Source organism: Camellia sinensis, chromosome 5, assembly GCF_055761805.1.
Source record: "Camellia sinensis isolate YWXY chromosome 5, ASM5576180v1, whole genome shotgun sequence".
Taxonomy (NCBI): domain Eukaryota; kingdom Viridiplantae; phylum Streptophyta; class Magnoliopsida; order Ericales; family Theaceae; genus Camellia; species Camellia sinensis.
In genome coordinates this window covers 166,288,785-166,360,873 of record NC_138965.1, presented here as the reverse complement: position 1 = coordinate 166,360,873, position 72,089 = coordinate 166,288,785, and the positions used below count along the sequence as shown (strand labels likewise).

The window sequence follows — 72,089 nt, the reverse complement described above, 5'->3', positions numbered from 1 at the left end:
CCACCAGTTGAGGGTCAGGGAGGAAGATATTCCTAAGACGGCATTCCGTACGCGGTATGGCCATTATGAGTTTCTGGTGATGCCATTCGGGCTTACCAATGCACCGGCAGTCTTTATGGACTTGATGAACCGAATTTTCCGGGAATTCTTGGATCGATTTGTAGTCATTTTCGTGGACGACATCCTTATCTATTCGCCTTCTGAGGAGGAGCACGAGGAACACTTGAGAGTGGTGCTTGAGTTGCTTAGAGCCCATAGGCTGTATGCCAAGTTTGGGAAGTGTGAGTTCTGGCTAGAAGAGGTGAAATTCTTAGGCCATGTGGTATCTAGGGAAGGGGTGTCTGTTGATACATCCAAGGTTGAGGCAGTGCAAGATTGGGCACAGCCTAAGAGTGTATTTGAGATCCGCAGTTTTCTGGGATTAGCTGGGTATTACCGTCGGTTTGTGAAAGATTTCTCCAGGCTAGCTTCGCCTTTGACTAGATTGACGCGGAAAGGGGTCAAGTTTGTGTGGAGTGAGACTTGTGAAAAGTCGTTCCAAGAGCTGAAGGTTAGATTGACCACCGCTCCGGTTTTGATTATTCCGGAGAGAGGGTTGGGTTATGCGGTTTATTGTGATGCCTCGCGAGAGGGTTTGGTTGTGTGTTGATGCAAGAGGGGAAAGCGGTAGCGTATGGCTCACGTCAGTTGAAAATTCACGAGAAGAATTATCCTACTCACGACCTAGAGTTAGCAGCAGTGATCTTTGCCTTGAAAATCTGGAGGCACTACCTTTATGGTGAGAGGTTCGAGGTGTTCTCGGACCACAAGAGTTTGAAGTATCTGTTTACACAGAGAGACTTGAATTTGAGACAGAGAAGATGGATGGAGTTCATTGAGGACTATGATTTTGAGTTGCACTATCACCCGGGGAAGGCCAATGTTGTGGCCGATGCCCTTAGTAGGAAATCCATTAGCGATGTAGCTTGTATAGCCATCCGGGAATGGGAGATGTTGGGTACACTTGGCGAGTTTGATTTGCTTCTGGGCGAATCTGTCGAGGCTATGACCTTGTTTTCTGTTGTTGCGCAGCCTACACTTGTGACTAGAGTGTTAGAGGCACAGAGAGGTGACCTTGAGGTAGAGTCCTTCCGAGAGAAGATCTCCAGTGGGAAAGTTGAGAAGGGTTTGACGGTGTATCCCGACCTGAGTGTGAGATACCGAGACCGTTTGTTTGTACCGGAGTCTTGCCGAGAGGAAGTACTCCGAGAGTTTCACCATTTACGTCTTGCGGTGCATCCCGGAGGTACTAAGATGTACCGGGATTTGGGTCGCCAGTTTTGGTGGCGGGGTATGAAGAGAGATGTGGCTGTTTTCGTATCGAAGTGCCTTACTTGCTAGCAAGTGAAGGCCGAGCATCAGAGGCCAGCGGGTTTGTTGCAACCCTTGCCTATTGCCGAGTGGAAGTGGGAGCATGTCACCATGGACTTCGTTGTAGGTCTTCCGAGGACTCAGCGGGGTAGTGATGCTATTTGGGTGGTTGTAGACCGGTTGACTAAGTCGGCGCACTTTATTCCTATGCGCGTGAGAGATTTGGTAGATCATCTTGTCGACTTGTATATTCGGGACATAGTGAGATTGCACGGGGTCCCAGTGACGATCGTCTCAGATAGAGACCCTCGTTTTATTGCTAGGTTGTGGCAGAGTTTGCAGAGTGCCTTGGGCACTAAGTTGACCTTTAGTACGGCTTATCACCCTCAGACTGACGGGCAGTCCGAGCGTACTATTCAGATCCTTGAGGATATGCTTCGAGGTTGTGTCATTGACTTCAGTGGGACGTGGGAGAGGCACTTGCCCTTGGTAGAGTTTGCCTACAACAACAGCTTTCAGACTAGTATCGGCATGGCACCATTTGAGGCCTTGTACGACCGACCGTGTAGGTCTCCAGTTTGTTGGGCCGAGGTGGGTGATGCACCTTTGTTGGGTCCGGAGTTGGTTAGGGAGACGACGGAGAAAGTTGAACTTATCCGTAGGAGGCTTGTTACAGCCCAGAGTCGTCAGAAATCTTATGCCGACAGTAGGAGGAGGCCTTTGGGGTTTGAGGTAGGTGATCATGTTTTCTTGAAAATATCACCTAGGCGAGGTTTGATGACGTTTGGGAAGAGTGGGAAGTTATCCCCTCGGTTTATTGGGCCTTTTGAGATCCTTGAGAGGATTGGCGAGGTTGCTTATCGTTTAGCCTTACCGCCGCAGTTGTCCAGAGTGCATGACGTGTTTCATGTGAGTATGCTTCGGAAGTATGAGCCGGATCCATCGCATGTGTTAGATTGGACCGACTTAGAGGTAGATGAGGATGCCTCATATGAGGAGAGACCGGTTCGGGTCTTGGATAGGCGGGATCAAGTCCTACGTGGCAAGACCATTCCTTTGGTAAAGGTTTTGTGGAAACATCACGGAGTGGAGGAAGCCACTCGGGAACGTGAGTTGGAGGTCCGCGAGAAATATCCGGACTTGTTTATTGATGAGTAATTTTGTAATGAAATTCTGTAATATTGTTGGACTTAAGAGCTTTAAATATGTCTTAAGTTGTAAAACATTGGTAATGTTTTGGTTTAATGAAAGTATGTTGTAGAACTTACCCTGATATGGGAGTTGATTATGATATTGCATATGTTGGCTATATTGTAGAACTAGAGTTGTATCATGTACATTGATTATGATATGAACTGTGAACCATGCATGTTGGGAATGGTTGAAAATGGATAAAAATTGCATGTTGATAATGTACTTGTGATATGTGTTGTGAAATGCCTCTTGAAAAGAGAAGGAATTGACCGGTAATGGGTCGGGTTGTTTAATATTATGTTATAATATTGTTGAGAATGGAGAAAACCTGTTTTTGAAAACTTGTGTTTAATTTCGGGGACGAAATTCTTTAAGGGGGGGAGGTTATAGCGATCCCGGTTTCCCTTTTCTTTAATTGTTGTATCCGGACTTAGGTTCCGTGGAGTTAGTTGTTGTGTGTGCCTTGTTTACATCCTCTACTCCTTGTGTTCGAGTATTGGGTTGTGTTGGGCAAGTTTGAAACAGGTTGGTTGAACTTGGAAACCAAGAGTAATTGCCCAGATTTTGGCCTTCGCGCTCGAGCGGGGATTTTGACGCTCGAGCGGGCCCTTTGTTGTTGTCTGTTCGCTCGAGCGGGGTTTTTGACACTCGAGCATAGTTTTCCATCTTCCAGTATCTCCTCTGTAGTGTTGTACGCTCGAGCGGGAGTTTTGACGCTCGAGCGGGATGTTGTGTGTGATGCTCGAGCGGGAGAGTTGACGCTCGAGCAAAGACCTGGTTCTGTAAAAGTTCTGGGAGTGTGTATTCGCCGCTTGAGCGGGATTGTTGACGCTCGAGCGGGAGTCTGTAAGTGACGCTCGAGCGGGGCGTTGGACGCTCGAGCGGAGCGACTGGGTTAAAGCCCCGTGTTTTGACTTTTCAAATCACTTTTTCCATTTCTCTTCTCTCTCTTACTTTTCCAAAAACACCATTGTTGAGCTTCTCACTCTAGAGCTCTACCTTCTCTCTAGGTATTGATCTAGTAGGAGTGATTTGCTCACCTTTGGCCTTTACAAAAGAGTTGTTGATCGTCGAGGGCTACCTTTTGATCCGAAAAGTTTGTGGTTTGGAGCACTTCCGTTTTCTTCGTCTTCTCGGTTGGGAGTCATCTTTTGAGGTAGGGATAACCTACTCCTTACTATGAGCTTTGTCTTTAAATTTTAGTATTTTGAGATGTTGGGAAAGGTTTGGTAATTTTGTGAAAGTTTGGGGCCTTTGTGTAAATTTTACAAAAGTTGGGGTTTTTATTTATATAAGACCTAAATGCATGTTTGGCATGGGAAAGTGGAATTAATGTTGAAACATTAATGAAAATGGAACCTAAGGGTTGTAATGTTAATTATGGAAAATGCCTTAATTACATTGATTGATTAATTTGTATAATTAATTGTTGGGAATGAGGAATTGAATTGAGAATATGGAAATTGGAAAGGGAAGGGGTTAAAGGGTGTAGTTGGATTATTTATCACTCACCTAGTTGAAATGTTGATTATATATCCATTGTTGCATTTACTTTCTGTATAGAAATAACTGCTTTGGGCTATCGGTGAAGGATAGTCGTAATTGTTATAGACAATGCATGATGATTAGGCAAACGGAAACTAATCACTGGAATGAGTCATTGAGTATGATGATTGAAAGAACACGTTAAATTTATGTGTTGTGTGGTGATGTGTATAATTATTGTTTATATGCATTGTGTTGCGTTGGAGGAGATAGGGGATGTACTCTGCGGTTTAGGGGAAGATAGGGGATGGACCTCTAAACCGGATATTGTTGGGAGGAGATAGGGGATGGACTTCGTAGATAGAGCTCATATGCTTATCTAGTAATGTGTTGACAGAGCTCATATGCTTGTCATTGGAAGTGTGATAGTGCTCATATGCATATCTGTGGAAGTGATGATATAGCTTGTATGCTTATCTGTTGTTGTGTGATATAGCTAGTATGCTTATCTATTATGAAATGGGAAGTGTTTGATATGAGTTACTGTCTCATATGAGTTGTTTGGCCAGGTTCTGAGCCATGGTTGTAAATTGAGAATTGAAAGGAATTGGAAAAATGGATTGTAATATGGACTTGTATGTCATGAAACCGTAAAGTGTGATAAGGGAAAGTATCTGTGTTGGCCATCTATCAACTGCTAATCTTTTAGTCATTGTTCATATTTGGTTTAGTATATTTCTACTGGGCTGTGGCTCACCCTATATGGGAATATCATTTTCAGGTACAGGTAACATGCCAACTCGAAGGACGTAGCTTGGGAGGCTAGAGGCGGACACACTTTTGCTGTCTTATTTTTTTGATGTATTATATGTAAATTCAAGCCAAGGGCTTATTGTGTAAATGAGTTAGCACTCTTTTGTTGTAACCAAGTGTTAACTTGGAAAGCTGTAAGCCCGTAGGGTATTTGCTTTTGTTGTTAACATGTAATACCTTTGTAAGGAACTACTCCCATGAATAGAAGAATGTTAATCTTTATTACCAATGCATGTCTTTATTGATGGGTTTTATGTTATTAGGACACTCAAAAATCATTTTTCCACTTTCGCCGGCTACAATACAGTAGGACTGTGTGGACACCCAAAAATATTTTTCCCATATTCGTCCAGTGATAAGCCTAGATAGGGCAACTTGGCACCTTGAATTCAAACCACTCCCCACATTTACCGGCTATTATACGGACGATCATGGGCACCAAAAAAATCAATTTTCAATTTTTAAAACCATCCCCCTACATTTACCAATTATGATACGGACGATCGTGGGCACCAAAAAATCATTTTTCAATTTTTAAAACCATCCCCACATTTACCGGCTATGATACGGAAGTTCATGGGCACCGAAAAACCAAAAAACCATTTTTCAACTCCCCGCGCGGGTACCAACCACGACATAACCCAACATAACTCAACTCAACCCAACACAACTCAACTCCACACAACACAACTCAACCAAACTCAACACTGCCCAACTTATCTCAACACAACATAACCCAACTCAACTCAACACAACATAACCCAATACAATTCACATAACACACAACAAAATTCAACATAACCATTTCAACACAAAGCTCATATCATCCACACCATTAGTAATTTCTTTTCCCCCAAGTTTGGTTTCATATTATAGCATAATTTAAAACAACAACATTAAACGTTCAATTGCAACTTTTACCTAGAATTTTCAAACTCATTAACATTTCAATTAAAATTGTATATGTGTAATTTAACACCTCAATTTCGTGATTCTACTATTAATTGAAGCAAAACCATTAACCATCTTCATGAACCAAACTAGGGTTTTTAAGAGAAATTAAGACTTTTCACAAAAACACATTTTATTCTAACCTTTCTATTACTTTTACACCCAAACTCATGACCGAAGATCCTAACCCAACAAGTAAACCTAATTCTCTTCAAACCCTAACCCCCAATCTCGTGATTCATCCCAATATGCATAAAAATATAAACTTTTGTATTTATATAAAGAAAATATCACAAATCTATCTATAAATGAGAGTATTAAAAGAGAACTAGAAACCCCTACCTCTTGAAGTAAGAGATGACGACCTAAAATTCACCGCTAACGAAACCACGACCTATTTGGATCAAAATGAAGCCCTTGACGAGATCTACACTCTTTCTCAAAGGACCAATGTGAAAAGATCACTAGGTGAGTAGATTTAGAGATTTAAGTGAAAAAGTTTGAGTTTTAGAGAGAAAGAAGATAACTCACAGTTTGAGAGAGAGGGAAGCGGAGAAAAAGTGAAATGAATATATGTTTGGAGCCTATTTATAGTAGCAAGGTAATCATAGAGTAATAGCCCCAAAGTCAAATGAAAAGAACAAGTCAAAAACTCCTAAAAAGTAGGGCTCAAATTAGCCCAAAAAGTTGAAAATTACACGCAGGTGTCGACCTTTTGGGCACAGGTGTCGACCTTTCAAGAAGAAAAGCAATCTATGAAACAAGCAAGGCGTCGACCCTTAGACAGGAAAAGTCGACACTAAATTTCAGCAAGCAACTTCCAGATTCTACAACATACAAGGGTCGACCCTTGGGACCAACAACAAAAGGCAAGTGTCGACACTACCAAGATTGGTGTCGATCCCATAACAAGATTTCCAAGCTCCCAAACAACTTTTTGACAAGAACAAGAGCGAACAAAAAAACCCAGCAAGTTTAAATCGATTTATACTACTCAAAACCAAGATATAACAACACCAAAGATTCCCAAAATAAAATAAAGGATTCAAATACACTTCCCAAAAGTTTTAAAGGGTACAAGTGTTACACTGAGAGTGTTAATAGCTATGAAGTATGGGTATTTCGAAAAATATGTCGTATTCGTATTGGGTATTTATTAGCGTATGGTATCTTATATGGTACTTCTACTATATACTTAAGTCGTACCGTACCTCAGTTGAAACAATATTTTCTTCTACTACAGAGATAAAACTCCTTTCACTAAACTTCTTTTTTATTTTTCGTTTTATGCTTATCATGTTTTTAAAATTAAACTATGGTTTGTAAAATATATTGACATTCTGGTTTGACATACATTAAAAAATATAAAAAGTCAAAAAGTTACTAAAAAAACAAAAAAGTTATTACTGTTTACCAAAAAAAAATATATAAAAAAAACCTTTTTACACAGGCCAAGTGCAAGCCACTGTTAGTATTGAAGTGATGGTCACGCGGGTGCGCAAAAAAATTTACATAGGATGGTGCTATTCGGCCCGTGGGACCCATTACGGGTCTCGTTTTGATAATATGAACCGTCAATGTGTAGAACTCATCAATTACTATACGCTTATAAAAAATCACGTTGATCAGATATCGATAACTATACGATCAAATCAGTTTTGTAAAAAAAAATTAGTGAAGAAATTAACGATTGACAAAAAACTGATTTGATCAGATAACTATCGATATCCGACCAACATGATTTTTTACAGGCATATAATACTCGACGAGTTCTACATATTAAACAGTTCCGATTATCAAAACGATACCCGTGGTGGCCCCCACGGCCGAACAGCACCGTCCAGTCCAATCTTGGACCGTAGGCAATTTGCTCTTATACTTATTTCCTGCCCACCGTCTGGCTTCCTGGTCCTGGACAATCCAAGTCAGTAGGCAATTCATTATAGTAGGGGAAAAATGATAATTTTGCTATTTTATACAATATTTTAATATACATTTTTTCGTAAAAAGTCAAACAGTTATCCAAAACAATCATATTTTTTTCCTTTATTTTTTAGTCCAAAAAGTCAAAAAGTGAACTTATTTAGGACATTCCAAACAATCCTTTAATTTTGATTTATACCTTTACTTTTGACATTAAATGTTAATTGTAGGTTGAATCTTAACATATTAAACCATTTAATTAATTTTTACATTATTCTAAATTAAAAATAAATATTTTTTTACAAACGTATCAAACTGTACTCGTATCTTACTTTTTTTTAAAAATTTTACCATATCAACGTACTCGTATTGTACCAATATCAATACCCATATCCGTACCCATGCTTCATAAGTTAATAGGTAGGCATCAGTCAGCCTAGTTGTCCTGAAAAATCATCATATAGCGACCCACAACACTTTGATCTCCACTGTCTGATATAATTCTATCAATTGATCTTGGTTTGATGCTTTTACTTCACCCCCTCCCCTCCCCCTGCGGAAAAAAAAAAGGAAAAAAAAAAACTTATTTTGCAAACTATTGTTGGAAGAATTATTGGAAAACAACTCACTTGTATGAAACATTAAAAGGTTTTCATTTATGAATACGATGAATGCTTTTGCAATTTTATTGTTCTAGTTTTGAAAGTAAGAACAATAAAAATAAAAATAAAAATTGAAAACAATACCAAACATATATGAATCGAACAAATTATTAGTTAGTTTGAGAGCATTGTTTCACACCTATCACTAATCAACACACCCCTTACATGTTGAGCAAAACATCAATATTAAAGTATTAAAGTATTAAGTCACACTGTATAAATAAATTATATTCAAATTAAAAAACAATCACAGATCATATTGGTTCAATTTTAAAATAAATTAGAGACTAAGAGTTGGTTTGAAACACTACAACAAAAACACACTTTAGTGACACTACACTAGTAGCATATTTTTAGAAAATGCCACAAAAAATAATATTTGGTGGCATGTTTTTGAAAAATGCTACTAAACGACAATCATAAAAGGCTCTAGTGACATTTCAATAAGTAAGTGTTAGAAAACTAAAACAAAAACACATTTTAGTGACACTTTATTAGTGACATGTTTTTAGAAAATGCCACGAAAAAATATTTGGTGACACATTTAGAAAAATGCCACTAAACCACAAACCTATAAGGCTCTAGTGGCATTTCGATAAAGAAATGTCATATCAATTTTATGCCATTTTGTAAAAGAATGATACAAGAAATTAATTTAGTGACATTTATCAACAAATGCCACTAAACTTTAGTGGCAATGGCATTTTTTAAAAAATGTCACTAAACTAAGTAGGTGCAAGTTATTTTTTATGGCATTTTGAGAACTGCCACTTAGTCAAAAACTTTCCAAGTTATCTAGTGGCATTTAAAAAAAAAAAAATTGCCAATATACTTCCAAAATTTTTAAAATGCACAAAATAAATATAAACAAATAAATTGAACTCAATATGTTTTTCAACTGTACTTAGCCACATGTACAAAATTAAACTCAAATAAATTCAACTCAATATAATAAAATTTGAAATTGGCCTCCTATATAATGATAAAGTTACTAATTTGAGTCAAACTAAAAAACTTAGTGTCAAAATCAATTTAATTGAAATTACAGGAATTAAAATTACACAATAGCCAAAAATAGAGGACTTACAGTGTAATTTGCCCAAATTGTTAGCATTTTTTTAATGAAAAACATGCATATGTCATTCTTTTAGAGGCAAAATTATAGATTTGCTCAAATCAATAAATTAATCTCAACCAATTTAGTAATCATTTTTTGTCAAAAATACTAACGGTATTATCAATCGGACCAAATTCATACAAACTTAAGATTAATCTAATTAAGAGTGTAAGTACCCAAGTTGCTATTTATTTATTTTGACACTAAAATGTGAACAAAATCATTTCAAAATAAATAAATTAATTGACTTTTGGTATACCAGTTTAACACTTCATTACCAATTCTCCACATATATATATATATATATAGAGTATATATTATAGATTTGATAAAAACAGAGGAACTGAGACTTACGGGAAAGCAAAGGAAAAAAATCACTAAACTACACCAAATGAATTAGAGTAGCTGTGGGATAAAATTGATTTTGGTGAAGCAATCCAATACACGAATCCAACAAATCTGAGATACCCCAATCCACAAGTCGAACAAATCTAAAATTGGTGAAGCAAAATCAGTTTTGGCGGGATAAAGAGGCGGGAGTGAAGAAATGAAGCCAGGGTTTTTCATTCTTCATCTTTCACGCCACTCTTATCTAACATCTACACCACAAATTTGCAGTTTTTTCATCTTCTACAATCTACTGAGTTTGTTAGGTATTCTTTCTCTCTTTCTCACTCTCACACACAGAAGACCTCTATTTTTCTCTCTTATTTATGATCTTCGTATAAAACTTGATACAATATGAAAATCTAATCTTTTAACCCATGAATGTATTAATTTTCATCTTTTAATATCAAGGGTTAATTGTGATTTACTATTATTGTATTTATGTTGTGATTTTATATAATGGCATGCTAGTGTTTGTTTAAATGTCTCAATGAGATCTTGCATAATTTTTTTTTTTTCCTCCTGTTGTAAGGATGAATATGAAAAAAAAAAGTTAAAAAAATTCCTTTTATTAGATTTTGTTTTGATTTTATATTAGATATTTGTTCAATGTTTATGTGGCTGTTGATGAATTTTTTTTTAAACGTTTTTTTTGGGTTTCTATGGATAATAATTTGGTGATATGGGTAGATGAATTCTATTTTTCCAAGTTAGTTATGTGATCCAATGTTTGGGGTACCATGCTATGCATAAAATTTACTATCATATGCTGTCATATGATGATTTAACTGAAACATACTAGTGGCAGATGCAAAAATTATAGCTACATGGGGCCATACTTGATAATGAAGTTATAATTATTTCTTTTGTAGCAACTATATCGTACGTAACTATATTAAAAGATACATTTTTAGCATAAACAATGAAAAATATCATTAAATCCACAAATAAAATTGTCAATCAAGAAAGAGTATTTTTGGCTCACATCACTCAACACACTCCATAAAAAAGGCCAGCCAGACCCGCAAACAGTTAGCTAACAACATAGCTTGAAACAAATAGTTAGAACCAATCCTAAGAGAGATTAGCAGCAAATTAAAACAAATCAACAAAACCCAAGTTTGGTTTGTGCTAAAACATCATTTAATGCCTTCAATTTTATTTTTTCTTCCCCACAAAAATTGCATATGAAAACCAAAATACATCCTGAAAATATACTGCAAAACCATAATTGGGTGTTGAGGCCAAAAAAGATCACTATCAAATCTGAGAGGGCACCTACAGGATGGCATCATAAGAAGTCAAACAAAATAGTTTTCTGGTGAGAGTAACAACAGTGGACCATTTTCCATTGGTATTAAAAATAGAAAAAACATAGTTGTTACCTTCTATGAGGTGTCATGGAGCATCTAATGGGAACGGGCAACTTTTTTTTGAAACTCAAGCTGCTCATATCTCTCACGAACTTCATGGAAATTTCAAAATGACCTTTTCAGTTACCCTGACAGCAGTTTTAAATAGTGGACATACACACAGAGGAAACTGATATACGATTTCTCTTCATTTACACCATATCATACAACAAAAACATAACAACCCATGGACAAACCAAGTGTTTTTCAACATGACATTCAGTTCACTAATACTTTGTTATAAGGCTGAAATGAGTCTTAAATAATAAAGCACCCCTGTTGACAACAAAATCTGGGCACAACAATATTGTGGCAGTGGCAGCACCTAGGTAGGACAACCAGTGTGGTTTCTTCACCTGGGCAGCAAGAACACAATGTTGCAGCAACCCAACCATGTATAAGAAAAGTACAAGAAAGGGATAGAAGACGTTTCTTATCTCAATAGGACAAAAACAATCCTTCTAAATTAGTACTTCATTTATTTAAAAGAAAACTAACATGAAGCATTCCTCCTAATCAAGTAGTACCTAGTTTTTTAAATTTTGTTCCCACTTGTTCCAATTCTTAGCATACACACAGTAATCATAAGTAGATTGAATGATTATGAAATAGAGTAAAATCAAAATCCATTTTTCTCAAAACCAACACAATGACAATATAAGAATGAGCCTAATGAAAGAGTCACAATTTTAAAATAAATAAATAATTGACCTCATTACATAAAAATCAATTATATATCATCTAACTAAGAGTTGATCTCATAACATAAATAATTGATCTCATCACATTAAAAATAAATAAATAAATTAATTAAAAAAAAAAGTTACTAAAAGTTGCACCATCCCTTTTGCATTCTTAAAAATGTATTTGATTGGGTTAACTCTTTCAATTTTTTAGAAAAAGTTTGTGCTGCCTTTGAATCTCCAATCTAAGTAAACATACAAAGATCCCAAAGGAAAACCGAAAGGAATTATATTATGAGAAAAATTCAAAAAGAATTTAGATTTTAAATATTTGAAGTTTAAAGTGGAGAAATAAATTGACATGTTGGATTCCAATATTTGGTTTAACTATTGCCCACAAAGCCCCAAGTAAATTCTTAAGATTTGTTTGGATTTCAAGTCAGCACATAGAGTGGTGACAAGGATGATTATTAAGCATACCACCAAGAACTATGTCCATTTATCTCAAAAGGCTTCCCAGCAAAATGGTTAACGATTATTATTTCTCTATAGATATTTGATTTCAAAGCAAGGCTAACTGGTTACTGCTTGAAGCAACTTCGCTAAAACTAATCTTGACAATTTTTCCATATTAAACAAAAAATATTTATAATGCGCACTAATCTTGACAAATTTTCAAGTCAGCACTAATATTTTTGCGCACTAATTTTGACATTTTTTTTCTTTATTCTTATCAATAGGACTTTAATTCATTACCTTGCATACTTGTATGAATTAGTAATATGCTTTTCTGATGTTGTGTTTATTGGTGGGAAATTTTAAGTGTTCTAAAATAGCATAAAAGGTTGCACATTCTTTTTCTTTTGAAAAATTTGGCTATCTTTCATATTGGTTCAATGGATATTTGTATGTGTGTTTATTTGTTAGGTTTTGGTGGAAACAAACTGCTGTACTTAGTTGGCTTGGACATTTTACTCAGCTCATCCTAAAAGTAATCTTAATGAACTCACCATAGAAAAATTAGAAAATATTAAGATAGTTGTTGAGCCACTGGTTAAACTGCTCAAGGTCTGGTTTGGATTTTGCTTTCCTGGTTCTGGTTAGGCTGACCATTTTTGAGCTGGACTTGGCCTTTTGTTTCTTCTTGATTTTTCTGCCAAGGTTTCTGGAGGAGTTAGGCTGGTGCTGCTTTGGTCTTCATCTGTTGCTAGCAGTGGTTGTTGAGATGATTGGGCCATTGGGCCTGATAGGCTTTTTGGCAAAACCTCTACCATTAACGGATTTGATATGCCTTTACCATCTACCGTTTGAGATGGGCTAGATTTAGGCATAACTTTGGATTGTTTCTAGAAGGGTTTTGTTAGAATCTTGAAGGGTTGAGATTGTTTTTAACAATTCTTGGATATGGGCTTGTTGGTTCAAGATGGTTTGGTGGTATAGAAGATGGATATGGGCTCGTCGTTTAAATTTGGTATCAGAGCCAAGTTACCTGTTTTTGATTAAATTCCAAAACAAGATCCAATTGTAAATGTCTTGGCTTTTTGATAAACAAATAGATCCATACCAAGATACTTTAAAGTTCATACAACTTGTTAAGTTTAAATATGCAGGTTTAGAACTTAGACAGACCAAAGTATTTAAAATATTATAATAATTTTAAAACACATGCTTACAGCATAGGATGCCATTGTGGAACACTATACCCTCATTGTCTACATAGTGCAGAAACATGAAGTAATTCCCAGATTAATATTGTAAGTAGTCAGTGTAATATTATAGTTGATTTAATACTAAATTTAGCAATCAATTGTGTAAAGATATCAACTGGAGAAGATAATTCTAACGAAGAATCTCAACATTTTAATTTAGGACAACAAATTAATGAATTAATATCAAAAGTTGATACCCATATATGCTCTTCATTAGAGTTCTATACTTAGGAGAAATAGCAGAGGCGAAGTGGGCCTATATTTAGATATAATTTCCTAGACATTATTAACTGTTAGTTGCTTGCTTATTGTAGACACCCCATTTTTGACCGTTCTCAAGACTTGGACGTCACCATTGGAACACTTGGTGATCATCCATGTTCGTGTTCGTCTTGAGTTCTCGGAGGTTTTGACCGCATGCCTTGCCTCAATACCTCTCGACTTTTGTTTTTGCTTTTGGAGACAGGGAATGGCTTGATTGGACATCCCCACACCACACTGGCCATGGCTTGAGGCCACCGGCCCTGTTTTCTTGCCATCGGCACTATTGGTGGTCGGTCGGCATCTTTTGAGGCTGGTCGGCATCTTTTGTGGTCGGTTGGCCATCTTTGTTGGCCAGTTGGCCACTTTTTTGGGTCGGGACCCCTTGTTTTAGCTTCTTGAGGAATCTTGAACCTTTTGAACCCTTGGTTTAGTTTCTCCAAGAAACTTTAACCTTTTGAACCCTTGGTTTAGCTTCTCCAAGAAGCTTGAACCTTTTGAACCCTTGGTTTAGCTTCTCCAAGAAGCTTGAACCCTTTGCTCTAGCTTCTCCAAGAAGCTTGAACCTTTCTTAGCTTCTTGGAGAAGCTTGGCCTTTTTGCTCCAAGCTTCTTAGTGAAGCTTGGACCTTTGGGTTAGCTTCCTTGATAAGCTTGACCCCCTTGACCCTTTTTATGTTAGCTTCTCTTAGAAGCTTGGCACCTTGCCTTGGCCTATATAAGGAGAGCCTCTCCTTCCATTTCAAGGGTTAGAAAAATCTGATATATATCATATATATGTCTCTCTCTCTCTATATCTCCCTCCCTCTCTACATTTGTGTGGGTTAGAGGGTGCAAAAGGGTCTAGTTCTTGGCCATTTGAACTACACCTCCTAGCACAACACCTCCATCATCAACCTAAGGAGCTCAAAGGCCATTTTCAGAGGCTAAGGGATTGTTTTTTGGACCAAGAGGCTGCTGTCCCCTTTTGGCTACAAAGGTAACTCCTTTTTCCTCTTTATTCTCCATTTTTGCACACACTTTTAGCCTGTTTTTCTTGCTGATTTGAGCTTTGTGTATACCATAAAAAAGTTCTATTTTTTTGTGCTTAAGATACTTCATTAAGGTCACTTTTGTGTTTGAGGTTGTTTACCCCCTCTTAGGCCTTGTTTGGCCCCATTTTTGTGTGTTTTTGGTGAGCTCCGGGACCACCTTGTTTGGGCCTCCTCACCACTGAAATCTTGAGGGATTTCAGTAGTGTGGATGGTGTTTTGAGGTCCTAAGAAGGAGAGGGCATCCCCTCTCCTTGTTGTCTTCAATATGTGCCATTTTTGCCTCATGTGTGAGCACCATTTTTAGGTTCATGTTGGCCATGTATTAAGTTTTATTTGTGCTTATTATGCCATGATATAGCACTGTTTTTGATTGGTTTAGACACACCATACTTAGCTTGCATACATATCTTGTAATGCCATAATTTGCCTTAACATGTGCCTAGCATTTAGACTACCATGCTCATGTGTTTTGGCCTAGTTTTGTGAAGCTTTTATGCTTGTTTTAGTATGCTAAGGGACTTTTTTTGGTCATTTGAGTCATCCATGCTTTGCTTTGTAGAGCTACCATGCAAACTCTCCTGTATGCCTTGAGCATTGACCCCTCTAGCATGCCATCCTTGCATCATTTCAATGGTTTGGAACCACTTGTCATGTTATTTCAGTCCTTGCGGCCTGCCTATATGCTTGCATTTGATACCCCTTTAATGCGTTAAGAGGTTGTTGTCTTATGCTCCTTGTTTGGGCCCTTGTGCATGCTTCCATGCTTTAGCCATTTAGATGTCATCTAGGTGGGTTTTGAGGCTCATTTTAGCATGTCACATCTCTGTTTTTAGTCACTTAATTCATGCCATGTGTGGTCGCACTAAGTGTAGTTCAATGCTTCTTTGGTGAGCCTTAGGCTTTAGACCATTTGTTGTATGCTATGCTTGTCTTGTTTGCTTGGTTTGGCACCATCATTAACATGATTTTCAGAGCTTACATTGCATGCCATATGCCCATGTTGTTCCTCTTTTAAGTGTGCTTAAAAGTTGTCTCTATGTGCCTAAGTGTTGCACCTTGCATGCATGCCTATTTGTATGTGTTTTGGCTTCCATTCTTGTGCATGTTGGCCACTGTTTTGGACCTAATAGAGGGCTGTCCAAATTAGTGTAAGTCCCTCCTTTGCATGTTGTAGCATGCTCACCTTGTGTGTCGATTGCATACTTGACTTACCATGTATTGTTGTTGCATGTTTAAGTGACTGTTGCATTTGGCACGCAATTCCTTGACTAGGTTGCATAACATGTCGCATGCCTTACACACTTGCATGATTAGATTACATCTTGCATGTTGATCATTAGCATAGTTATTACATGCTTGCATGCTTGCTAGCTTAGGTTGTGTGCCTAGCATATTTGTCTTCATGCTCATATTGCATGCCTAGTTCGCATGCCTAGGTTGCATTGCATTGGCATGCATGCCTTGCCTCTTGATCAAGTGATAGAGGTTGGGCCATTTGTTTGTTTAAGTGCATTTCATTTGACATTGAAATGGCACACTTGGTTTCTCGGGCCATCACGCATTGAAATGCACGATTGATGGTCCGAGAATCGAGGACCATCCTCCTTTGAGTCATAAACATGATAAGGAGTGTGGTTGGTGCAAACATTGCTTGAAATGCATTGCCATGCCATGTTTTGCCCTCTGTTGCTGTCAAAACAGGTTCTGTAGGAAGCTTTGGCCGGCCGACCATCTATACTGCCGACTGACCAAATATTTGTGGCTGAGAGCTCCATAATTGGTCGATGACCAACTCCCTTTGGCCGGTGGTGATTCCCCTTGGCTGGTGGTGTTCCACGGTGTCCATGGAGTGTACCTTGGGACTTGTGCAATTTTCAGAGGAGCAGAGCAGGGAAAACAGAGGCAGCTTGTGCATGGCGCTGGATTTCCTAGCAAACCCGAGCATGCATGCATCGGACCCTCTTCCCGAGGCTGTTTATTGCTTTCTACTAGTTAGGTGGTCTGTAATAATTAATTAGTTTGTAGGTTAATTAATTTGTATATTTTTTTGGTTCCTTCGAGCGAGGGCGAATTTGTAATAAGTGTGGGTGCGTGTGTGCATGTCTTCCAACCCCCACTTCTTTCTCCCTTTTACTTACCTACTTTTGATGGTTAGTATTAGGTCATATTTTGATTAGGATACCTTATGCTATGCATGCGTGCATCCATATATTTGTCTTGCATGCACCGGGCTCGACGCATCATATTAACTGCATTGTATTTCAATTCCAAGTTGAATACGTGTTAGTTGTGGCATCATCATATGCCATCCATAGATTAGCTGAGCCTATTGTAGCTGCATCTCGCATGTGTTGCATTAGCCATCTTAACATGAACTAGGATCATGCATATGATTACTAACTAGTTTTTGTTTTGGCTCGGAGTACTCGGTAAGTTCTTATGCTTTAGCATCCTTGCATGCGTGTGAGTGTTGCCATGACAGCATGCTTACCATGAGGCTAGCTGCTTATGTGATATAACTGCTTGAGTGCCTATGGATGGAGGTTGAATTACCAAAATTGGAATAATGCACTAAAACTATGAGTTTTAAGCCCACTAGATAGTGGCAAAACCATCTTTTCTAAAAGCCCACCTGAGGGTGGCAAAATCTGCATTTTAGCCTACTTGCGAGTAGCAAACCATTTTTGAAACAAACATGAAATGTTTTGTTCTAATTTAGGCGATTTGGTCTATACTTGTTTGTTGTGCGCATAACATAGTAATTCTAGGCTAATAACCGGAATAAGAGCATATAATGTTTTCAAAACAAGATATCATGGTTAGTAGAGGCCGATCTTTGATTGGGCGAGCGGGGGTGCTCATAGCTGACCTTCCCCAATCGTACCCAAGTTCCCGAGCCGAGGCAACTTTGGTGATGACGGCCACGTGGCCTTTGGCACCGAGTTAGGGTTTCCTAAATTCCCTCAAAATAAAATATTTAGGTGGCGACTCTGTATCTGGCAAAGCAGTCCATGTTTGGCACTTCTTTTCTAAAAATCTATTTTCAAAACGATTTACCGGATTTGGACTCTTTGGTTCAGATTAAGAACCGTGACGATTCGAGAGTCCGAACTGTAGTGAGCCCACAATGAACAAAACGGGACTCACCCTCCCAAGGCGTTTGGGGACGTCTACACTTACATGTTCTAAGCCCTGTAGATGTCTTCATCTATATCTAATCTTAGAAATCAACCCGTTGCGCTTAAGAACAACAACCAGAACTAACAGCACAAATTGAGAACAATTTGTTTCTTGCATTGACTTTGTAATACTTAAATTCTTTTACATGTTTTCTCTTGACATGAGTTGGCTTATAGTCATGCACCAATATATTATTAGAGTTATGTTCTACATTGTTGTTAGTATCTTATAGTTCTTGCAAAATAAATTTCAGTTGTTTTTGTCAATCATAACTTACAAATACTTGTTATTGATATATACATTTTTTAATGTTCTAGAAACACTTTGGACACTTGTTTAATCGAGATTGTTTACTTATGGATAAGACATGGATGTATCGATCAAGATTAAGTGATGCATACCAGAAAGGAGTTGACATGTTTCTCGATTTTGCATTTACTAATGCAAGTTATGAGGATAAGATCATATGTCCATGCATCAAGTGTGGACTTACACTTCCCGCCACTCGGTCAGTTGCATATGATCACTTAGTATGTGATGGCTTCACAAAGGGTTACACTAAATGGGTTTTACATGGTGAAGCATCATCTATTGCTACAACAGGTCTTGATACGCACATGCAGAATAGGCCACAATTAAATATTGATACACATGGATTAGTACACGAGGCATTTGGAATCTCAAATGACGGTGATAGAGTCGATGGAGACAACCCTGAAGATTTGGGAGATAAACTAAATCCACAAGCAGAGAAGTTCTACAAGTTGATACATGATGGACAAAAGGAGCTTTATCCACAATGTAGGAATTTTACAAAGCTCTCATTCATCCTTCAGTTATTTCATATCAAGAATTTAGGCGGATAGAGTAATAAATTGTTCACCATGTTATTAGAGTTATTGAAGGAGGCATTCCCAGAGGGTGTAACACTGCCTAATACTGTTTATGAAGTTGAGAAGATAGTCATGGAGTTAGGACTTAGTTATGAGAAGATTCATGCATGTCTCAATGATTGCATGTTGTATAGGAATGAGCACAAAACTGATTCTGAATGTTATGTTTGCCATACATCTAGGTATGTAATAGAGCAAAATGATTCAGGCAACGAGGCATCCTTTTAAAAAGGCAACTATAAAACACCTTCTAAGGTTCTACATTACTTTCCTTTGATACGAAGGCTACAAACGTTATTCATGTCATCCAAAATAGCATCATCTATGAAGTGGCATAAAGAAGGTCGCTCCAATGATGGTTGTATGAGACATCCTGCCGATTCTCCAGCTTGGATGACTTTTGACCACCTACATCCTGATTTCGCAGCAGATTGTAGAAATGTCAGACTTGGGTTGGCGTGTGATGGTGTGAACCCTTTCAGAACATTGAGCAGCACGTATAGCACCTGTCCCATAATTCTTATACCGTATAATTTGCCTCCATGGATGTGTATGAAGCAGACCAATTTTCTATTATCATTGATTATCCCTAGTCGTAGTGCACCTGGAAATAATATTGATGTGTATTTGGAACCTTTAATAGATGAATTAAAAGAATTATGGGTGGATGGAGTAGAGACATATGATGCATCTATTAAACAAAATTTCCAATTGCATGCAGCATTAATGTGGACTATCAGCGACTTCCCTGCTTATGCTTATTTGTCAGGGTGGAGTACTAAAGGGAAGTATGCATGCCCTTCATGCCACAAAGACACATGCTTCCAGTGGTTGAAGCATAGCCGAAAACATTGTTACTGGGTCATCGTCGATTCTTGGACAAACATCATGCATTTCGAGATGATGAGCGATCTTTTGATGGTACTAAAGAAAAAAGAACTAGACCCAATCCTTTAACTAGTTCTATGGTATTGGATATGTTACATGGCTTCAGTATCACTTATGAAAAGATGAGTACTAATCCAGAATTACCATATAATTGGAAGAAAAAAAGCATATTCTTTGAATTATCATATTGGAAGGATAATCTAGTGCATCACAATCTTGATGTGATGCACATTGAGAAAAATGTATGTGAGAGCTTGCTTGGAACACTACTGAATTTAGAGGGGAAGACAAAGGATAATCTAAATGCACATCTTGACTTGAAACTTCAAGGTATAAGGCCTGAACTCCATCCAAAAGAAAATACAGCAAATAAAACCATCTTGCCTCCTTCTTGTTTCTCATTAAAGAAACAAGAAAAAGATATTTTTGGTAAATTTTTGAAGACTGTTAAAGTTCCTGATGGTTATGCAGCGAATATTTCACGATGCATCGACTTAAAGCAACGTAGAATCTTTGGACTTAAAAGTCATGATTGCCATATTTTGATGCAACAATTACTCCCTTTAGCAATTCGAGGAATGTTGAGTTCACATGTAACTTCACCTTTGATTGAGTTGAGTAATTTCTTTTGAAAGTTATGTTCTAAAGTTGGTTTGGCACAAGACTTTATGCGTCTTGAAAGGCAAATTCCGATAACACTTTGTAAGTTTGAAAAAATATTTCCCCCTAACTTTTTTGACATTATGGTGCATTTGGTGGTTCACTTAGCATCTGAGGCTAGATTAGCAGGACCTGTGCATTACCGTTGGATGTATTCTGTTGAGAGGTAAAGTTTATATTAAATCACATATTTCTTTACCATCATTATTATATTTTACTTTTGTTATTATCCAACATCATTCAAAATTTTGTTTTTTGAACTTACCAAAACATAGGTACTTGAGTAGATTAAAGTCATATGTGCGAAATAGAAGTCGACTGGAGGGTAGTATGGCAAAAGGATACCTTGCAAATGAATGCTTGACATTTTGCTAGAGGTATATGGAAGGTGTTGAGACACGATGCAACCGGATGTCTCGAAATTATGATGAGGGGGGTAATGGTACCGAAGGATTATCTATTTTCTCAATGCCTGGCCGACTATTAGGTAAGGGCGTGATTGACACAATGGATGATGGCACAAAAGAAAAGGCACATCGATATGTGCTATTTAATTGTGAGACAGTCAACGAATTTATTGAGTAAGACACTTGACATCTGTAATCAATTTCATTATTATTATTATTATTATTATTTTACATTCTTTTGCCAAACCCTCACAAATCTTTTATATAACATACAGATAACACCGTAGACTTGTTTCCATACAAAATCCACATCTTCGTGAAATGGCCATTGATCGCATTCATAGTGAAACATTTCCAACATGGTTTGATAAACATGTAAGCAGTGTTTTGAAGTTCCTTAAAATTTAATTTGATATTAACTTCAATTTCATTCCACACTTACAAAAGTTATGTCGTCAATTGTCTGAAAACAGGTTGAGGAATTGCATAATGTAGGGGATAGTCAAATAACTGAAGAGCTTAGATGTTTGGCTTATGGTCCAAATAGAATTTTCACAAAATATAAGCGATACTTGATAAATGGTTTTAGGTTCCATACTAAGGAGATTGAGCGAAAGAGAAAAACTCAAAATAGTGGGATTATTGTCACGGAAAAAACACGAAGCTTTTTGCAAGTGGTAGAGATGGAAGTCCAGTCTCTGGAGATGTTACATTTTATGGCGTGTTAACAGATATAATTGAGTTAGATTATTTGTTTGGGAAGAGGGTCGTGTTATTTAAAGGTGAATGGGTGTCACAATTAGGGAAAAGACAAGATAAAGATTGCACGCTAGTCAACTTTACATGATTAATGAAAGATGCTGAGCCTTTTATGTTGGCTTCTCAAGCAGAATAGGTAATGTATGTAGGAGACCTGAAACACAAAGATTGGCAAGTTGCTATCAAGATAAATCCGAGAGATTTTTATGATATGAATGCGGGGTCTTCTGTGGACAATGTGGAGGCATACTTGCAGAGTGTTGTATGCAATACACAAAGTGGTGATGGGGGCAATAATTTTGATTTGGTTCGGACAGACATGTCTGCTGCAATTGTAGATACACCACTTTCTCAGGTGTTGAGAGACAATGATGTTCATGATGATGGAGATAATGATGGAGATGAGGAAGAATTAGATCTTATGTGCCTGTTAAACTTATTGAACATTGGTAGTTATTTATATTTGAAAACAATTCTATAGTTTCATTTTGTTCTCTTTCTTTATCATTGTTTTTGCTAATTTAATTGATTGTTTGAAGAATGAATAATGCGTTTTTAATTTAACTATATGATTTTCATATGTGGCTACAAAATATTTATTCATTATATGTTACATTTAGTCACTACCAAGATAGCAACGCAATAAAGGTGAATTCACAAATTTTTTTTTTTTTTTTGTTAATTTTCTTCAAGTATTTTGTTCATTTGCAAATAATTTATTTGGATCATTCTAAGTTTACAATTTGATTTGTCTATTTTACTTGAATCATACTAGGATTCATCTATAAAGCAAAAAGCCTATGGACCCATATCTTCAGTTTCGTTCAAGCAATGTTGGTGAGTTTAGTGAGTCAACTTCATCTGAGATACAGCCAAATTCTAGTCAACCCAATGATAATGCAGGTATGCAAGTTCAAACCTTACAAAAATGTTATTATTTCTTCATATATAATTTATTATTAGTATTATTATTTATTTATTTTTTATAACTAGATGGTGCTAGTGGACAAAAGAAAACTAGAGGTCCCACGCAAATGCGTAATATTTGGGGTACTCGTGATGATGAGCGCCTAACAGTCAATTGGAACAAACTTGGCCAACCTGATGACAAATTGGCAACAAAGTTATCATCGTTCATTGGAACTATTGTGCGTGATGGGAAAAATGCACCACTCACTTAGAAGAATTGGCATAAAGTCCTAGAACATTTCAAAGATCACATATGGGCACTTGTACAGGTAAATGACACAATATTGTGCGAAAGATGATCACATGTGAAAAATAATAAACATGAGTAATGTGATTAAAACAACACTCTTTATAATTTTGTTTATTTTTAATTTTTTTTGTGGGAAGATTAATTTTTTATTATTGTATTCGTCTCTCTCTCTCTCTCTCTCTCTCTTTCTCTCTCTTTTCAGTCAAAGTTTGATCTTCCAAGTCATGCTAGGAAGTGGGTTATGAAGTGCTCTGGTAAGAAGGTAAAAGACTGGAAGGCAAACATAAAGAAAAAATATTATAAGAACCACTTGAGTTTTGATGAACAAAAGCATTATAAAGATAGTAGAGTATATGCTGATCAGTGAGAGCACCTTATTAAGTATTGGGCCATCGAAGAAGTAAAGGTATACTCGATCTGATCATTATATGTTATTTTACTTGCTGTAGTTTGGAACTATTAATTTATGCATTTGTAATTTTAGGCACAAAGTGATAAAACAAAACAAGTCGTGCAGAGCGAAAGTATAATCATACTACTGGAACAAAAAGTTTTCCACGTGTTCGAAAGGAGCAAGTTAATTCCTCTTTTCATGTTATATATTTAATATGATAAGGTATACATAATGTGACATAATGATATAATTTATATTTTGGAAAATATTATTTTGTAGAAAAATAAGTTGGGACACTCTCCAACTCGTGCTCACATGTTTAAAGTATGTTATACAAAGGAGACAGGAACTCCTGAGGCAACGAAAGCAAGTACCAAATAATTATGTCCATTTGAACTTGTAGATTAGTTAAAATTTCCACATTATAGTGTTGAGTTATTGAAATGTATATATTAAGTTATGTTTTTTGCAACCTTAAAGGATGAAATGAATGAGAGGACAACCTTAAATGCAAATTTATCAAATAAGGGCCCAAATGATGCATTTGGACAAGTGATGGGTAAGAAAAACATGGACAAGTTCACATGTATGGATTAGGTGTCTCCCCGTCTAATTTATGGAGAGATACATCTGGTCATAAAGCAAACCATGACACAACAATGGATGTTATGGAAGCTGAAAATTCGGAGCTAAGGTCTAAAGTTTCCCATGTTCAACATGCTCCGAATAACTTGACAAACACATCTAATCAGGTAATTTTTTTTAATAGAATTTATAAGTTATTAATGTTTTCCTACACTTATATATGCATACATATATCTATGTGTGTGTGTTTGTAAAATTACATAGTTCAAATTTGGTTTGGCCACAACAACTTCTACTCCTCTCGACATGGCAGCGCGGCATCAAGCATGGTCTTTGTCATCGATACAAGATACTTCTCTTACTCAGGTACCTACTAAGAGCTAATCATATAGATCACATTACTTCCAACTTTATTTTAGAATAGCATCCAACATTTATTTTACAATTAACCAAGGAATGAATATTGCGGACATAAATTTCATTATTTAAATTTAGACAAAATGTGCTACATAGTCTAAATCATGACATCACGAAGTTTGTGCTATTTTTTTTAAAAAAATTAATTTAATTTTCTTCTAAAGCTTTAACAAGACATCTCTCCATCATTTATTACCGCATGGGCTCTTTCTGATTCTCTCTAAATATTGCTTGAAAGTAATTAGTTGATTGTCATTTTTCACAATTACATTTGATTTACATCGTTGAGGTTAGGTGATCCTGATATTGATAATGGACCTGGTTTTCATTGTCGTTGATTGGTGTTTTTGGTTGTTATTGATTTTAGAAGCTATTGTTTGATATGGTCTAAAGCTTTACGGTTGTTACTTTTATATAATTTGTTGTAGTGTAGTGAACCAATTAAGTGATTAAAGCATTTGGCTTGCTTATCTACTAGAGAAATCCATATCACTTTCAGTTGTGATCATCTTCACTCTAGCACTTTGTACTAGTTTTTTTTTTTAATATTAGCAATTTAATTTTAAATATACAATTACTTAAGTAGTTAAATCTTGATTTACAAGTGGGAGATATAGTTGTTCTAAAACGTATCATTAGGCCAACAGAAACAGTTGCAATCGGAGTACTTAAAAGCACAAACGTATCTAAAGAAGTAGAAGGGGGAAGAACTGGGACCTGACTATTGGGAGGTACATGTTCAAGTGCCAATCAAACCTAATGAGAGCTTGATCCGATCATATGGGCTTGTCAAAACAATTGGACAAGTTATTAGAGCTCATGTTGCTTGGCCTGCTCCATTTGTGGTATATTTCTTTCGTAAATACTAATTTTATTAACAAATTTATATTAACTTAATATAGTTTCAATTACCTTTATATGTTTATCTTTTGGATGCAGATTTCACAAGTTATGGATGCTAGCCGAGAATATTTATACAAGTGAGGTTGAGAATTTGGGAACTGATTTTATTTTTGATAATTTTTCTCTCCGAAATATGCATATCACTATGGCTTTTCAGAACTTATGGTTGGAATAATTTTCTTTTAAATTGTTTTTTCTTTAACTTTGTTAGTGTGGTAGAATATTTAATCATTTTGGCAAGGGATTTTTTTTTGCAATATGAATAAATTTATATTTCAATAATAAATAATTGATTGTGGTTTTTTTTTTTTTTTGGCGTGATGATCTTATGGTGGTAATATTTGTTTATTATTATGAAAATATTACATGATGAATGGATGTCAAATTAATATATGATGTGGCAATTAATATTTAATTGTTTATAAAATTGATTCAATTTTTATAGGTATTTACGCATGCATAATTGTAGCTTTTAAAAGTGTCAATGAAAAAAATATATAAGTGGCATTTTGTAGTAGTGATAGTAGCTTTGCAAAGTGTCACTAAAATAAGTTCCAATGGCACTTATATCTATTTAATGGCACAAATGAATTGGATTTAGTGGCATTTATGAAGTTGTTATAAATATCAATTGTGGCATAATAAGCGTCATTAAAAATCCATATCGTGGCATTTTTTAGATTGCAAGTCTTCTTTAATGGCACTTGATAGCGTCACGAATAGTGCCTACCATAACATTAAAATGTCACTGAAAGGTTTTAGTCTTGATGGTGTAATGACACTTATAAGTGTCACTAACTCTTTTTTTAATGGCTCTTGATAGTGCCATAAATAATATCTACCATGACATTAAAATGTCATTAAAAGTTTTTAGTCATGATGGTACAGTGACACTTGCAAATAGCTACCGTGGCATGGATACAAATGGCACTTGTTCAAAATGCCACAAGACTAAAAAATGTCATTAAACCAATAGTTTTGTGGCACTTTTAAATGTTACTAAACTAAGAAAATGTTGTAGTTAAAAGTGGCTTTTTTTAGTAGTTGTTTGGCTAAAATGAGGTGAAAAAAGCTAAAATATTTAAGAATGACTTTTTAATTTTTTATGAAAAAATATTTTAAAAAATACAGAGAATGATAAGTAACCTTTGATTTTTTTATACGATTTTTAAATTTTTTTTAATAATCTTTTAACTTTTTACTTAATTTAGCCCATTACTAAATGATTCTTAAATGCCAAATGAATATCGAATATAATAATAATATCACTCAATGTTATCACTAATCCATAGTAATAATTTTGATTTGCACTCACTGTTACGTGTTTAATATTTTTTTCTTGAATGTCAACTAGCTCTCATCAAACGGACATAATAGAATGCCAATCCCCGGCTGCATTCTACTACCAATTCTTCCTCACCAAACTGGTCCCACCCTTGCAATTTTTTAATTATTATTATTATTATTATTTTGCATATTAATTCTATACTTAGGGGTCGTTTGGTAAACATTTTGGACTAAAACATCACAAAAAGACAAAAAAAAGTCAAAAAATCACAATAGGTGGGGTCATAATTAAGGGGCATGAATGAATAAGGGGCACCAATTAATACATTAATTAATGTACTAAGGGATAATATAACATAATTTTAGAGGTTTTGAATCTTTATAATTTGTATAATAAGTGGGGGTCATAATTTTAAAATAGTAATATCGTAATATATATTGGTACACTAATTGCTATACCAATTAATACATATAACACTTAAAAGTATTATAAAAAATCTATAAAGACAAGTTGAACGTAATACTTTTAAATTTATGAGTTATAATAGTGGGGTAACAAAAGATCATATATAGTGAAATATCATACAAAAACTATCACTACAAAAAAGTTGACTTTTTGCGACGGTAAAATACCGTCGCTAATACTACTAATGCCGTCGCTAATACTTTTTGCGACGGCAAGAGGGGGGTCGCAAATGCAGGGGTTGCAAAAGAGTTTTTGCGACGGCACTGTGCAATCGCTAATAACGTTTGAAATTTCTTGACTTTTTTGCGACGGCATATTTTACCGTCACTAAAAATGTTATTTGAGACGGTAAAAAATACCGTTGCTAATAGTCTTTTTTTGCAACGGCAAAAACGCTGTTTTTGCGACGGTGTGGTGCCGTCGCAAAAAGTATTAAAAATATGAAAATTTTATTTTTTGCGACAGTGTAATGCCATCGCAAAAAGTATTAAAAAATAATAAAATTTCTATTTGAAATAATAAAATTTCTATTTTTTGCGACAGTATAATGCTGTCGCAAAAAGTAAAATCTGTAACAAAATTAATAAAAATATTAAAATTTTCTATTTTTTGCGACAGTGTAATGCCATCGCAAAAAAAAAAAAAAACATCCTATGATAAAAATATTAAAAATATTAAAATTTCTCCATAATAATATAAAAATAACAATTTCTTCATAATAAAATATTTTTCCATTCATATAATTACACATCAACAAAATTATCCCACTACATAATGTTCCATAATACATATATAATGTTTAAATACATGATTTTGTTCATAATTCAAAATAACATAAACCAAATTTCATTACTAAAATAATAAAACAAATTGCATTTAAATTCTCACTTTCATAAATAAAATTGAGGTCTAGACAGGATGAGCCATTTACTTTGGGACCCATATTTTACATGCTGAGTATTCAAGTCATTGTGAAGGCATTATGACACACAAACCCTCCTTGCCTAACTGTCACCCCCTGTCCGGCCATTGCACTGCAAAATTGTGGGTCTCCATGCCAAAAAACGCTTCAGGGACACCTAGAATATGAAAGGCAATTTGATCAGCATAGAAGTAGAACTTTCAATGGAGCAACAAAAACGTAGAGTACAAAATGGATTTTGAAATTTTAAATATCATTGCTGTTTGATACTTAATTTAGTAGAATGAAAGACTCTGGTTATACTCCAATTCCTAAAGTGTCACTTTCAAGTAGCAAGTGTTAAGCATACCTCTGCATGCAAAATATATCTAATGAAAAATATCATTTTGATATGCTTAGAGAATGTTTAAACAGAAACAGAAATTATAATGACATGGTTTTTTCCCCTTTAACTGACTCTAGAATATAAACAGAGCATGATTTTAAATATCGGCCGTTATGTATCATATCATTTTCTCAACCTTCAAACAACTTGTCACTAACAATCTTTGACTTCCAATACCATTATTTATTGATATATCAACCAATACTGTCTGATGTATAATCGTGTCCCCAATAACGACACAGATTTTTACAATCATGGAGCAGAGTGTATCATTTTCTCAATTTTCAAGCAATGTGTCCCTAACAATCTTTTTTGAGGCTATAAATAAAATTTTTTTTTTTCAAGATAAATAATGTTTCTGAAAGTCTGTTTGAGGTTGGCAATGATGTGTTTTCGTCACGAAGGGACATCCACACAAAAATGTTACATAGCCATAAACCGTAATATGAACCTGAATGCAAAACGTTGTTTTATGCCTCTAGATGTGTTAAATAAAATGTAAATCCAATCATTCTTTATTACCTTTAAAGGGAGTCTCCTCTCTCTTCCTGATAGGTTTATCAAACCCTTCTTCTTTAATGACGCCAGTGATACCTCTTCACCTTCTTGGAATCCTGAGGCTTCAATGTCTTTTAAGTTTACTGAGACGAACTTTGGTAAACCGGCATACATACCTTACAACATCAGGAAAAGAAAAGAAATTCATATATTTGTAGAATATGTAACACGGCACATTATATGCACTAGAAGAGCTTATCAGGAAATAACCCAGTTACCAAATTTCTATGGAAAGTCTATTTGAAAAAAGCCTCTTAAGGATGACCATGTATCGCAAAGATGTTGAATTGGAAAGAACTTCATTGGATATATGTTATAATACATTGCAACAACATTGTTAACTAAACATTACACAAAAAAAAAAAAGAAAAAAAGAAAAAAAAAAAGGGGGTCCAGCTTTACCTCTCTTAGCAGGTGTGGAATGCTTTGGATTCATTCAACTATTAAATATTCACAGCATGCCGTAGTATTAGTGAATTATTTTGATTCATCACATTTCATTCCCAGTTTCCATATTTATTGCAAAAAGTACCAGGGATCCTATGTGTTCCCCCCACCACCAGCCCTTAACATGGATCAACATCAAAAATCCTAGACCAGCTACGAGCATGTTCTCAGTGTCCCATTTCTTTTACCACTACTACATTTGGGATGTGACGTAGTTGGTCAGAGGTTAAAATAACAACAATCAATGGTGGACCAGAAAAAACTTACATCAAGACTGAAAGTATGCAAAAGTTAGGTTTTACATTGATTTTTGCAAAATCTAGAAAGTAAGGCTCGAAGTCCATGAGCTGTTGAGCGTAAAACTCAAGCCTTGAAAAGTGGGGGGAAAAAAAAAAAGCTACAATAAAATATCAAAATCTGAAATTTCAATTCATCCAAAAAGTGTTTTAAAACAAGGATTGTAACCCTATATACAGATAGCTGAAGGGATTACTTAAAAAACTACAAAATAACAAGATGACAAATGACATACATCCACTCAATAACAAGCTCACTACACATGGCCTGGATACAACAATTCAATGACAAGCAAGTGACACATAGCTTTACATGCAACAATCTATTGATATGTGTCCTACATGCAACCACTACCATCAAAAAGTCAGTGACAAACTAACATGAAACCACCTCAATGACAAATGACAAGCTGGTCAAAAGTAGCTCAAATTCACCCACCTCCAATGGAGGTTTCCTTACAATTAAGAAACTAACAAAAATATTCAATCATACAACTTAATTCAAGAAAATCCAGCTTATTAAAATCTTTTTTTAAAGGTTGATTGTGTGACTTTTGTTCTCAAGAGGTGGTCATCTTGATTGCATTAGGATATGCAAATAGTTTGACTTTTGTGTCTTAAAAACACTATTACAAATGATATAGCTCATTTGACTCCTGTCATTTCTAAACAAAGACCAACAAGGTTCATTTGACTTCATAATTTCCACCACCAGCAATCATCCTGGGTAAGAGTTATATATGAATGTTCTGTTTGTAAAAGCATCTTCCAAAATTGTTACCCCCTACATTTGTATATATGAAGTTCACATACTTGTCAGTAAGTCATCAAGAGTATGGTCATAGACTCATAACCAATAAGAAAAAGACTTAGCTGCCTGTAATTCATGAGAAATGTAGAACTTAATAGCCACAAGCATAACCAAAAAAAAAAAAAAAACGCGCTAGTTCAGGTGAAATAAAATAATGGCTTCAAAAAAAAAAAAAAAAACAAAATCCCGAATTTCAAAACCATGTTAAAAATAAAATAAAACAAAAAAAAAATCTAGTCAAAATTTCCTTACATTGCACTCGTGGTCTCCATTTTGTTTACTATTTATCTAAACAGAGCTTAAATTTTCATATTGTTACTGCGCATCCATCAGCACTCACGCAAGTTCAAAATTGCTACATTTTTTGTTAAAAACTCAATATAGCTTGTAGAGCCCAGAAATACCTTGATAGAGAGTGAATCAACCAATTGATTCCTTCAAACTTGTAGAAATCTGCAAAAAATTTGAAGAAGGTGAAGAATCAACCCATCGATTTCATGATGTATATATATGTATGTATATATATATGTGTGTGTGTGTATGTGTGTTGGGAAAACGAAATTGATAGATCTACCATATTTAAGCTAAAGATCTCTGTTATAGATATACCAAATACATCGATTTCGTCTTCGATTTTCTCACATATATACGAAATTGATAGATCTACCATATATACCAAATATGCCTACTACCACTCATCACATACCCAAGGCTCTCAAATTTCTGAATCTCCTTAGCTGAAAGACTGACTTCACCTCTCCGTGGGATACACTTTCCTTGTTGAACGTACTGAGCAATGGCATCACCTTCACCAGGCCTGAGTGCCCCTTCATAGCTAATATGTCCTTTAGCCCTAGGCAATGGCATTGGTCACTCAACTCATCCGATTCACTATCACCGACTGATTCCGATTTCTTACTTCTACGCCTAGAACTCCTGCTCTTCCTCTTCCTCCTTGGCCGTGAATCATCCGAATCAGCATTTGAAACAAATTGAGACGGAGAGAGAGAGAGAGAGAGAGAGAGACGAAAGAAGAGATTAGGGATTTTGAGATTGGGGATTTTGGTTCAAGAGATTGGGGATTTTGGGTTTGGGGTGGGGGGAAACCCGAGCAGGAATAGAAAAAGGGGAGGGTGGGGGGAGATTAGGGATTTTTGAGATTGGGGATTTTGGGTTTGGGGGTGGGGGGATCCCAAGCGGGAATGGAAAAGAGGGGAGGGGGAATGGAAATTTTTTGGGATTTTTTTTTTTATTTTCATTACAAATGAATATTTAAATAATAAATCGATTTTTTTTTTTCGCAACGGAGGATGCCATTGCCAAAAAAAAATATTTTTTATTAAAATTATTTTTTTTATAGTTAATGAATTTTTTTTTTCATGTAGTAAGGTTGAAAATTTATTTGTTTCATATTTATTTTAATGAATAATTTTTTTTTTAATTTGGTAGAAGTAGGGATAATATTTTCTATTAAAATAAAGTTAATTTTTTGTAGTCAATAAAAAATATTTTTTTGTGACCCATTTTTTTTTTTTTTTTTGTTACCAAAAATCAAGAACTAATTTTTTGTGGTAGAGGATAGGAAGTGGCAGTAGTCGTGAAGGTGGTGGATAAGAGGTGATAGTGGCGGTGGTAGTGATGGTGAAGGAGATAAGGAGAGGTAATGGTAGTAGTAGTGGTGGTAGTGGAGTGGTAGCGATGGTGGTAGTAATGATAGTTGTAAAGGTGGAGTGACAACAGTGGTAATAGTGGAATGGCATTTGCAGTTGTGGTGAATGTGGTAGAGAAGATGGGTGGTGAGAGAGAGATGAGTGAGAGACAGATAGAGAAGAGAGATAGAGAGAGAGAGAGAGAGATAGATAGACAGACAGAGACAAAGTGATGAGTATGAGAGAGACAAAGTGGTCGCTAAAAGTACATTTTCTTGTAGTGGAGAGCTCGGTAAATAGAGAAGAGATGAGGGAGAGAGTGAGCAATGTGAACATAATGGGGGAGAGAGACAAACAGACAGACAGACACATAGAGAGAAAGAGAGAGAGAGAAAAGTAAGAGACAGACAAACAGACACATAGAGAGAAAGAGAGAGATAAAGAGAGAAAGAGAGAGAAAGAGACATAGAAAAATAGAGAGAAACAAGAGATGAGAGACACATATAGAAAGAGAGCGAAAAGAGATGAACGAGAGAGATAATAGAAAAATAGAGAGATAGAGAGAAGAGAGATGAGCGAGAGAGACAGAGAGAGAGAAAAAGAGAGATGAGTGAGAGAGACAGAAAGAGAAAAGAGATGAGAGAGATAGAGAGAAGAGAGATGAGCGAGAGAGACAGAGAGAGAAGACAAATGAGAGAGATAGAGAGAAGAAAGATGAACGAAAGACACACAGACAGACAGACAAACAGACAGATAGACAAATAGACAGAAAAAGAAGAGTGATGAGTGAAAGAGAGAAAGAGAAGAGTGGTGGTAGTTGAATGGCATTTGCAGTTGTGGTAAATGTGGTAAAGAAGATGGGTGGTGAGAGAGAGAGATGAGTGAGAGACGAATAGAGAAAAGAGATAGAGAGACAGAGAAAGAGATAGAGTGATGAGCGAGAGAGAGAGAGATAGACAAAGTGGTTGCTTAAAGTGTATTTTCTTATAGTGGATCGATAAATCGAGAAGGAGCTCGATAAATGGAGAAGATGTGAGTAAGAGAGTGAGCAAGGCGAACATAGTGAGGGAGAAATAGACAAATAGACAGGTAGACAGAGAGAGAGAGAGAAGAGTGATGAGTGAGAGAGAGACAGTGAGAGAGAGAAATAGACAGAAAAAGAGATAGAGAGAGAGAGAGAGAGAAGAAATGAGAGAAATAGAGATAAGAGAGATGAGTGAGAGAGACAGAGAGAGAAACCAGATGAGAGAGATAGAGAGAAGAGAGATAGGCGAAGACACAGAGAGAAAATGAGAGAGAGAAACAGACAGATAGAGAAAGAAGAGTGATGAGTGAAAGAGATAAAGAGAAGAGAGAGAGATAGAGACAGAGAGACAGAAAGATTAAAAAATGAATGAAAAGAGAAATGTTATATCAAAAGAGTAAGACGACATTATTTTTTTAATTTTTTTTGCGACAAAAAAATACTGTTGAATTTATTCAAACCATTTTGTGACTGTATATATATGAAGCTATCTCAGAACCACAATCACTATGCTAGGTTAAAGTTTTCCAAAAACTCTTTTGAGAAAATTATACTTTCTTGTTTTCCGTGCTATATTGTTTTTATTGAATTTTTTAAATATTTTAAGTATTTTTTTTTTAATTTTTAGACACACCTAATATAAATACACTTAAAAATTAAAAAAGAGATAGGCGAGAGACACAGAGAGAAAATGAGAGAGAGAAACAGACAGACAGAGAAAAAAGAGTGATGAGTGAAAGAGATAAAGAGAAGAGAGGGAGATAGAGGCAGAGAGACAGGAAGATGAAAAAATGAATGAAAAGAGAAATGTTATATCAAAAGAGTAAGACGACATTGTTTTTTTTAATTTTTTTTTGCGACAGAAATATACCGTTGAATTTATTCAAACTATTTTGTGATTGTATATATATGAAGCTATCTCAAAACCACAATCACTATGTTAGGTTAGAGTTTTCCAAAAACTCTTTCGAGAAAATTATACTTTCTTGTTTCCGTGTTATATTGTTTTTACTGAATTTTTTTAATATTTTAAGTTTTTTTTTTTAATTTTTAGACACACCTAACATAAATACACCTAAAAATTAAAAAAATTGTAAAAAAAATCTTTTAAAAATTCACTAAATATCAAAAATAAAAAAAAATACAATAATTCAATACATTTTTTTTTTGTATTTTTATGTATTTATTAATTTTTAAAAATATTTTTTCATAATTTTTTTGTTTTTTAGATACATTTAAATAAGGTGCATCTAAAAAAAATATTTAAAATATTAAAAATATTCACTACAAAAAAAACACGAAAACCACTTTTTGCGACGGCAGAAAATGCCGTCTCAAAAAAGCAGAGTGTTTGCGACGGCACCATTTGCCGTCTCAAAAAAACAGAGCATTTGCAACGGCATTTTTTGAGACGGCAAATAGTGCCATCGCAAATGCTTTGCTTTTTTGAGACGGCAAATGGTGCCGTCGCAAATACTCTGCTTTTTTTTTAAGAACATGAGAAATATTATATTAATAAAACAACAATACATAAATAAGATCCTGAAGGAACATCCCAACCAAACAACAAAACAAATAACAAAAAATAAATCCTTCAAAAAACCAGTTACAATTCATGAAAAACCACCGATCCGCTCAAAGATGTGGTCTAGAAAGAAATTTCTAATTGAAAGCCCACCGTCCCTGTCGATGTCGTTCCTGTCACTGTTGTTCAACTCCGCCAACATTGCCGTCGGTGAAGGAATTACACTTATAATAGTGTGGGAGAAGACTTAGCCCTCGTTTGGCATTGGTTTTTTTAGTTAGCTTTTTTGTATTGAGACTTTTTTAGCCTCGTCTGGTTTGGCTTTTTTGACTTTTATGAGAGAAAAAGTATAATAATTATGGTTTGGATGAGACATTTTGAGCTATTTTGGAAAGTGGGTTAAAAGCCACTTCCCAGCTTTTAACCCACTTCCCTCTCTCACAAAAAAAGCTAAAAAGTAACTTTTAATCATCTTCCCAAAACACCCCTTTGTCTTATTGGCTTATATAGGTAATTTTGTCTTTTTGTACTTTTTTACCCCAAAATCATTAACAAACGATGCCTTAAGAAAAAAGAGAACTATTGTGAGTATCAAAAATCAAAAAATGTGCATTACCGAAAGATTCACATTCTTATTTATAATATGAGAATTTCTCATCTGAATGTAAAATAGCTTAACTATGCTAATTCCTTAGAGCATCTCCAATGGTGAACCAAAATTTTCACCAAATTTGAGTAAAAAAAAGCCAATTTTCTCAATTTGATATGGCTTGCTCCAACCATGCATCAAATGGGAAGTGTCGACCGGTTGGTCGATCGGTCGGTCGACCGGTAAGGGCAATTTTTTTTTTACCTGTATGAACCTTTTTTGACCGGTTTGAACCCACTATTTGAAAAGGGAACCGGTCGACCGATGGGTCAACCGGCCGGACAACCGGTTGGTTGACCGGTTGGCCCACCCCAACGGTAACCCATAGTGAAATGGTTAAATCTGAAGTTTGTTCTCATTTTGATGAATTTTTTGTTCCATTCTCATTTTGATACCAATTTGATGAAACCATAGGAGCTCCAAAAAGTGACTTTTTCACCAAATTTCAAATATGATGCAAAGTTTGATGAACCGTTGGAGATGGTCTTACTACACACAAAATAAATAAAGAACAAATTTTACAAATAATCCATTATTATTTATTATTGAGTTCTAATTTCATCCATATTATTTCAATTACAATACATTTGCTTCCAATTTGTATTTTGTCTTAAATAAAGGGATCTTTCTTAGGTGTGCCTTGTACACTTTTTATATTTTACACTTACACCTTTTATGTTTTGGGTTATATCAAATTTTGTTAAAATTTACACATTGGTGACCTGCTAAGCAGGTCACTTTACAGATAAAATTAATAAAATAATATATTATATTACTAAAAGCGTAAGTTGTCATAAAAAGGCGTAAATAATTTCACAAAAAGAGTAAGTTTTCACAAAGGTGTAAGTAATTTTAAGAATACTTACACATTTTGTGAAAACTTACGTTTTTTTTGGAAAATTACTTACACCATTTGTGAAAACTTAAACTTTTTTATGAAATTACTTACACCATTTGTGAAAACTTACGTTTTTTTGTGAAATTACTTACACCTTTTGTGAACACTTACAACTTTTGTAAAATTACTTACACATTTTGTGAAATTATTTACACCTTTTGTACCTTTTTGTTAAAACTAACACTTTTTGTGAGAAGTCATACCTTTTTGTGAAAAAATTTACACCTTTTGTGAAAATTTACATATTTTGTGAAAAGTTATACCTTTTTGTTTTATTAAAAAACTTACACCTTTTATGAAAAAAAAAAACTTATATCTTATTTGAAAACTTACACCTTTTTGTGAAAAAAATTACACCTTTTGTGAACACTTACACATTTTGTGAAATTTTACACCTTTTTGTGAAAAAACTTACACCTTTTGTTAAATAATTTATTTCATAAAATTTACATATTTTGTTAAAAGTTACACCTTTTTGCGAAAAACTTACACCTTAATTTTTCACAAAAGGTGTAAGTTTTGTTTTCATAAAAGGTGTAAGTTCCAACAAAAAGTGTAAAATTTATGAAATAACTTATTTCACAAAAGATGTAACTTTTCACAAAAGGTGTAAGTATTTTCACAAAAAAGTGTAAGTTTTCACAAAAGGTATAAATTTTACGAATTTTTTTTTCCCACAAAAGGTGTAACGTTTTAGAAAAAGTGTAAGTTTTGCTTTCACAGAAAGTGTAAGTTCCAACAAAAATTGTAAATTTCATGAAAGAAATTATTTCACAAAAGGTGTAAGTATTTTCACGAAAGGGTATAAGTTTTCACAAAAAGTGTAAGAGTACTTTCATGAAAAGGTATAAGTTTTCACAAAAGGTGTAAGTTTTAACAAAAGGTGTAACGTTTCAGAAAAAGTGTAAGTTTTTTTTACAAAAAGTGTAAGTAATTTCATACAAGGTGTAAGTTTTGTTTTCTTAAAAGGTGTAAGTTCCAACAAAATGTGTAAATTTTACGAAATAAATTATTTCACAAAATGTGTTACTTTTCAAAAAAGGTGTAAGTATGTTCACGAAAATGTGTAAGTTTTCACAAAAGGTGTAAGTTTTAACAAATGGTGTAAATTTTTTGAAAGAAAATTTTTCACAAAAGGTGTAACATTCTAGAAAATGTTTAAGTTTTTTCACAAAAGGCGTAAGTAATTTCACAAAAGTTGTAAGTTTTGTTTTCACAAAAGGTATAAGTTCAACAAAATGTGTAAATTTTATGAAATAAATTATTTCACAAAAAGTGTAAGTTTTCACAAAAGGTGTAAGTTTTAACAAAAGGTGTAACGTTTCAGAAAAGGTGTAAGTTTTTTCACAAAAGGTGTAAGTAATTTCACAAAAGGTATAAGTTTTGTTTTCACAAAAGGTGTAAATTCCAACAAAAGGTATAAATTTTATGAAATAAATTATTTCACAAAAGGTGTAACACTTCACAAAAGGTGTAAGTTTTAACAAAATGTATAAATTTTGTGAAAGAAAATTTTTCACAAAAGGTGTAACGTTTCAGAAAAAGTGTAAGTTTTTTCAAAAAAGGTGTAAGTAATTTCACAAAAGATGTAAGTTTTGTTTTCACAAAAGGTGTAAATTCCAACAAAAGGTATAAATTTTATGAAATAAATTATTTCACAAAAGGTGTAAGTTTTCACAAAATGTGTAAATTTTATAAAAGAAAATTTTTCACAAAAGGTGTAACGTTTCAGAAAAGGCGTAAGTTTTTTCACAAAATGTGTAAATAATTTCACAAAAGGTGTAAGTTTTGTTTTCACAAAAGGTGTAAGTTCCAACAAAATGTATAAATTTTATGAAATAAATTATTTCACAAAAGGTGTAAGTATTTTCACAAAAATGTGTAAGTTTCAACAAAAGGTGTAAATTTTATGAAAGAAATTTTTTCACAAAAAGTGTAATGTTTTAGAAAAGGTGTAAGTTTTATCACAAAATGTGTAAGTTCCAATAAAATGTTCAAATTTTATGAAATAAATTATTTCACAAAAGATATAAGTATTTTCACGAAAATGTGTAAGTTTTCACAAAAGGTGTAAGTTTTAACAAAATGTGTAAATTTTATGAAGAAATTTTTTCAGAAAAGGTGTAACGTTTCAGAAAAGGTGTAAGTTTTTTTTCACAAAAAGTGTAAGTTTTTTTTCCACAAAAGCTGTATGTTCCAACAAAAAGTGTAAATTTTATGAAAGAAATTATTTCACAAAAGGTGTAAGTATTTTCACGAAAAGGTGTAAGTTTTAACAAAATGTGTAAATTTTATGAACGATAATTTTTCACAAAATGTGTAACGTTTCAGAAAACGTGTAAGTTTTTTCACAAAAGGTGGAAGTAATTTCACAAAAGGTGTAAGTTTTGTTTTCACAAATGGTGTAAGTTCCAACAAAAGTTATAAATTTTATGAAATAAATTATTTTACAAAAGGTGTATCTTTTCACAAAAGGTGTAAGCATTTTCACGAAAATGTGTAAGTTTTAACAAAAGGTATAAATTTTATGAATGAAAATTTTTCACAAAAGGTGTAATGTTTCAGAAAATGTGTATGCTTTTTCACAAAAGATGTAAGTTTTATTTTCACAAAAAGTGTAAGTTGCAATAAAATGTGTAAATTTTATGAAAGAAATTATTTCACAAAAGGTGTAAGTATTTTCACGAAAAGGTATAAGTTTTAACAAAAGGTATAAATTTTTTGAAAGAAATTTTTTCACAAAAGGTGTAAGTAATTTCACAAAAGGTATAAGTTTTGTTTTCACAAAAAGTGTAAGTTACAACAAAAGCTGTAAATTTTATGAAAAAAATTATTTCACAAAAGGTGTATGTAATTTCACAAATTATACTTTTGGCGACCAAAAGGAATTTAGTCGCCAAAAGTTATATTTTTGGTGACTAAGAAATTTATTAGTCGGCGTTGGTTAAATATTTTTCCACTATATTATTTTAGTCGATATATATTTTCTATTGGCGACAAAAAAATGAATTTTGTCGCTACATATGATGTAAATAGGTGGCTAAAAAAAATTTAGTTAGCATAAGTCTAAATTTTAGGCTACTAATTCTTATTTTAGTTGTCATATACAATTATTTGCCAACAAAAGGAAGTTAAGTCACTAAATAACAAGCTTATTTTTCTGTTACTCTTTGTTGACCAAATAATTTTGTCGGCAAATATAAATTTTTGGCGATTAAAAAAATTTAGTCGTTGTATGTTCAATTTTTGCCGACGACAAAAAAAATTAATAGCCAAATTATACTTTTAGCTACGAAAGATTAGTTATTATTGATTAATATTTATCGACAAATAATAGTTTAGTCGCTAAAGGTTGAAAATTTTATTACCACTGATGCCTCTCTTCTCTCTTTCACACCAACATTTTCTCTATTCTCTCTCATATACACACAGAATAGTCACCACCAAACCTCACCCCTGTTTACCACCCAACCGTTGCTGGCCACTATTGCTCACCGCCATCGCACATCGCTACCGCCATCCTCGCAAATCACCATCGTCACTGCCGCAAATCACAAGTTTTTCTTTCTTTCTTTCTTTCTCTCTCTCTCTCTCTCTGTCTCTTCTCTGTCGATCTCTATCGATCTTGGCATCTTTCTCTCTCTGTCGATCTCGGTCTCTCTCTCTCTCTGTCAATCTCTATCGATCTCGGTCTCTCTCTATCGATCTCTATCAATCTCGGTCTCTCAGTCTCAGCCGATCTCTGTTGATCCCTGTCTATCTCGGTCTCTGTCGATCTCAGTCTCTCTCTCTCTGTCGATCTCTCTCTCTCTCTCTCTCTCTCTCTCTCTCTCTCTCTTCCTTATATTAAAAACAGGTTCTCTTTTACATTGAGATACTTGGTTGGATTTTGACTTGGACTGGTTATTCCAAGCCCTCTCAAATGCTTCTTCTCTTTCCGGAATTCTAGAGAAAAAAACACCAAGCCTTCCCAAACGCCTCTTCTCTCTCATATTGCCATTATTTGAACAACACAAATACAATTTGATTCAATTTTAGAAGCTTGTCGCAATTTTCGCTCCTCTCTCTTTCTCTCTCTATTCGAAAGCATCAACAGATATGGACTTGGGTAACTTCTTGGCTCTAATTCGATCAGGTTTGATATCTTCTTCTCTCTTTTAGATCTGGGTTTGCTTCAATTCTGAATTGTGGTTATTGATTGATTGTTTTAGATCTGGGTTTGATTCGTTCTCGAGTTTTTGGATCTCAATTTTGTTATTTTAACACAGATTGAGCTCCGAATCTATCCAAATTAGAGTTTTATGTTGTTAGATTAGCTATATTAATCATTTTTGTGATTATTTTCATTCATTAATTGTCTCATTTTTTTGCTTGATATGTTAATATAGAAATTAGATTTGTTAATTACTTGAATACAATCTTTTGCAGTTCTGAAATTCTGATTATTTCAATTTTTAATATAGTTCCTAGATATTGGTTTTGCCTTTGTAGATTTCTAAATGCAATATGTTTCTTTATGCCATTTCATTAGATTTTGATAGGCTGGAATAGGTTGCTTTATACTGGAAAGATTGAATTTTTGCATATCATTTTTCAAAGTTTGCTAGTTGTTACTAGTTGTGTGAATGTAGCTACAAATTGGAAAATTTTGTAGTGAAACAAGAGGTGGTGATCTTCCCTCCTACATCTCACTAGATATTTGATTGTGATCCCTCTAAGAATATCTATTACTACATCCATTAAACCACTAACTAATGTAGATATGCAATCATAAATCAAAAGTCCACAAGTCATTGAATTTAAAACAAAAAAATTAGTACTTCAAACCATTTGGTCCTTGTGAGTTTTTGGATTTGTAGCCTTTCGGTTATTTAAGAATTCAATTACTTAGCCATCGGTGCAGTTGAGCATTAAGAACTTGATAACTCTTCAATCTGTTTACCTGAACTGAGCTTCATGTTGCATGAAGATGCAGTTTGGAAGTGATTATGTTTTAAAGGTACAGTTATGCTAGTCCAATTATGAATTGGGATCAAGATGCACGAGTATAGCTGTTTTAAAATTGAACTTCATGATGAATTGATGAGCAATGAGCAACTATTCTTTGAAATTTAGGATTGATGAACCCTTTCCTCTTTTTCTTTCAATATGGAAAACAACTTTGGTTTCTCTATTTGTTATTGAACGTAAAAGTGCCACTATATGGTTGTGATTGTTATGTGTTTATGCTCTTTTGGTCTCTCTGTTAGTGTTTGAATCAGTAAACCATGTGTTAATATCTTTTGCCCTTATATTTGGAGGGTGTGGTCTGAACATGTCTATTGATCAGTGCTTGGGTGTATTTTTGTTTGTTTCCTTATCATCTATCCATGATTGGGGGTTATTAGGATGATGTGAGAACAATAGGGTGCCAAATACTAATATTCCTGAAAAAGTGTAACAAATCCCACTAAGGGAAATAATTAATGTTCCTTTTCTTGACTACATATTGATATTCTACAAATAATATTGCCTTATATTGGATTAACTTAAATAAATTAAAGAAATGTTGCCAGATTCTATAAAGTCTATACAATATTTGCAACTAAATGTTGTTAATCAAGAAACCATCTTCAATGCATCTTTACTGTAAAGTATAATTTTCAAACACTTAGAGTCAAGTGAAACAAACTAAGGCATAAATTAGCACTCCAAGCTTAAATAGGTCACAAGAAACATCTCCTTTTAAAATGTGATATTTCTTGATACATTAGCTTTTTCTAGCTAATAACCTATGATGTTTCTAGCTAAAATAAAGAAATATGGTGGCAGGTGTGAGCAGGAAGATATCAACAGCATCAGCTAGGGCTCACACCAGATTACCAAAGCAGAGCACTCCTTTTCAACTTCCTTCAGGTGGGTTTTCTTCATTTTCAATTATAATTTGGTCTACATATAGTATCTATGTATGGATTAATTCAAATATATAGTGAAATATGACCCATGGTCTTGGTTGTTCTGGTCAATTCAAATATAATTTGGTCTACACCGTTGCTCACCACTATTGCTCACCACCGCCATTGCCGCAAATCACCACCACCACTATGCAAATCACATGTTTTTTCTCTCTCTCTCTCTCTCTCTCTCTCTCTCTCTCTCTCTCTCTGTCGCTCTTAGTCTCTCTCACTCTCTGTCGATATTGGTCTCTTTCCATCGCTCTCGGTCTCTATCTCTATCATCCAATTCAATTATGGCTGAATTGATTTGTGTTTATATAAATTTGGGAGGATGGTGTGCAAAACTAGGAAATTGAATGGATGTTCAAATAGGTTAGGACTCAAAGTGCTAGGCTTAACTATGTTATTCATTGATTATGGCCTCGTTTACAAATATCATAATATCCTTCCATATATTTTTCGTTTTTCGTTTTAATCATAATATGTGCTATTTTGTAATCAAACTATGTTGCTTGAGGATTATTTCTTTTATTACTTTGGTTATGATATATGATACTTTCTAAGCGAAACTATTTTAAGTTGATGTGTGAATTAATTTGCCCAATAATCTTATAATTGTAAAGCATTACATTGAAAGCACATGGGTTAAGGGCTTGAGGTATGAAAAAGTCATGTTCACAACTACCCACGAAACTCATAATTATAGAGCATTAGGTGTAAAGCACATGGGTAAAGGGCTGGAGGTATGAAAAATTCCCGTTCACAACTGCCCAATAATCTCATAATTGTAGAGCATTAGGTCCAAAGCACATGGGCCGAGGGCTTTAGGTATGGAAAATTCCTGTTCACAACTGCCCAATAATCTCATAATTGTAGAGCATTAAGTCCAAAACGCATGGCTTCAGGTATGAAAAATTCTTGTTTACTTGTGATTTCAAGGAAGATATGCAACTAATTGAGTGGATGATTGAAGAACAATAAGTGTAGTAGACCTCTAAGGGTCACATATTTTTCATTCTTTTGAGGCTTTTCTTTTGTTGACTATTTTAATTCAATATATGCTTGATTGTGCCATGAAACTAGCTTATGCAAATCAGATGCATCTAATGTTCTACAAGATTTACCTATACGTGAGTTGCAAGTGAAATTGGTTATTGTTTTCTGAGTGCATATCATGTCAATGTGGATAGATTATTGTTCTTTGAATTTCTTTCACAGTATTTTACTGGTGTAGATTCACAAATTCAATTGTCTTAAGGCTAGGTGATCTTTTGTTGAAAAATTTTATTTAGGACAATTGAAATATATTGTCATGGATAATATTATTGTAATTTAATTTTCAAAGAATAGAGTTTTACAAAATTCATAAAATCTAAAGAACAGACTGCAGTTTAGGAATGTGATTATGAAAGAAATCATTATTAGTTATTACAATACCTATTATTGCTCTTTGTACATTTTGCATATAATGGCACAACACCTCATATCCATAGAAAATTAAAAATGTTAAATAAAGTAAAACTTTAGTTAGTTTATGTACATACCTTACTATATAATAGAAGAACTAACAATTCTATTTGTGGATTCCTGGGTGAATGAAGAGACCTAATCCTTTGGATTTAGATGGAGGGAAATGAATAGGTGGTAGTGATTTTGTAATTTGTAAAATGAATTTAAATCTATTGTAGTTTTTGTTTTAATTATTTTTGTAGAAAGCATGAACAGACCTCGGGTTTGCAAAAAAAAAAAAATGGTTTTGAGCCCTCTGAAATATGTCTATCCCTGTTTTAAAATAAGCCAGTGATGTAAATGACTAATGTGCTCTGCATTGGATGTTAGTTGATACTAGATATAAACTTACACGTATAGGGCACTTAGAGCCTAAACATTCACAAAGAAGCAAGGTTTAAAAATTTAGTTGATGTTGATGATTTTTTGTGGAACCTTGATGCAGGAACATGATTTTTTCCATCTTGCCTTCAAGATTTTAATTGTTCTAAAAAAATGTTGTGACCTTTATTATTATTATTATTATTATTATTATTATTATTATTATTATTATTATTATTATTATTATTATTATTATTATTATTTTTATCTTCCTTAAATTGCTCTTGCGGAAGAATGAGAAAACTGATGATTTTGGGAATTATTTGCGATTGTTATAGAGGACGAGCCAATTCCACCTCCTCTAAAAAAGGAGCAACCGAAGAATAGATGGAATGATGAAGATGTGGATGAAAATGATGTGAAGGATTCTTGGGAGGATGAAGAAGAAACTACTCTGGTAATGTTGATAACATCTTTAATTTATTTTATTTTATTGGTTTATTAAAATGTTGATAACATTCTTTGTTCTATTAGATGTGGAGATGAGTTATCATAGCTGGCAAAGATGTGGAGATAATGTAGCCATACCTAAAACAAGTAATTTTGTAGTATGTGTTGAATGGCTAAACTTCATTTTCAGCCATTCCAACTTAGTTGTGTTTTCATTAGATTAATCTGCCCTCCTAAATATGTGGCAATATGTGATGGCGAGTATGAAAAGAAGAAAAAGGGCAAATCTAAAATTTCACATGAAGCACGTTTAAGAGATTATGGATTGAAGTTTGGAATATTTTGAGTCTTTATTTGAATTCATTCTAGTTATAGTAGGTTTTAGTAGTAAGGGTATTGATAATATTATGGTAATTTCAATATTTGTTGGACATGAGTTGTAGGGTTCACCAATGGGTTTTTATTTTGGGGTAAGTTATTAAATGACTTGTTAAATATAGGTTTTATTATGTCTAAAATAGTCTTGGTGGTAAAAAAATGTCAAAGTTTCCTATTTTGAATTTGTGTCATGTTTGGAGTAGAATTAGACGTCATCAAAGTTCTCTATCATAGTTGAAATAGAATTGGAAGCCATAATCATAATTAGTCTAGAATATTTGCAGTTACTAAATATTTTTAGTTTCTAAATTTGACTCATAGTCATTATAGAAATAGGAGAGTCTTTAGCCTTCAAATATGTGTAATCTCAATGACTCAATAAATAGTTGATATTACGAGAATTTGAGATTGTGTTTGCGTGATTGGCCTAAACCCTTGTGAGGATGAAGCACCTCTTTATCTCTCTTCTTCTTCTTCTACTTCTACTTCTTTTTTTTCTTCTCTTTCTTCTTCTTTGCGCACATACCTTAGTTACTGTTCTTGGGTCACAGCCCTCTCGGGGGGGGGGGGGGGAGGGGGGGAGGGGACAAAAAAATAGAACCAAAGAATGACCATGGATTGAGTTGAACCTAATTTTTAACAGACTTTGGATTTGATAAGAACCTAAGTGAGTCTACATTTCCCTCTTCGATTCTGTGGCTTTTTCTTGATTTGTTGATCAGCTCATGTTGTAACTCCTGTGTGTGTGTTGTGGTTTTTGTTGAGAATAAAATACTTGAAATGTTGAAATTTTTTTCCTCCTGAAACCTCTATTCGGATGTTACAAATACTTAACCTCTTGATGCCTTAATTTCAACAGTTTTATTTATTTTTATTTATTTTACAAACCAATTTATTGAACAAATTAAACCTTCATATGTAACAAATAGAATTCAAAACGAACGTGAAATGGAAATTGGCTTTTGATGATGATAATAGTACTACTTGCATCAAGTCCAAATCATATGGAGATAATGTAGCCATACCTAAAACATGTAATTTTGTAGTATGTGTTAAATGATTGAACTTCATTTTCAGCCATTCCAACTTAGTTGTGTGCTCATTAGATTAATCCGTCCTCCTAAATATGTGGCAATATGTGATGGCGAGCATGGAAAGAAGAAAAAGGACAAATCTGAAATTTCACATAAAGCACATTTAAGAGATTATGGATTGAAGTTTGGAATAATTTTCAGTCTTTATTTGAATTTGTTCTAATTATAGTAGGTTTTAGTAATAAGGGTATTAATAATATTATGGCAATTTCAATATTAATTCTGCTGCAAAATCAAATTACATGTCTGCTGGCCAGATAAATGTACCTATTGTTTTTAGAGGACCAAATGGTGCTACTGCTGATGTAGGTGGCCAACACTCCCAAGTATGGTTCCTCAAGCTTCTTTTGCAAGTGATGGTTCTTTACTCGCTTGGTTTTTTTTCTAAACAAATGACATGTTATTAAGCATCATTGCCTTTAGCCTTAAGGTAATATGAGAGATATATAGTAACTACATATCTCTAAAGCACTGTGTATAGATGATAATTGAAGAGTATTAAATTAGTGTCCAATTTGGATGGTTGCAAACAGTTGTATCAATAAGTTTTGACCTACCAATTGTCAATAGGGAGAATGTCAGATTTCTTTTTTTCCTTCTTCATTTTTCACTAGGTATTTATTAGGTTTAAGGTTTGAGTACCTCCAAGTCTAATATTTGATTTACACAATATCGTTTTTTGTTGTGAACATGTTGAGTTTCTTCATTACTAATCTCAAATATGCTTTCAATGATAAAATTCTAAATCAGCAACACACATAACCACTGATGACATATATGGAATGTCATGTAGTGTTTTGCAGCATGGTATGGCGCCTGCCCTGGTTTGAAAGTGCTGGTCCCATACTCATCTGAAGATGCTCGTGGACTGCTAAAAGCTACCATTAGAGACCCTGATCCTGTTGTTTTTCCTTGAAAATGAGTTGTTGTGAGTACGTGTAGCATTAAGTTATAATATATCAACCTTATCCATATATATCATTATTATTATCCAATGTGACTTTTGTGCTTCAGATATGGTGAGTCTTTCCCTATTTCGGCATAAGTTCTTGATTCTAATTTTTGCCTTCCAATAGGGAACGCTAAGGTATTTTTCCTTAAGATTATGATAGTTTTTGTAGTTGCTTCTGCTATCTTGTGTTGTTATTTATTTTATCATGATTCACTATTGTTGTTATTTAAAATTTATTACCTTCTGTCTCCTAGGTTGAGAGAGACAGAAATGATGTCACAATTACAACTTTTTCAAGGATGATGGGCTATGCCATTAAGGTTTGTCATGTGATCTTTGTCATTTAGATATATAACCTAACATTGCTTGTTCCATGGGAGGACAGTGCTTTTGCACAAGAAGTGATCTTAAGTTAAGAAAATGAAGCTATAGTTTGAACTTGAAAAATTTCAGGAGCATCTCTGTATTTGGTATGGTATGCTAACTAGTAATTAGCCTACATTCTACAAGGTATAGTGGTTTTGACTATCACTACCACGCGCAATACAGACTTTTAAGGCTTGAATTAGTCTCTATGATATTATGACATTGCTTTTAGCTTTGTGGATGAAATTACTTTGAACTGCAGCTAAGCATTCTTCAGTAAACACTTTTGTATTCATCTTCGATGAGAACATTAGTGATCTATGTTGTTTGTTGACATTGCTTATCTTTCAAATTCTCGTTTATATTGCCTTTGGTTACAGTTAGTAAATTTTGTACCCCCTTTTAAATGTAACTGTGTTGTGTGATGTTCATATAGCTGAGATTCTTACGAAGGAAGGGATCAGTGCTAAGGTATAAAATACATTAAATGAATATGGTAGTGTTGGTGTAAGATCTAAAATCAATTCAAGTATCAGTTTTAAATATGGTAGTGTTGGTTTACTGTTTAAACATGTTATAAATCTTCGCTCAATTAGGCCACTAGATAGGACCACAATCAATGCTTCAATTCCGAACACAAGTAGACTGGTAACAGTTGAAGAAGGGTTCTCTCAACATGGTGTTAGTGCTGAAATCTGGTGTGTAACTCTTCCTGTGTGCTTTCCTCATGCAGAATTTGATTGTGATATATAATTTACTTGTACATAGATGGATATACATATACATGCACACACACATAATATTGTTGTTATGATTATATGCTTTAGGGGTGGGCAACGGTTTATCCGATCCGCAAAAATCGCCCAACCCGCATATAAATGGGCGGTTTCGCAATCACAATGCGGGCGGATGCAGTTTGAAATATGGCATGTTTGCGGGTTGCGGTTGGGTTATGGGTTTAATCAGCATCTGCAAGAACCCGCCCACACTTTTATATATATATATATATATTATCTTAACCATTGATTTCATTCCTATATCCTACCTAGATATTTTTGCCTAAAACAAAACACTCTTTATTCTTTGAACTTTAACATTGCATTTGTTAATAGTATTATATCAACTGAAACTAAATAAATACTGATCATATTATTATTGTTACATAACTGAACTTGTTCCGGATGAAGTGTGATTTGCAATTTTAAATTCCTTAATGAATATGGAGTTCTAGTTTAGTATTTTGAAATATGTACTTGTTTTAGTTTATGATTTGATTTAAGATTTGAATGATTTGTTTGTGTTAAAAATTGATTTTGTTGTGTTTTTAATTTTATAAGTTTTAATTCATTAATTATTAATGTTGGAGCATTTTAGAAAATTGGGAGAAAAGGGCCCAAAATAAATATTTACAAAATGGGAAAAAAAAATAAGGCTCAAAAATAAATTTTTGAAGAAAAAAGTCCAATCCGTAAACCGTCCACAATTGCCTGCACATCCGCAAACCCTATCCGCACAAACTGCAAACCGCATTGCGGGCGGTTGTGGGTTGTCTTTTCCTCAAACCGATAGATGCGGGCGGGTCCAAGCCGATCCGCAAATCGTTCAAATCCGAACCGCGAACACCTCTAATATGCTTGTTATTTTAAATAGTGCATCAGTTATAGAGGAAAGCTTCATGTATCTTGATGCTCCGATAGAGAGGATTGCTTATTTTTGAAAATTTAAATAGTGCATCACTTATTTCTGTGCCATTGTTTTATAGAGTGGAAAAGCTTTTACTGCAAAGGAAATGCAAGTGCTGGAGCTTGTAGGCAAGGAGACCATGGATCTTCTAATTATAAAAACTGGTATTGAAGTTGATAAGAAGAGAGCTCAAACACAAGATGATGAGGATCAATTGTTTGAAAAAGTGACATTTGATAGATGCTTCTATATATACGGAGGTCCAGAATAGTTGGGAGATCACCTTCTTTATCTTCTTGGTTGAATGTCTTTCAATTCAATGCCATATGGAATGATAGTTCTGGCCAAAGATTCTAAATTGCTATCATTTGCAAGAATTGGAGTGTTTGTCCAACCACTATGCTTTGTTATTTAACCAAAGAAAAATGAAGCAATTATCTGAATAGAAGTCCGTTTATGAAGGAAAGCTAAAACAGGTGCAACTAATTTTTAGTTCAAGTTCTGAAATTGATAGAAGTGCCATAGCATCAGAAAAAGGAAAGACAATAGGGATTGGAGCTGAGGGGAGTGCTGATGAGATGAAGAATATACACAACTCAAGTGTCAAAAAGGCTGCTAAAATGGCTGAGGGGTAATCTTGCCTCAAACAATCTGTTTTTCTCCCTTTAGTTTTCAACTCTATTAATGCTATTAAGTAGGTATAACTTGTGTTGTCTGCATCATGAGTGAAGTTGTTGGGGGTAAGAGGTGGTTTTGTTGTTTTTTGACTTCTTCAGTTTGCTATGGCCCAATTTCCATTATATTATAAGGATCTATTTGGTGATTGGTGATTTCCTATATTGTGCCACTCAAGGTTGTAAGTACTCAAGGGTGGTCTATACAATAAAGAACCTATTTAGAGTTGTGTCTTAACTTTTAAAGCATTGGGTAAGACATATTTACCCCCGTTTGATTTGGCCTCAAAGCACTTCATGAACAGCAAAAAAGAGATCGTGAAGAGTTGATGAGAAAGCGAGAGGAGTGTGAGAAATATTACAATGAGATATTGAAAGAGCAAGAGGAGTGTGAGAGATGTCACAATGAGATGTTGCAACAACGGGCGTAGGGATAAAAAGATCGGGAGGAGACAAATAAAATGGTTGATCATCTGAATAATGTAGTCACCAAACTCACACAACTCTTGGGGATCTGAGATGGTCGACTAGCGTTTACTATTCGGTAAGAACAATTTTATTGATGTTTAAAATAATTTGTTACAATATGTTAGATTTAACAATGAACTAGTCAATTGATATTATTTACGTACTCTAGCCCAAACTGTATGTACCATTTATACTTGTCAGAACAATATTATCTTTTGTCTAATATTCCCATGTGGACAAACAGTACATAAATAGGACAACTAGGTTAGGAGTTAGAGTAAAAAATCACTTAAAATAAGTTGAAAAGGGTGTTAGGAGGACGAAAATACAATACAGCCCCCTAACCACTATTGGGATGTAATGGACAGCTTCCTCGTACCAAAAATGACTTGTGAGAACTGATGGTATGTAAATTGGACGCTTAAATTGGGAGTTAGAATCGAAAACACCTTAAAGTTATTCGAAAAAAGTGGTTCTCGGGAAGAGGGGGGGAGAAATGCAAAACAACCTCCCAACCAATGTTGTGCTATAACCAGAAGCTTCCCTATGCCAAATATGATCTGTATGGATAGACAGTACGTAAATAGGACACGTAGGTTGGGAGTTAGAGTCGAAAATGCCTTAAACTTAGTTGAAAAAAGGCGTTCGGGTGGCGAAAATGCAAAACAACTCCCCAACCAATGTTGTGATGTAATCAAAAGCTTCCCCATGCCAAATATGGCCTGCAAGGACAGACGATACATATATAGGACACGTAGGCTGGGAGTTAGAGTCGAAAATGTCTTAAACTTAATCGAAAAAAAGGCGCTCAGAGGGCAAAAAGGCAAAACAGCCCCCCAACTAATGTTGCCAAATATGACCTATATGGACAAACAATATGTAAATAGGACACGTAAGCTAGGAGTTAGAGTCGAAAATGCCTTTTACTTAGTCGACAAAAGGCGTTCGAGGGGCAAAAATCCAAAAAAGCCCCCCAACTAATGTTGTGATGTAACAACCAGCTTCTCCTTGCCAAATATGACTTATAGGAACAGACGGTACGTAAATAGGACCCGTAGGTTGGGAGTTAGAGTTGAAAATACCTTAAACTTAGTCGAAAAAAGGCGCTCGAGGGGCAAAAATGCGAAACAGACCCCCAATTAATATTGTGATGTAACAAGCAGGTTCCTCGTGCTAAATATGTCTTGTAGGAATAGACGGTACGTAAATAGGACACGTAGGTTGGGAGTTAGAGTAAAAAATCCCTTAAACTTAGTCGAAAAAAGGCGTTCGATGGGTGAAAATACAAAACTGCCCCCCAACCAATGTTTTGATGTAACAGCCAGCTTCCCTGTGTCAAATATGACCTGTACGAACAGGCAGTACGTAAATAGGATACGTAGGTTGGAAGTTAGAGTCAAAAATACCTTAAACTTAGTCGAAAAAAGGCGTAGGGGGGGCGAAAATGCAAAATAGTCCCTCAACCAATGTTGTGATGTAACTGGTAGGTTCCTCGTACCAAATATGACCTAAAGGAGCAGACAGTATGCAAATAGGACACGTAGGTTAGAAGTTAAGGGCGAAACCACCTTAAACTTAATTGAAAAAAGGCGTTCGGATGGTGAATATGCAAAAATAATTATTAATTATGTGCAATTATTACTTGTAAAATATTACCTGTTGCCTGAAATATATGCTCGAGTTTTACATATTTTTCTTTTATATAAATTCGAGTATGCAAAACTAATGATTTATTTGAAAATATTAATTATATTCAATTTTTATATGTTTTTTTTGTAATTTAAATATGCCAATATTTAGTCAATACTAATGATTAATTTTATTTGTATAGATGGTTTTTGGCGTGGAATTGTGGATACAACTTTTTTTGACAAGTACAAAAGAAATTGTTTTTAGTCTACGAATTAGTATTGTTCGTACACATTAGTTTTGTGGCGTGGTACAACTTAGCTTTTGACGTGGTACAGATAATTTTTGATGCAATGCAGATTACCTTTTGACGTGGTACAAATTACTTTTTTGGCATGGTATAGATTACCTTTTGGTGTGGTACAATTTAGTTTTTTGTGGTACTGATTAACTTTTGGATATTAATTTTGTTTAATCCTCTGTTATGTATGGAATTGTATTTTTGAGGTTGGATTATACTTGGTTTATATGGAATTTCTATTACATTTATAATTTGATGTTAAATATGAATTTTTTTGATGGTTGAAAATGAAATGTGTGCATATTGTGGAATGGTTGCTAATTTCATCAGTATATAGAATATTTCATTTATATACAAGGTACAAGTTTTACTAATAATGAAATAAATACAAGTGGTCGAGAAATTAATTAAAAAAAATTATAAAGTTTTTCGCGATTAAATATTTTGGTAGCCAATAATGCAAGCAAAGGTTTTTCATGACTAAATATTTAATAGTAAAAGAGAAACAAAAGATTTTTTGGCATCCAAATAGTTAGTAGTCAAAATAAATCAAGATGAGGGAAGAAACTATTACCGACTAAATATTTTATTCATGAAAGAACATGGCATACTTTGGTGACTAAAATGTTTAATTGTAAAAGACCATGAAATGAAAATATCTAATATTTTGCCAACTAAAATGTTTAGTCGTGAAAATTAACAATGACAAAACTATTTGGTCGCTAAATGTATTATTATTAGCGACTAAAATTTTTAGTCGGTAAATGTATTATTATTAGTGACTAAAATGTTTTAGCAAATATATATTGTAGTCATTGAAAAAGAATTTCATTTTGATTTAATTACTTTCGGTGATTAAATATTTTGTCTCCAAAACATTATGTTTGGCGACTAAGTTCGTTTTAGTAGCCGAAGATAAGATAATTAGTGACCAACGTCAATTTAGTCACCATTGACTATTGCCGACAAGGCTTTGGCGACCAACGAGGCGACGAAGAAGTTTAGTCGCCATGGCGGTAGGGTGAAGGTAGATGTGGTGGTAGGATAGTAGCAACGGCAATGGTGCTGTAGGGAGCATTGTGTCTGGTTGCTCGAGCGACAACTCCTTCGCTCGAGTGAAGAGCGCCTATATCAGATCGCAGTAAAGCTTTTCTGCATCATTTTCTTGTATCTTTTGCACTCAAAATCCTAGCCCAGCTCATTCTCTCTCTAAAATACTCTCTCTATAAATACACCTTGATTTGGGGATCTCTTAACCCTAGTCCCTTTATTAAAAAGGTAGAGCACCTTGAGGGCTCCGTGTTGATTCGAATAGATCGTGGTGTCGGCTTGTTTGAAGTGTCTTCATCTTCTCCTTTGCTCTCCTAACGTTGAGGTAGGGATATTCTACTCTTTGATATGGGTTTTAACCTAGGTATTTGTTATTTTGTATAAATGGTGGGATTTGGGAAGATTTGGGTGAAGTTAGGGTTTGGGTTTGAGTTTTGAAATAGGGATTTTAACTTTGGGTTCCATGAATACATACTTGGAGTACTGAATGGAAGGTTACATGGGTTAAAATGATAAAACTTGGCCTTGGGTTTGGTATTTGGCAAAGTGGGGAAGCTTGCCCTAAATTGTGTTAAATAGTTATTTTGTATAAATAATGAAATTAATGTAGGAAATATGAAATTGGAAGGGCATATAGTTAGATGGTGTAGTGGTAATTTTTAAATCATTCACCTATGAAAATTTGATAAATTATCTGTTTGATAGATTGTATATCTATTCAGAAATATCTGTTTTGGGCTATCGGTGGAGGATAGCCATGATTGTTGTAGAAATTGTATGAGAATTAGGTGAATTGAAACCAATCATTTGAATTATCTCATTGAATATGACAGTTTGATTAAACCATTGAATATGTGATTTGGTTAGTCATTGTATATGACAACGCTTTTAAATACATTATATATGTATCATTGTTTGGGAGGAGATATAGGATGTACTCCAATGAAAAATTAAGTTGGCCGGAGTGTCCAGGATGAAAGTCCCGAAATCTTATATATGTATGGGTACCGGTTCTCTTGGATGTGATTCCGTAAAATGGCAAGAAAATAGAAGTGTTGGAATAATGAATGTATTGAATTGTAAACCATTGAGTTGTAGTCTCATTTTGGTTAATTAGATGATAATGAATTTGGTAACTAGATTAATCCGAAATGGATGAATGGAAATTGATTGAGGTATGGTTATCTATATAGAATGCTCTTCGAAAGAATATGTATTGGTTATGAATATTGCACATTTGTCTGATGCTTATATCTTAGTTAAATCTCATATAATGTTTTAGCATATCTCTACTGGGCTTTGGCTTACCCTACTTGGGAAACCATTTTCAGGTACAAGTGACATGCCACCTCCAAGGGCATAGCTTGGGAGGGTGGGGTTAAAAGCTCTATTTTTTGCTATTTTTATGTTTATATGTTTTCTTTTAAGCCGAGGGATTTAATTGTAAAGAGTTTATGTCTCTCTTTTGTTGTAACCAAGTTATCTCTTGGAAAGATGTAAGCCCGTAAGACACTTATTTTGTTGTTATTAATTAGTGTTACATGTTATAATTTCAGAATGAATATTTATGAATGTATAATGCTTGTAATCTCTTTGGTAATATAAACTCTGATGAATGAAAGTAATACATTTCATATCTTGTTTATGAATCCCTTGGGTTGATTTATATCATATTTTGAGGGGCGTTACAACTTGGTATTAGAGCGTATTGGGTCTGAATACTTCGGGTACGTGAGAAGCGGTTAGTACCAAGATGGCTTCGTCTCGCTTGTTAGAGACTTAACTATGGATGTTATATGCTTATATGATAACATGCTTATGTAGTTATATGGGTATAGGATTTGATTTCTAGGATCTTGATCGGGTCCATAGGTTTTTGGGAGTCCTGTTGGAAAGGCACTTGATCACTGCCGTTTCTAACTGAAACTCTAACGATGCCACGGGACGGTCATTATTCGGAAATGAAGTTCATATGTGCTTATGTGATTATATGCTTATGTGGAATAAATTACAATTGTCCATCGAATTAGGACGCGAGTGAGATAGCTTCGGCACATTTGTAAATGTGATAATCTCTTTTGTTACTTGTATTAGGATGTTAGGATGAGCTCGTGGTTGTAGGTATGGTAGGCCTAGGAGGCACGAGATGCCTATACCGGATGAGATTCCGACGTAGGAGGAAGGAGTTGTTAGGCCAATGTGGTTGAGCCAGTAGGTCAAGAGGCCATGGGCGCCCTAGCTCGTGAAATGGCCGGAACATTGAGGGAATCCATGGACATTCTCAGAGTTGAGAATCAAGTCTAGGCCCAAGTAGCTAAGGCAGGGCCGTCTTTTCTGAAGAGGGAGTTCTTTTGGTCGAATCTGGACGAGTTTTTAGGTGACCCTAAGGAGCCACTGAAGGCTGATGAGTGACTAGAGCAGATGATGAAGACGTTTGAGATGCTCGGCATCGAAGACGGAGGTTTGAGAGTGACCTTGGCGTCCTTCCAGCTGAAGGGAGACGTGGGTCAATGGTGGAAGTATGTGCGAGGGCGCATTTGAGGGACTTGGGAAGCTTTTGTTAATGCCTTCCAGGACAAGTACTTGCATGCCACAGTGAGGGAGAAGTTGAGGGATCAATTCTCCAGGTTGGTGCAGTTGAATACACCGGCGGCTGAGTTTGAGGCCACCTTTACTAGCTTGTCTAGGTTTGCACCGGAGTTAGTGGTGACTGAAGAACGCCGTTGTCTGGAGTTCGAGAAGAGATCGAGGACCGGACTCATGTTTAGAGTTGCTGGGTCCATGATTAGGGATTATAGGCGCCGTGTGGAGGCTACAGCCCATCTTGAGACTATCATGCATGCCTAGGAGGAGAGGATGAGGGGCTCCAGGAGGAGTCAGGATGGCCAGGGGGACAGTAAGAGGCAGAGGGGTTCTAACCTACAGCAGTCCTAGGCGACGCATTTGAGATCTACCTTTCCAATGCCGAGTTCGGGTTCTGGGAGAGGTGGTCAGGGAGACATTACTTGTTTCAAATGTGGTCAGCTGGGCCACAAGTCTCCAACTTGCCCACAAAGGAGAGGAGGGAAGCGAGCAACTTCATCTTCGATTCGTTCTTAGGGCCAGAGTTAGGGTAGAGGCCAACCACTCACTTGTTATCAGTGTGGGTAGGTGGGGCACTTAAAGAGGTTTTGCCCGTAGTTGGGTGGCACACCTGGTGTGTCTATTTTGAGGCAGACATCGAGTCACCAGCCAGGGCAGTCCGTACAGGCCTCGAGGGCCAATTAGGGAGCTTCTTCGGCTTAGTCAGTGCAGCGGTCTTATGCTTCGATGGGTGAGCAGGTAGATCAGAGACCTACGGGGTGCGTGTATGCTGTTACCGTGCCAGATCTTGTACCGGCTCCATTTGTTGTGAGAGGTACCTTTTTGTTTTGTAACTCGGTTGCTAATGTGTTGATTGATATGGGTGCATCCCATTCATTTATTTCATATGCATTTGTATCTATTTTAGGGTTAGAGTAAGCGCAGTTAGCATCTCCTATTTGTGTTGTGTCACCTGTTGGGGGTGAGATGGTTTCGAAACAAGGGTGTCGGGGCTGTGATATAGAGGTCACTGGTCGCCGGCTTCCTTTTTCTTTTATATTGATGGACATGTCTGGTTTTGATGTTATTTTGGGTATGGACTGGTTATCGTCATACTGAGCTGTTATAGATTGCTACCGTTAGAGGGTTACTGTATGTACCTTGAGCGGTGATTGTTTTCATTTCTTGGGGGACCAGGTGGATAGAGTTTTATCACCGGTGTATGATCCGTGTGGGCAGAGCGAGCTTAGTTGTCTTATCACTAGCTTTATGAGTAGTGAATTGATGAGGCCCGGGTTGAGTTGCCAAGAGTGGTTTGTGAGTATTCGGATGTCTTTTCTGAGTATCTTACTAGTTTACCACCTTACCGAGAGATCGAGTTCTTTATTTATTTAGTGCCTGACACAGCACCAATTTCTATGGCACCATATCAGTTTGCGCCAGCTGAGTTGAGTGAGTTGAAGATTCAACTCTAGGAATTACTAGATAAGGGCTTTATTCGCCCTAGTACTTCGCCTTGGGGAGCACCGGCCTTCTTTGTTAAAAAGAAAGATGGGGCCTGGAGACTTTGTATCGATTGCCGAAAGTTGAACTAGGTTACAGTTAAGAACAAGTGTCTTACGCCTCGTATAGATGACCTGTTCGATCAGTTGAAAGGGTCTCGCTGTTTCTCTAAGATAGACATGAGATCGGGCTACCATCAGTTGAGGGTCAAGGAGGAGGATATCCCGAAGACGGCATTCTGTACGCAGTATGGCCATTATGAGTTTCTGGTGATGCCTTTTGGGCTAACCAATGCCCCAACGGTGTTTATGGACTTGATGAACCGAATCCTCCAAGAGTTCTTAGATCGTTTTGTGGTCGTCTTTGTGGACGATATCTTGATTTACTCACCCTCTGAGGAGGAGCACAAGAAACATTTGCAAATGGTGCTTGAGTTACTTAGAGCCCATAAATTGTATGCTAAGTTCAGGAAGTGTGAGTACTGGCTAAAAGAGGTTAAGTTCTTAGGCTGTGTGGTATCCAAGGAAGGGGTGACGGTAGATTCATCCAAAATTGAGGCAGTGCAGGATTGGGCACAACCTAAGAATGCTTTCGAGATCCGTAGTTTCTTGGGGTTGGCAAGGTATTACCATCGGTTTGTGAAAGATTTCTCTAGATTAGCTTCGCCTTTGACTAAATTGACGAGGAAAGGGGTCAAATTTGTGTAGAGTGAGACGTGTGAAAAGTCGTTCCAAGAGCTTAAGGTTAGACTTACCACCGCTCCAGTTTTTATTATTCCAAAGTGGCGTTTGGGCTATTCAGTGTACTGTGATGCCTTACGAGAGGGTTTGGGTTATGTATTGATGCAAGAAAGGAAAGTAGTAGCTTATGGCTCACGGTAGTTGAAAACATACGAGAGGAACTACCCTACCCATGATCTAGAGTTAGTAGGCATGATTTTTACCTTGAAGATTTGAAGGCACTATCTATATGGTGAGAAATTTGAGGTGTTTTCTGATCATAAAAGTCTGAAGTATCTGTTTACACATAAGGGATTGAATTTGAAGCAGAGATGGTGGATCGAATTCATAGAGGATTATGACTTCGAGTTACATTATCATCCCGGGAAGGCCAATGTTGTGGCTGATGCCCTAAGTAGGAAATCCATCAGTAGTGTAGTATAGACGTCCCCGAACGTCCCGGGAGGGAATCCGTTTTGTTCATTGGGGCTTACTATAGTTTGGACTCAATGTCACGGTCCTGTATCTAATCTCACGGAGTGAAATGCAAGACCGATGAATCATCAAAGAGTCCAAATCCGGAAAATCGTTTTGAAAAACTGATTTTTAGAAAGAAGAGCCAAACATGGATTGCTTTGCTAGATACAGAGTCGCTACCTAAATATTTTATTTTGCGGAATTTAGGAAACCTTGACTCATGCCTAAGGCCACGTGTCCATCATCACCAAAGTTGCCTCGGCTCAGGAACTTGGGTATGATTAGGGAAGGTCACTTCGTGAGCACCCCCGCTCACCCGATCAAAGATCGGCCTCTACTAACCATGATATCGAGTTTTGAAAACACTATGTGCTCTTATTCCAGTTATTAACCTAGAATTACTATGTGATGTGCACAGCATACAAATATAGACTGGATCGTTTGAGTTGGAACAAAACATTTCACGTTTGTTTATTTGAAAGATGGTTTGATGGTGCTACTCACAAGTAGGCTAAGACGTGGATTTGCCACCCTCAAGTGGGCTTAAGAAAACATGATTTTGCCACTCTCAAGTGGGCTTAAAACTCTCAATTGGTGAATTGTTCCAATTCAAATAACCCAACCTTCACCCACAGGCATTCAGGCAATTATATCACATAAGCAAATAACCTCATTGTAAGCATGCTATCATGGCAGTCACTTACACGCATGCAAGGATGCTAAAGCATAAATACTTACTGAGTACTCCAAGCCAAAGAAAGAAGCTAATTAGAAATCATGCATGAATCCTAACTATGTTGAAATGCCTAATGCAACACATGCAAAAATGCAACTAAGATAGGCTCAGCTATTCTAAAATGGCATATGAAATGCAACAACTGATACACGTATTCAACTCGGAATTGAAATACACTGCAGTTAGTATGATGCGCCGAGCCCGGTGCATGCAAGATAGATAAATGGATGCAAACATGTGAGCATAAGTATGCTAATTGAAACGTGCCCTAAACTAACCATCATAAGCTGGTAAATAAAAGGGAGAAAGACGTCGGGTTGGAAGGCATGCATCACACACACACGCACACTTCTTACAACATTGCCCTCCTCGGAGGGTCCGAATGAATAGGACAGAATAAACTAGCTAATCTAAGCCAATTAAACTAATTATTACACAACATTAATTAATTAACGAATTAACTAATTAAGGAAACTAGCATGCAAATTAAACCAAATGGACTGCCTCAGCTCTGTTCCGAATGATAGGGATGCATGCATGTTCAAGTCGCCTTGTCGGGAAATCCATCGCGATGCCTTGATTTGGCTCTGTTTGCAACTGGTCCCAGAACACTGTACAAATCTCCAGAACACTGCTGACTAGTTTTTGCTGCTGGTTTCCGGTTTGCTGCAATAGAGAGCGAGAAAGGGGCATGGCAAAGTATTTTCAACATATGTGTGCATGACCACTCTCCCCATCATTTCACAAGCTCCAGGAGTGTAGTCCTCGATCCTCGTGCCACCAATCACGCATCTCGATGCATGATGGCCGAGGAGTCGGATTGCACGACTCGATGTAAAATGAATGCATATATAAACACAACAAGGCCTAAACTCCATCATGGGTAATTCAGAGTGTCGGCGACCGAGAATCGAGGACGTTTCGTCACTTGGAGTACAAAACGTCCCTCGTTTCCCGTGTTTGGACTAAACCCTATTCCAAACACAATGCAATATACATGGCATACACAATACGACTAGCATCCAACCCTAAACGCAATGCAACCTAATCATGCTAGCATGCGAGGAATGATATGCAAACGTGCAACTAGCATACACAATGCTATAAACTAAGAATGGCATACTCAATGAACATGAACTACATGGCATACGCAATGCACATACGAAGATGGACATACACGAAGACATGAACAAGGCATACATAATGCGACGATCAAGCATGCGACAACATGGATATGGTATACATAATGCAAGATGGACTTAAACTAAAATGAATGGGCCTCAGCCACACTCAAATCAGTGGCCATACATGATGAAAATAAAGCAACAACACACATGCAAACATGCACAAATGCAAGCGACCAAACCTAAGGCACAAAGTGAAACTCCACCAAAGCATGGTAAACATGAAATATGGCATGCAATCACATATTTTTTAGCTCTGAAATGACATGCAAGATGGTCCCGAATCATGCAAACACCTCAAGCAATGCATGCTAGATTGCCCAAATACCGAAACTAGTGAAGTGGATTACACTATAGGCATGCAAAGCAATTCTTAAATGGCCAAACCAGCCCCAAATAGTCCCTACGCAGGCCAAAACAGTAGCGAATGTGGACTAAAATAATGGCTCGCAAAGCATGGAAATGACGCTCATGCAATGGTCAAAAAATGAGGTATTTATGCATAACTCTCAAACACATTTAAAGAGTAGAAAACATGGAAATATGGAATACATATAAGCTCTGAAATATGATTCACAATGATGCCAAACATGGAAACACCTCAAAATACGCATGCAATAGGCTTCAAAACTCAAAGTTAGGCAAGGGTATTGAACTACAACCATGCATAGAAAACATCATTCGACCATGAGGCCCAAAAAAAAAGCTAAGGAAGTCCAAAACATGCACAAAATCAGTTTAAGGCATGGCCAAAAAGTGCTAGAATCAAAGGCCAAAATAGCATGCAATATAAGCTAGTAAAGAGGATTTGCACTACAAGCATGTGAGGCATTCAAGAGGCCACTAAACTAGCATAAGACAGAGGTATGACATGCCAAATAAAGCCTAAAAACTCATTGAAACATGGTCAATGCATGCAAGAATGACATGCTCCTTTGGTAGGCTATGAAGAGGGTTATTCTACACATGCAAGATGGACACCCAATATGGCAAAACAAGCTCTGGACAAAGCCTATGCAGGCCCTAAAACTCACCAAAAATGGCCTGAAATATGGCTTGGAAGCATGCAAATAAGGGCTCATTTGTTAGGCCAAATATGCTAGAAATCAAAACAAGGAGAGAGGGGGTCACCCCTCTCTGATTTTGGCTCTCAAAAACACATAATAACCACTAAAAATCTGTTGGATTTCAGTGGTCAAAAGGGCAAACAAAGCTCAAAACAAAGGCCTAAATGCATGGCTCAAAACAAGGTGAAATGAAGCATGCAAGGGGGTAGATGACCCCCAACAGGAAAATGATCTTAAACAAACATGTTAAGGACCTTAAAATAAGACTTTTTTCAGTTTACCCCGAAGCTCAAAAAAGTTTGCAAGTATGGCTAAAAGATGGAGCAAAATAAAGCTTAAAAGTGGGAATAGGGTGTTACCCTTGTAGCTCAGAAACTCCAGCAGCTTATGGACCAAAAATGCAGCTCCTTAGGACCTCTCAAGACCCTCCAAGAAGCTTAGGTTGGGGTTGGAGGTGTTAGGCTAAGAGCTAGTGTGCAAAGGGGCAAGAACTTAGCACTTTTGAAGCCTAAATGTAGAGATACAAAGGGAGAGAGATATATTTGCCTTAAAGAAATTCTGAACCTCAGCCAAGGAAGAGGAGGGCCTCTCTTATAGCCAAAAAGGTCCAAAGATTCTTTGAACCTCAACTGGCACAACTGGCACACACTCACAGAGACAAAACAGGAGGGAGTAGGCCAACCAGTTCAGGTGGTCGGCCAACCAGTTCAAAAAGTCCAACTCAACAAAAGGTGGTCGGCAACCCCATTTGGTGGTCTCCCAACTGAATGCAAGCTAGTGGTATGGTGGGAGACCAGTAAATGTGGCTCAAAAACCAAGGAGACCAGCTCCCTGTCAAGAAAATCGGCCGGCGAAGGGAAAGGTGGTCTCCAAAGAGAAAAGGTGGTCTCCCACCCTTGTACTACCTTCCAAACAATGAAAATAGGGTCCATGCCAAAAATGAACCAAAATGGATGCAAAACGAGGGTTCGGGGGCCAAAATGCGCAGCCGGGTGCCCCGAAAATTGACCGTTAAGCATCGAAAGTGGTGTGCGACCACGAAGGTGGTCTCTCGGGCCACAGTGTCCCTCTAGAGAGAGAAAACAAGGTGTGTGCCAAAAATCGGAGCAAACGGAGAAAGTTAAGCGGTCCCGAACTGAGGCGCACGATCGATGGCTCTGAAAACCAGAAACTAGTCTCCAAACAGGAACAGTGGTCTATGACCAGGAAAAGTAGCCTATGGCCACTAAGAGATGGTCTACGAGACCTCTCCCTCCCCTCGGGAAGAGAACAAAACTTGGTTCGCAAACCGAGGCAAAGCACAAAAGAGTCCCGAAGTCCGGAGGCAAGGCTCTCAGCCGAGACTCCGTAACCTCAGAACGAGCACAACATGCGCAATCACCGAGCGCTCAATCGATGATATCTGAGTCTTAAGGTCGGTCAAAAATGGGGTGTCCACAGTTGCCCTTCTTTGACAGAACTCGAAAGTCATAAGTGACGGGAGTGAATGTCAAAGCCCAGAGATGACCCATTTTTGACAAGGCCGAAGACTTAGACAAACAGGCGAGATAAACAAGAGATGGGCCCATAGGCGTGCCCGCAGGCAAGGGAAAAATGCAAAACGACATGCACAAAGCCGAACATAACTCATGATCATGCAAAGCAGCAAACTACAATGAAGCAAATATTCACAATATATGCAACAGTTTTAAGCAAGAATGCAAAGCAAAACTACATTTCATGCAGTAAGGATGTAAGAGAATTATACAATTCTCGTCACGTCTCACATGGGAGAATACAATACCGTCTGGTTCGTCTGGTCGCACTAGCTTCAAATGAACCGTACATACAATATCGTGCCTATAAACGAAAGAAACTCAATAGGTACAATATTCGTTAGAGATATGCATGGCAATGCAAATGAAAAGTGCGTGACGACGCAAGCGAAGTGTAGGTGCATGACAATGCAACCTAAGTGTGACTTATAACAATGCGGAAGGGATGTAAGACAATGCAACCTAAGAGTGACGCATAATAATGCGGAAGGGATGCAAGACAATGCAACCTAAAAGTGACTCATAACAATACGGAAGGGATGCAAAATAATGCAACCTAAGATGAATTGCAAACACGCTGAAATCATGTGAGGAAAAGAACACTCTAACCACGCTGAAATCGCGAGAAGAGGTCCAAAAACAAACCGCCCAGGTGCGTACACGATGCAACCTGAGACAAATTCCAAACACGCTGAAATCGTGTGAGGAAAGGGACACTCAAACCACGCTGAAATCGTGAGAGGAGATCCGAAAACAAATTGCCCAGGTGCGTACACGACGCAACCTGAGATAAATTTCAAACACATTGAAATTGTGTGAGGAGAGGGACACTCAAACCACGCTGAAATCGTGAGAGGAGGTCTGAAAACAAACTGCCTAGGTGCGTACATGACGCAACCTGAGATAAATTCCAAACACGCTGAAATCGTGTAAGGAGAGGGACACTCAAACCACACTGAAATCGTGAGAGGAGGTCCGAAAACAAACTGCCCAGGTGTGTACACGACACAACCAGAAATAAATTCCAAACACGCTGAAATCGTGTGAGGAGAGGGACACTCACCACGCTGAAATCGTGAGAGGAGGTCCGAAAACAAACTGCCCAGGTGCGTACACGACGTAACCTGAGGTAAATTCCAAACACGCTGAAATCGTGTGAGGAAAGGGACACTCAAACCATGCTGAAATCGTGAGAGGAGGTCCGAAAACAAACCGCCCAGGTGCGTACACGACGCAACTTGAGGTAAATTCCAAACACGTTGAAATCGTGTGGGGAAAGGGACACTCAAACCACGCTGAAATCCTGAGAGGAGGTCCGAAAACAAATCGGCCAGGTGCGTACACGACGCAACCTGAGATATATTCCAAACACGCTGAAATCATGTGAGGAGAGGGACACTCAAACCACGCTGAAATCGTGAGAGAAGGTCCGAAAACAAACCGCCCAAGTGCGTATACGACGCAACCTGAGGTAAATTTCAAACACGCTGAAATCGTGTGAGGAAAGGGACACTCAAACCACGCTGAAATCGTGAGAGGAGGTCCGAAACAAACTATCAGGCGCGTGCTCGGCGCAACCTGAGAAAGTCCCGGAGGACAACGATCCTCATCGCAGCTTGGCGTAAAAGGATAAATCATACAAGATAACACGAGATGCAAATAAACGCAATAAGTGCGATGATACAGTACATGTTACAAGCAATGTAGAGCATGATGTTTAGGGAATGCAATAAACAAACAAAGCGGCACTTTAGAAAGCACCTCATGGAGTGAGTGGCGGTAAACCGCTTTACTCTAACGGGGATCTCCCCTCTATTGTGTTCTTCAAACACTTACCTTCAACTCACAGTACAAAGGTCCTGAAATGCTGACAAGGGTAGCTTCTGCATGCAGAAACCACAAATGCCGTTTTCCTTCTTGATCATATTCACAATTTTCCCTCATTGCAAACATAGCCAAGATAACTTTGACGGGGAATGGTACTCAGGGAGAGCACTTCTGATCGCCATTCTGGCCTAAAACAGTGAAACAGTCAACACAGTACTTTGAACACATAGCTCGTATCAGCACACTGCTCATTCTGAACACGCAGATCATAACACAGTATTCGGTTTATTCAGCATGCAGCTCATACAAGACACTGCTCATTCTGAACATACGGAATGCAATGACGAAACTTGCAGAAGTTGAAACAAACTCAGATGCCCGACATTTTCCATTTTTTCTTTTGCTTTGCAGCCCGAAACTTTCATAGCTTCACATAGGTCTTGATTTTACTATTCTGACATGACCTGGGTTGAACCCTACAGTTTTATGAAAGAACCAATTCTGTTTTGCACAAATGTTAAGAACGGCACAGCACTCCTGAGCACAAAACAATTCATTTTGAAATAGAGAAATAAGTTCTTAACCGGGTATTGAGCCTACGACTGAACACAGTGCACTACGACTCAACAAAGAAAAACAGAAGGTAAACAACCTAAACACAAACACAGACACTTGAAACGACTCAAAACAAGAATCGAGACAAACAAAAACAAGAGACACGACACTCAGACGTGTTCCAATGGCGAGAGACCTCTCAGTTCGTGAGGAGCCAGTTTCTTCGGGTATTGTCTCCCACCCTTTCTCATTTGTGATTCTCACATCACTCGGCCCTCAGACTCTATTTTTTTGGAAAAGCCCTTTCCTTACTTTTCCTCTCAGCGTACATCTCTCTATTCTTCAATCTCTCATTTTTTTTTATCCCTCCCCTGGGTGGTTGATGGATAAGCAAGAAGTTGTGGGCTCTTGCCCCTGACATTCCGCTAGATTCTTCTTCTTGTTCACAACAGTGAGTTTCTCCCACAGAGGGGCTGCGCTACAACTGGGTGTGTAGCAAATCTGCAGCTGACATCGGTTGACGATGCTCTGCTGGGGAGTCTAGACGTGATCAGATCTGTCCAGATAAGGGAGTGGAATATCTTGCCCCATTCTAGTTCGTGCTTCGCACTTGGCTTGATACCTTGTTGCTTGAAGGATGTGAGAGCTTTCTGTCCTTTTGCGATTAGCTTCAGTGGTGCCCTTTTTGGGCAGGTATGATACCCTTTCTAGCAAGTGCGTTGATAAAGGGAAAAAGACAGAAAACCTGACTCAACTATGCCCCTAGTTCATCATTTTGACCATTTTTTTTGTTTTTTTGCTTCTGCTAAAACAATTTTAACCGAAATGAGAGTTAGATTAACTCGCTTGTTTGATTTCCTAATTTGAAATCATGCAAGTCAGGTTATGAGCACTGAAAATTTTCCCTTTTTTTTGGGTCCAAGAAATGGTCCAGTTTTAGAAAAATGGAATAATTTTCGAGAGAATTAGTCAACCTCATTAAAAATTCTCAAAAACTATTTTTACAAATGGCCACTGCTCAACGAGCGCAGAATTTACTCTTGAGATGCACAACCTCAGATCCAAAATAATGAAAAATTGCCCCTTGTTTGAACGGCACTGCATGGCAACTGAAAGTTACCCCTAGTCTGAATAGCACCGCAGCACTGCACGGCAACGGAAAGTTGCCCCTAGTCTGAATAGCGCCGCAGCACATGGCAACTAGTCCTCACAGTGACAATTACAACCAAATTCTCAGATACAGAGAAGACAAAGACCAGAACCGTCACATGGACACAGTCAAATTTGAAGTGTTTTACGGCTGGACTTCAGAATGAAGTTGCCTACATATTCCAAACATGGGAATCAAGCCTTGCGTAGTTCGGGGGCTAAGGTACACTCGGGTATTAACCTCTCCTTTTGCGCTCTAACTTTTGCCAAGGCCGCCCTTTCTAGGTTTTCAACCTTGCGAGCTTTGTTCTTCTTTTCTTTTCATTTCTTTTCTTCTTTTTTCTTTTTCATCTTTTCTTTTCATTTTTCTTCTTTTCTTTTTTTTCATTCTTTGCATCTTTTTTTTTGTTCTTTTTCTTCTTTTTCTTGCTCTAACTTTTGCTTGGGTCGCCCTTCTGGGTTTTTGGCTCAGCGAACCTCTCAAGGGAAAAAGTGTAGCTTTGTCCATGCCAAATGGTTTTGAGATCCTGAAGTGATCTGAATTCAGGAGAATGACTGTTGTTCACTGACGATGCAGGAGTCCATCCAATGGGGGCCTGAATTTTCCCCTTGTGTTGTGGATAGGAACTCGGTTATCCTTTAGCAATACTCTCTTCTTTCCTCCCTTCTAGGATTTGGCATTCTTGCAGATCTTCTTTAGCTTGAGCAATGACCCCATTTTTGACTCTTCGAGCACATCTGACATTTTTTTCCCTAGTTCATGGGCTGCTTTTAATCTAGCTTCGCAAGCTTCCTTTGATCACAACTGATATTCTCGCCCCTAGTTCATGGGCTGCTTCTGATCTGGCCATACGGGCCTTACATTGTGGTTGACCGTTTGAACATTCTGGATTAAGGTTCAAGGTTTGGAAACAAAAAGGTTGAGTCTCGAGGCTGAGAGCGATCCTAAGCTACACAATCTCAAGAGTGATTCCACACAGGTCTTCGTAGAACCACGCAAAACATTTTTTTGAAATCTTTTAAGAAAGCGACTAATCGCTCTCGTCGAAGACAATGCAGAACCAATCTGGATCAAGCCAGGATCCTTCTCAGCACTCACATTAACAAACATGATCTCATTCATTAAGGGATTAGTATGCCTCTCCTTCTCTCACTTGATCAAATTTTTGCAAATCCCGAGGAATTCCTTCCTCTTCATTTTCAACACATTGTTCAAAAAGTTTTGAAAAACTTAGGTCAATATAATGACTTAAAGGCACAAAAGAGCGGGTGAAATGCACTGCCATTTCATTCAAACTTCTGGCACAACTGGCGCAAGGCAGAAGCAAACACAAGAGTGTGAAAATCACTGCTGTGTTCATTCAGATCTGTTGGTGTAACTGGCTCCAAGGCAGAAACAGACTCAAAAGAAAGCAAAAGACAAACATAAAACAAGATAGTGATGTCCGAGGTAACACCCCCGGAATCACCCGACTCCATCGCAACAAGACTAACTCGATACAACAAGACAGACCTGACTAACTCAGTACAAAAAGACTGACTATATACAAAACAACAAAACTGACCCAATACCCAAGTCAGAAAGTACAAAAACTAGTATTTGCATATTGCTCAAAACAGTGCGTGCCATTCCCACGTCTAGAGTAAATCGAGCGCCACCCGTAGCTGGTTCATCCCCCGATCACATGGTCACATTATCCCCCAAGTTCACCGATCCAGTGCCGATAGACTTTGCCGAGCTTGGCGCGGCAATGACCCCATTGTCAATCAAATCTTGCACTTCATGGCGAAGACGAAAGCAATTGTTGGTGCCATGACCGGTTTGTTGATGGAAGGCACAGTATTGGGCAGCATTATGCGTAGCCGAAAGAGGATTCGAGAGAGGCCAACGCTCAAGGGGTTTGAGATGGCCTTGTCCAACAAGGATTTGGAGAGCTTTGGACAAAGGCATATAGAGGGCATGGAAGACCCTCTGACCTCGAGGTTGGTACTTCAAAGTTTATGGATTTTTACTGGACGCACCAGTAAATGGATTGGCAGGTGCTGGCCTGGTTTGCCGATCTCTTCCAAGTGCAGGATTAAAGCTCAAAAGATTGTTTCTGGTACGACGACCCTTCTCCCGGTTTTCCCCTTGCTTCGAACTGCTCTCATTCTGAGTGACGAAAGTATCCTCCATAATCTTTACAACAACTGCGAGCACTTGCTATTTGTTTAGCCCTTCCGCTTTCAAAGCCTCCACAGCCCACAGAAGGTGTTCATGGGAATCAATGCCTGCCCCTACCTTGTTCTTACCACAGGCCTCCACTTTACCAAGGGATTGGCCTTCTTCCAATACAACCTGTCCCAAGATTGGGGAGCCTTTTGTCCTAAAATGAACCAAGACGGATGCAAAACGAGGGTTTGGGGGCCAAAACACGCAGCTGGGTGCCCCGAAAACTGACCGTTAAGCATCGAAAGTGGCGTACGACCACGAAGGTGGTCTCCCGGGCCACAGTGTCCCTCTAGAGAGAGGAAACAAGGTGTGTGCCAAAAATTAGAGCAAACGGAGAAAGTTAAGCGGCCCCGAACCGAGGCGTACGGCTGACGGCTCTGAAAATTGAAAATTGGTCTCCAAACTAGAACAGTGGTCTACGACTAGGAAAAGTAGCCTACGGCCACTGAGAGATGGTCTATGAGACCTTTCCCTCCCTTCGGGAAGAGAAAACAAAGCCTGGTTCGCAAACCGAGGCAAAGCACAAAAGAGTCCCGATGTCCAGAGGCAAGGCTCTCAGCCGAGACTCCGTAACCTCAGAATGAGCACAACATGCGCAATCACTGAGCGCTCAATCGATGACGTCTGAGTCTTAAGGTTGGTCAAAAATGGAGTGTCTACATGTAGCTTGTATTACTATCCAGGAATGAGAAATGTTGAGTGCCCTTGGTGAATTTGACTTGCATCTGGGAGAGTCTGTTGAATCTGCAGCCTTATTTTCTGTAGTCGCACAACCTACACTTGTGAACCGAGTGTTAGAAGCACAAAAGCGTGACTTTGAAGTAGAAACCCTCCGGGAGAAGATCTCTAGTGGGAAAGTAGAGAAGGGTTTGACTGTGTATCCCGACCTGAGTGTGAGATACCGTGACCCCTTGTTTGTGCCGGAGTCTTGTCGAGAGGAAGTACTCCTAGAGTTTCATCATTCACGCCTTGTGGTGCATCCGAGAGGCACAAAGATGTATCATGATCTGAGTCGCTAGTTTTGGTAGAGGGGTATGAAGAAGGATGTGGCAATGTTTGTATCGAAGTGCCTCACTTGTCAGGAAGTGAAGGCCAAACATCAGAGACCAGCGAGTTTGTTACAACTCTTGCCTATAACTGAGTGGAAGTGGGAGCATGTCACGATGGATTTTGTTGTGGGTCTTCCGAGGACTCAACGGGGTAGTGATACCATTTGGGTGGTAGTTGACCGGTTGACCAAGTCGGCGCATTTTATCCCTATATGTGTAAGAGATTCGGTAGATTACCTTGCCGACTTGTATATTCAGGACATAGTGAGGTTGAACGGAGTCCCTATGACGATTGTTTCAGATAGAGATCTGCGTTTAACTACTCGGTTGTGGCAGAGCTTGCCATCCTCAAACTGACGGGCAGTCCGAGTGTACTAGCTAGATTCTTGAGGATATGCTTCGAGGCTGTGTCTTTGACTTTAAGGGGTCGTGGGAGAGACACTTACCCTTTGTGGAGTTTGCCTATAATAACAATTTCCAATCGAGTATTGGCATGGCACCGTTTGAGGACTTGTATGGCCAATTGTGTAGATCTCTAGTGTGTTGGGCCGAGGTGGGTGATGCACCTTTGTTGGGTCCAGAGTTGGTTCAGGAAATGACGGAGAAAGTAGCACTTATCCGTAAGAGGTTGGTTACAGCCCAGAGTCGCCAAAAGAGGTATGCCAACTGTAGAAGGAGACCTTTGTCATTCGAGGTGGGTGATCATGTCTTTTTTAAAATATCACCTAGACGGGGTTTGATGAGATTTGGGAAGAGTGGAAAGTTATCCCTTCGGTTTATTGGCCCTTTTGAGATCCTTGAGCGAATTGGGGAGGTTGCTTATCGTTTGGCGTTACCGCCACAACTGTCTAGAGTGCATGACGTGTTTCATATTAGTATGCTTTGGAAGTATGAGCCCGATCCATCACATGTGTTGGATTAGACCGACTTAGAGGTAGGTGAGGATGCCTCGTATGAGGAGAGACTGATGAGAGTCTTAGATAGACCAGACCAAGTCTTGCGAGGCAAGACAATTCCTTTGGTCAAAGTATTGTGGAAACATCACGGGGTTGTGTAGCTCAACCTTTTCGCATCTCCTTTCGGAGAGCTCGAATTGGTCCTATAGTTCAGACTCCTGTCACGGTTCTGAATCTAATTTCACAAAGTGCAATGTGAAACTGATAAACACCAAAGAGTCCAATCCGGCAAATCATTTTGGAAAATTGATTTTGAATCAAATAATGCCAAAACCAGACTGATTTGCCAGATTACAGAGTCGCCACCTAAATATTTTATTTTTAGAAAATTTAGGACTCGTGCCAAAGGCCACGTGTCCGTCATCACCAAAGTTTCCTCGGCTCAGGAACTTGGGTACGTGAGGGGAAGGTCCTGAAATGAGCACCCCCGCTCACCCGATCAAAGATCGGCCTCTACTAATCATGTTATGTTCTTTTTATAAACCTTATGTGTTCTTATTCCAGTTATTTAGCTAACATTACTATGTGACGCGTACAAGCAATTATAGACTAAAATCACAAGACTTGGAACAATTCAGCTCACGCTTGTTTTTCGAAAATGGTTTGAATTTGCCACCCTCAAGTGGGCTAAAACACGGAGTTGCCATCAAACATGATGGGCTTAAAACATGATTTGCCACTTCGCAAAGTGGGCTTAAAATATACATTCGTTGAATTATTCCAATTCAAACAATCAAGCCTTCATCCACAAGCATTCATCCAGTTAAGCAAGCACATAGCCTCATGGTAAGCATGCAAAAACATGGCAATATGGCAGTCACACTCATGCAAGCATGCTAAAGCGTAAAAACTTACCGAGTACTCCAAGCCAAAACAAAAAAACTAGTTAGAAAAATACGTGATCCTAACTACATAAGATGCCTAATGCAACACATGCAACATGAAATTAATAGACTCGGCTATTAATATGGCATATGATACAATTTGATAACATGCTTTGAGACACGTATTCAAAGAAGCATTGAATTGACAACGCAATTTGAATGATGCGCTGAGCCCTGGTGCATGCAAGACAAATGAATGATGCAAACATGCGAGCATAAGGTATGCTAATTGAAAATGATCCTAATCTAACCATCAAAAGCGGGTAAACAAAATGGAGAAAGACACAGGGTTAGAAGACATGCACACACACACGCACACTTATTACAACATTGTGCCCTCGCGAAGAAGGGTCTGAATGAATAAGGGCTAAGCTAATCTAAGCTAAGCTAAGCAAACTAATCTAATTAAACTAATTAGACTAATTATTACAAATCAAATCAAAGAAATAGCTAAGCTAAGCTACTTAATTATTACAACAATCAATGCAAATTAACTAAGTAATTAACATATTAAACTATGCTGCTACTACTCTGCTTTGGGAAGTAGAAGATGCATGCACGCGGTTCTTGTGCCGAAAAGCCCTCCGTTTTTCTCCCGAGAGGCTCTGTTTGCAGGGTTGACCATACTCCAGAATCTTTCTGCTCCACCTTACCAAAAACT

General features: G+C 36.8%; 1 protein-coding gene and 1 non-coding gene across 2 annotated transcripts; one reads left to right on the top strand and one right to left on the bottom strand.

Moving 5' to 3' along the window:
- Positions 1–27,746: 27,746 nt before the first annotated feature.
- Positions 27,747–31,714, bottom strand: LOC114271277 (uncharacterized). The gene is made up of 4 exons (XR_014330459.1): positions 31,164–31,714; positions 30,862–30,910; positions 28,868–29,019; positions 27,747–28,117 (listed from the first exon to the last, which is right to left on the bottom strand). It is a non-coding gene; the product is annotated as an uncharacterized LOC114271277 (transcript).
- A 10,289-nt stretch (positions 31,715–42,003) lies between these two features.
- Positions 42,004–49,526, top strand: LOC114309154 (pyruvate dehydrogenase E1 component subunit beta-1, mitochondrial-like). Its single transcript, XM_082872301.1, is given in 12 exon segments — positions 42,004–42,097; positions 44,307–44,425; positions 46,091–46,216; positions 46,684–46,797; positions 46,799–46,818; positions 46,905–46,977; positions 47,097–47,166; positions 47,645–47,679; positions 47,782–47,906; positions 48,859–48,913; positions 48,971–49,107; positions 49,385–49,526. Coding segments are annotated over 12 exon segments (1,110 nt in total).
- Positions 49,527–72,089: the final 22,563 nt, after the last annotated feature.